The sequence below is a fragment of the Elaeis guineensis genome, chromosome 3 (assembly GCF_000442705.2).
Source record: "Elaeis guineensis isolate ETL-2024a chromosome 3, EG11, whole genome shotgun sequence".
In the NCBI taxonomy this organism is placed as follows: Eukaryota; Viridiplantae; Streptophyta; class Magnoliopsida; order Arecales; family Arecaceae; genus Elaeis; species Elaeis guineensis.
This window is the reverse complement of record NC_025995.2, coordinates 112,450,477-112,522,565: the sequence shown is the minus strand read 5'-3', so window position 1 is coordinate 112,522,565 and position 72,089 is coordinate 112,450,477. Positions and strand designations below refer to the sequence as shown.

General features: G+C 36.5%; 2 protein-coding genes across 4 annotated transcripts; both read right to left on the bottom strand.

Annotated features, from left to right (window-relative positions):
* Positions 1–38,968: 38,968 nt before the first annotated feature.
* On the bottom strand, positions 38,969–58,089 carry LOC105040851 (probable tocopherol cyclase, chloroplastic). 2 transcript variants are annotated; one of them, XM_010917572.4, is made up of 10 exons: positions 57,600–58,089; positions 56,592–56,836; positions 55,564–55,643; positions 52,232–52,308; positions 50,038–50,207; positions 48,459–48,556; positions 45,978–46,085; positions 40,680–40,796; positions 39,948–40,097; positions 38,969–39,684 (listed from the first exon to the last, which is right to left on the bottom strand). In XM_010917572.4, exons 1-10 carry the CDS (start codon positions 57,857–57,859, stop codon positions 39,511–39,513), a joined length of 1,479 nt encoding a protein of 492 aa, XP_010915874.1. In that variant the 5' UTR covers positions 57,860–58,089; the 3' UTR covers positions 38,969–39,510. The 2 variants fall into 2 exon arrangements, with proteins under 2 accessions (XP_010915874.1, XP_019704388.1); XM_019848829.3 differs by having other exon boundaries at positions 39,207–39,684; positions 56,649–56,836; positions 57,600–58,054.
* Positions 58,090–63,584: 5,495 nt separating this feature from the next.
* On the bottom strand, positions 63,585–68,517 carry LOC105040852 (transcription factor bHLH68). Of its 2 annotated transcripts, XM_010917574.4 has the most exons (9): positions 68,055–68,513; positions 67,264–67,579; positions 66,783–66,860; positions 66,484–66,549; positions 66,164–66,229; positions 65,860–65,910; positions 64,556–64,600; positions 64,317–64,361; positions 63,585–64,179 (listed from the first exon to the last, which is right to left on the bottom strand). In XM_010917574.4, exons 1-9 carry the CDS (start codon positions 68,291–68,293, stop codon positions 64,045–64,047), a joined length of 1,041 nt encoding a protein of 346 aa, XP_010915876.1. In that variant the 5' UTR covers positions 68,294–68,513; the 3' UTR covers positions 63,585–64,044. The 2 variants fall into 2 exon arrangements, with proteins under 2 accessions (XP_010915876.1, XP_010915877.1); XM_010917575.4 differs by lacking the exon at positions 65,860–65,910 and having other exon boundaries at positions 68,055–68,517.
* Between the last annotated feature and the right edge of the window lie 3,572 nt (positions 68,518–72,089).

Genomic DNA, 72,089 nt, shown 5'->3' with positions numbered 1-72,089 from the left:
TTTGAAGTGCATGAGTCGACTCATGAGTCAACTCATGACACTATGAGCTGAATGGCACGCAAAAAATTCCCATGGCACGCTGGATTTTTGGCTTGGCACGACCTGTGAGTCGACTCATGAGTCGACCCACAAGGCATGAGTCGACTCATGAGTCGACCTCTGCTGATTTGGGCCAAAAAATCCAGAAATCCAAGTTTCTGGTCTTTGCAACAGAAGTCGACTCATGAGTCGACTCCTGATGCATGAGTCGACTCATGAGTCGACCCCTGCGACGGGAAATGTCAGCAACGGCTATTTTTTTTGCCCGTTTTAATTGCCATTTATGCTTCCTAAAAATCCTCTAACGGCTCTTTATCTGCCTAAATTATTTTCTCTTGCTACTAATGCCATAAAATGCTTAAAATGGTGAAAGAAAATTGCAGATTAAATAGCAGATCAAATTGCAAAGAAAAAGTGTGGAAATCGGGAGATCAAACGTGAGATCAAAAGAGAAGAGAGGATCCTAAATCTGAGATCAACGAAATATTCAAGAAGAAGAGAGAGGATCCACAATATTCAAGAGAGTTTGTGAAAAAGAAAAGCAAGAGCATTCAAAGAGAGAATCTTTCAAGTCGATTGTTTTCAACCTTGATCTAGAGATCGTTCAAAGCTTTCAAGAGATCTTCAATCAACAATCAACCTCTTCTCAAGCGTTCAACCGTTCATTCATCTTGAGAAAATCTGAAAAAGGGGTTCTTCATTTGAGTAAAGCTTTTATTGTTATATTTGCTCATTTAAGGAGCTGTTATTGTATTCATCTGTGCTCTAAATATTTTTACTCTTTGTGAGTTTTTGCTCTTATTTTTGGAGGATTTCCAAAACAAGGAAAGGTTGATCCGAACCTGAAATCGGAGTGTTTTGGGTTTGCTTGTACCCGGAAAACAAGTGTTCTAGCTTGGGATAGCTAGGGTCGGAGTTTCCGACGTCTTGTATTCTAGCTTGGGATAGCTAGTGTCGGAGTTTCCGACGTTTTGTATTCGGGTTGAATACAAAGGATAGTGGATTAAAATTCCCAAGTGGGATCTTGGGGAGTGGACGTAGGTGCAAGGTTAGCACCGAACCACTATAAATCCTTGTGTTTGTGGTGTGCTTTATCGCTTTATCTTATTTCTTTATTATATCCTTGCAATACTGCTTTAGTTAATTAATATTGATTTAAAGCCATTGTTTTGTTCTTCATAAGTTATCTGTTGGGCTTAAAATTTTTAGAAACCCAATTCACCCCCCCTCTTGGGTTGCATAGCTGGGCAACAAGTGGTATCAGAGCCAGTGCTCTAGCCCTTCTTTGATCTAACAATCAAAGAGCCAAAGATCTATGGCAACCCATGTTGGAACTTCTCTAGCTGAGGGGCAATCAACAAACCGACCTCCACTTTTCAATGGGTCTAATTACACCTATTGGAAAGCTCGGATGAAGATTTTCATACAAGCACTCGACTATGATATGTGGAGTATCATAGTGAATGGTCCTCACACACCCACCAAGATTATAGATGGTGAGGAGTCAACCAAACCCGAGAAAGAATGGGATGAGGTTGACAAGAAATTGGCACAATTAAATGCCAAAGCTATGAAAGTTCTTTATTGTGCACTAGATGCTAGTGAATTTAATCGCATTTCTACTTGTGCATCTGCTAAAGAAATATGGAATAGGTTAGAAGTCACCCATGAGGGAACAAATCAAGTAAAAGAGTCTAAAATAAACATGCTTGTACATAAATATGAATTGTTCAAAATAGAGCATGATGAGTCCATAACTGCTATGTTTACTCGTTTTACTGATATAATCAATGGTTTAAAGAGTCTTGGCAAATCTTATACTAACAGTGAACTTGTAAGGAAGATTCTCAGGTCACTGCCAAGAACTTGGGAAGCCAAGGTGACTGCCATCCAAGAAGCAAAGGACTTGAACACTCTACCTCTAGAAGAGCTTCTTGGATCCTTGATGACTCATGAACTTAGCATGATGCAACATCAAGAGGATGAAATCAAAAAGAAAAGAACCATTGCCCTCAAATCCACAACTTCACCTGATTATGAAACAGATGACTCTGAAGATGAAGATCAGGATGAGGAGATGGCTCTCATCACCCGAAAATTCAAGAAGTTTCTAAGAAAAAGGAAACAGGGGATGAGAAAGAAATTTACAAAAGGGGATCAAAGCATAGAAAAGGAGAAAGATCAAACCCCTATATGCTACGAGTGCAAGAAGCCAGGACATTTCAGATCCGAATGTCCTCAATTGAAGAAAGGTCCAAAAAAATTCAAAAAGAAGGCAATGATGGCGACCTGGAGTGCGAGTGATGACTCAAGCTCCGACGAGGAAACCTCAACCGAACAAGCCAATCTGTGCCTGATGGCACATGAAAATGAGGTAACTTCTGAATCCACTAGTGAATTTACTTTTGAAGAATTGCATGAAGCTTTCTATGATTCAATTGATGAATTAAAGAAACTAGGGAAGAAAAACAAAGAGCTGAAATTGAAAAATCAGTCCTTAGTGAAACAAGCTGAAATTCTTTCAATTGAAAAATTCACATTGATTCAAGAAAATCAAAACTTTAAGGATGAAATTAACAGGCTGAAATCTATAGTAGATAAGTTCACCTTAAGTTCAAACAAGCTAAATATGATCCTTGATAATCAGAAAGCTATATATGATAAGGCTGGACTTGGTTATAAACCCCTGAAGAAACAAAAATTTTTGAAGGATATTTATGCAAATTATTCAAGCAAAAAGCCTACAAATATTACTTGTTTTAAATGTGGAAGAATAGGACATAAATCATACACATGTCTTATTAACAAATATGCAAACACAAAGAAAATATGGGTTCCAAAAGGAACCATTCTGACTAACCTGAAAGGACCCAAGAAAGCTTGGGTACCTAAGACAGAAACTTGATCTGTGCTTGCAGGTGTGTCTAGCATCCCAAGAAGGAAACAGGAAATGGTATCTTGACAGCGGATGCTCGAGACACATGACTGGTGATGAATCACAATTCATCACGCTTGATGCTAAGGATGGAGGGATGGTCACCTTTGGAGATAATGGCAAAGGAAAGATCATCGGGATAGGTAACATTGGTATCACTCCCTCCAAATACATTGAGAATGTTTTACTTGTTAAAGGTTTAAAGCATAACTTACTTAGCATTAGTCAATTCTGTGATAAAGGGTATAAAGTAAGTTTTGAATCATCTGTATGCATTGTGACGAGTCCTATTAACGATGACATTAAATTTATAGGACATAGGCATGGCAATGTTTATATGGTAGACTTGAATGATTTAACTAAATTAGACATGCAATGCCTAGTTTCCTTAAATGCTAAAATAAATGAGACTAGTTGGCTGTGGCATCGTAGACTTGCACATATTAGCATGCATTCTCTTTCAAAATTAATCAAAAAGGATTTAGTTCTCGGTTTGCCAAAATTGAATTTTGAAAAGGATAGAATTTGTGATGCATGCCAATTAGGTAAACAAACTAGAGTATCATTTAAATCCAAAAACACTATTTCAACTTCTAGACCTTTAGAGCTCTTACATATGGATTTATTTGGACCAACTAAAACCACTAGTCTAGGAGGAAAACGATATAGATTTGTATTAATTGATGATTACTCTCGTTTTACTTGGATTTTCTTTTTAGCTCACAAAAATGAAACTTTTCAAATTTTCACGAAATTTCATCGAAAAGTCACTAATGAAAAAGGGTTTTCAATTCAAAATATTAGAAGTGATCATGGAACAGAATTTGAAAATCATGACTTTGAAAATTTTTGTGATGAAAATGGAATTGGCCACAACTTCTCTGCTCCTAGGACACCCCAACAGAATGGGGTAGTTGAAAAAAAAAAAAAAAAGAACCTTAGTAGTTGAGGAGTCCATACATGTTGTCTTTGATGAATCTAACGATCTTCCTTCAAGGAAGAATGAGGGTGTTGATGATGCAGATCCACTAATAGAAGGTATGAAGGAGATCACTCTGAAAGATTCAGCAACTCCAGAAGACAAGGATCAAGAAGATGAACAAAATGAGAAAGGTGAAGAAATTCAAGAACAACCTCAAGGTACAAATGACTTACCCAAGGAATGGAGGTATGTTCACAACCACCCTAAGGAATTAATTATCGGTGATCCTATGCATGGGGTAAAAACACGTTCTTCACTTAGAGATGTACTTAATCATTGTGCTTTTGTATCTCAACTTGAACCTAAAACTTTTGAAGAAGCTGAAAATGATCATAACTGGATTAATGCTATGCAAGAAGAACTCAGTCAATTTGAAAGAAATAATGTTTGGACCTTAGTGAAAAGATCTAAAGATTATTCAATAATTGGCACAAAATGGGTCTTTAGAAACAAATTAGATGAGCATGGAAATGTAATTAGAAATAAAGCAAGACTGGTTGCTAAGGGATATAATCAAGAAGAAGGAATTGATTTTGATGAAACCTTTGCACCTGTTGCTAGATTAGAAGCCATTAGACTTCTACTTGCTTATGCTTGCTTTATGAAATTCAAACTATTTCAAATGGATGTTAAAAGTGCATTTTTAAATGGATATATTTCTGAAGAAGTATATGTAGAACAACCCCCTGGATTTGAAAATCATGCTTTTCCCAATCATGTCTTTAGATTAAATAAAGCTTTATATGGTCTAAAACAAGCACCTAGAGCATGGTATGAAAGGCTAAGCAAATTTCTACTAAATAATGGTTTCTCAAGAGGCAATGTGGATACAACTCTATTTATTAAAAGAAACCAAAATGATATGCTAATTATACAAATTTATGTTGATGACATAATTTTTGGGTCTACTAATGAATCCCTTTGTCAAGACTTTGCTAAGCTTATGCAGGGAGAGTTCGAGATGAGCATGATGGGAGAACTCACCTTCTTCCTCGGACTCCAAATCAAACAATCAAAAGAGGGAATCTCCATCACCCAAAGCAAGTACACCAAGAAACTACTCAAAAGATTTGGAATGGAGAACTGCAAACCAATTGGCACACCAATGAGTCCCTCATGTAAGCTTGACAAGGATGATGAAGGTAAAAGCGTAGACTTAAAATACTATAGAGGTATGATTGGCTCATTATTATATTTAACTGCAAGTAGGCCTGATATCATGTTTAGTGTTTGCTTATGTGCAAGATATCAATCTAATCCTAAGGAATCTCATTTGAATGCTGTTAAAAGAATCCTTAGATACTTAAATGGTACACAAACTATAGGGTTATGGTACTCTAAGGACTCACAAATTAATTTGTTAGGATATTCTGATGCTGATTTTGCTGGATGTAAATTAGATAGAAAAAGCACAAGTGGAACTTGCCAATTTCTTGGAGTTAACCTAATCTCATGGTTTAGCAAGAAACAAAATTCGGTGGCACTGTCTACGGCTGAGGCCGAATACATTGCAGCCGGAAGTTGTTGTGCTCAAATCTTGTGGATTAAGCAACAACTCGAAGATTTTGGAATCAAACTTAATGAAACACCAATAAAATGTGATAATACAAGTGCTATAAATCTATCTAAAAATCCAATACAACACTCAAGATCTAAACATATTGAGATAAGACATCATTTCATAAAAGAACATGTTCAAAACAAAAATATAATTCTTGAATATGTTTGCACTGAAAATCAATTAGCTGATATCTTTACAAAGGCCCTTAGTGAGGAAAGATTCTGTGAAATTAGGAGAAATCTAGGAATTCTAGATCCATTTGCCTAAACTTCTCTTAATTATTATCAAATATTCTTAGAGCTCAATTTCCAACAACTATCCTGGTTCCAAAAGCTCAGTTTTATCACTCTAAAAACTTATCATTGAGCAAAATTTTTTCTCCCAAAATTTTGAATTTTTTTGGAATTTATTTGCATTTTTTCTGATTTTCTGAACTTCATGAGTCGACCCCCATGAGTCGACTCAATGGCAAACTTGAAAATCCCACCAACTTCCATCGAGTTCATTGTTTTTAAAACGGGAAACCTTGTTTATGAGACGACTCATCTTCTCGTCGGCTTCCTTCCGAAAGCCGTCCTCTCCAACTCTTTTTGCTCCAAATCCAAGGATCAATTCTGAGGCAATTCTCCCTCCTCCTCTCCACCAAAAATCGCCTCCTTGAAAAGAATTTTTCTGTGCTTTCTCGCAGTATTAGGCGCGGGTGGAACGTGCCCTAGAACTTCACCGTTCATTCAAAATCCACTTCTTTTCTCCACCAAAATTCTTCTTTACTCTTTTGTGATCCCTCCTCCACTGAATTCAAGTCTTCTTGTCTGCTACCTTATTGGATATGGCTCCAAAGATAAAACTTCTCCAAAGAAGGAAATCAATCCGAGAGCCTGAGAAAATTATCCGAAAGAAAAGGCATGCTCAGTCTTCCACTGTTCCCAATCCAGTTTCAGTACCTGCTCAAGGTCCCTCTCAACCCTCCATAAGCCCCAGTGTAAATCTTCTTTCTGATAGAAAAGTAGAAACCGGGAAAAATATAGATTTTCGGTTCTTTGAGAAAGAAGGCTTTACTTTTGCTACCAAGATCAAAAATCAAGGATGGGAACTTTATTGCTCTCTTAAGGAAGTCACCTTTGTTGATCTAGTCAGAGAGTTCTACCAGAACCTAAATTATGGAAACGGATCTGTGACTTCAACTATAAAGGGGATTGACATCTGTTTGGATTCTAGGATATTGGGAGAGATACTTCAGTTGCCTAGTGAAGGATACTCATATATGGAACTCCCAATTAAAGAAGAAGGGATCAGAATTATCTTAGGAGAAGATTTTTCAGAAAGTTTAAACAGATTGGAAGCAAAGCTACTGTCCATTGAGATGAGGGTCCTGCATCAGATTGTAACGAAACTCTTCTTTCCTAGGAGTGGTAGACATGACTTACTATCTGGCAGAGATGTATGTGTCATGTTTCATATCATCACTCAGACCCCCCTAAACCTCCCTGCACTTTTGATAGAGGCCATGAGAGAAACTTTGAACAGATCCAAGGCACACTTGCCTTATGGTATGGCCCTTACTAGAGTATTTAGGAGGTTTAGAGTTAGCTGTGAAGGGGAGACACCTACCAAGCTCTCACATGTGGACACTTTCAACCAACACAGCCTGCACCGAATGGGAATTACAAAGACTGTTGGTGGTTGGATCAAGGGCTCTGAAGAAAGAGCTGAGGAGAGAGCTGAGGATAGAGCTGAAATAAGAGCTGAGGACAGAACTGAAGGCAGAGTAGAAGAAGAAGGTCCATCTTCTCCTGTACATGATTTCAGGGCAGCTTCACCAGATACCCAGTTCATTCATGATACTGAGGCTGGCCCTTCTGAGTTTACTAGGATGCCCACACCAGTGTATCAGCCAGAGAGCAGAGCACCTCATTCAGAGTTCAGACTGGCTGACGATCAGATCGAGCATATATCTCAGCGTGTGGCTTCTTTGTTGTCTAGCCAGTGGAGTAGTACTTCTTTTGCACCTGGAGCTACTTCTTCTGATCAGACCATTACTCCCCACATCTCCACTATATTTCAGATGATTTCAGATCAGTCCGTCAGGATACAGCAGCTTGAGGATACAGTCTGGAGACTTACTGGCAGAGTTCTTGACTTGCAGGGGCAAGTCCTTGCATTGGCCCATCCCCAGCCACAGGAGTCTACCATTGAGGTCACAGACCTCACTGCAGAGGCTGGCAGGCTCAGAGGAGCACTAGAAGGTGGATATGAGCTACTGAGGAAAGAGATCCGTGGATCGAGTGAGCATGCTACCACCCAGTTCACTGCTCTACTTCAATCTGTTTCCAGAGCACTGAACGTACTTGATTCTATCAGACTCATGATATCAGCCCTAGTATCTCAGCGTTCTCAGCCTCCCAGTTCATCTCGTTCTCCTACTCGTGGCAGAGGCAGACGGGGTAGAGGACGCACTTCTGATCCATCATCTTCTCATACTATATCTGATGACTCTGATCATTGACTTATCTAGTTCTTAGGAGTTAGTATCTTATTCTAAGATCTATACCTTGGGGCCATGTATTGACATTTAGCTGGTTGAATTTTATGAAACAATTATGATATTAATGGAATCATCTTTTACCTATATTTCTACCTCTTTGTAATGATTATATTTTGGTTATATTTCAATCTCTGATACATCTGTTGAAATATTGTCTTCTCCTTGTTGTTGTTTGCTGTTGATAATTGCTATATTAAGGGGGAGCAAACATCTGTGAAAAACTCTAAAGAGGAAGAAATTAAAGAATATTTTCAAAAAAAGAAAAGGAAGAGTTAACTATGTTTGATGATGTCAAAAAGGGGGAGAAATTAAAATTAAACAAAAAATTGAAATTAGACAAAAAGCAAAACCCTAAATTATGAGAAAAAGGGGGAGAAATTAAATTAAAACAAATATTGAAGAAATTAGACAAAAACAAGGATTGAAAGATTAAACAAAACTTTGAGAAATTTTGGTATCGAAATTTGGTATCAGATAGAGAAATTTGGTATCAGACAGAACTTTAATCCATCAAAAGCAAAATCATGAGTACAATGCAAATAAGTATTTTTTTTATATATATGCTCTGATATTCAAACTTGCTTTTGAAATTTTACTCACCTTGAGACATCAATAAGAAATTTGTTTTACTCTGATACATCCTACAATTTCTTTCAACTTGATCTGATACATGATCCGATACAGTGTGAAGGTTTCTCTAAAATATTATAACATTTGCTCTGATACTGTATGAAATTTTCTCTGATACATTAAAAATTTTCTTGCTCTGATACATTATAAAATCTTTTCTGATATCATTGTAAAAATTATTTTTGCTCTGATACATAGAAAAAGTTATTTATCTTCTCTTGCTCTGAAATATCTTGAACTCAAAATGATCTAATACCCTTTTCAAATCTTTAAGAAAATGGACAAACTATTTTTGCATTTATATTACATGCCAAAAGAATCATACTCTTTTCAAGCATATACACCCATAATGGATTCTTTTGAAATTAATGCATTAACATAAATATTTTTGTTCATATGTTTTGTCATCATCAAAAAGGGGGAGATTGTTGCTCCTAGATTGATTTTGATGATTACAAAGTAGATTGAAGGGATACAAACAATTGAAAAAGTCCTTATGCTCTTCAAGGACAAAATCGTAATTTTACTAAAATCCTGATTTGATAGTACCATTTGGTAGAACAAATGATTTGAAATCTATTGGTGAAAATTTTATTGTGTTTGGACTTATATTTTTGAAGTTATGAAGGTTTGAAGTGCATGAGTCGACTCATGAGTCAACTCATGACACTATGAGCTGAATGGCACGCAAAAAATTCCCATGGCACGCTGGATTTTTGGCTTGGCACGACCTGTGAGTCGACTCATGAGTCGACCTCTGCTGATTTGGGCCAAAAAATCCAGAAATCCAAGTTTCTGGTCTTTGCAACAGAAGTCGACTCATGAGTCGACTCCTGATGCATGAGTCGACTCATGAGTCGACCCCTGCGACGGGAAATGTCAGCAACGGCTATTTTTTTTGCCCATTTTAATTGCCATTTATGCTTCCTAAAAATCCTCTAACGGCTCTTTATCTGCCTAAATTGTTTTCTCTTGCTACTAATGCCATAAAATGCTTAAAATGGTGAAAGGAAATTGCAGATTAAATAGCAGATCAAATTGCAAAGAAAAAGTGTGGAAATCGGGAGATCAAACGTGAGATCAAAAGAGAAGAGAGGATCCTAAATCTGAGATCAACGAAATATTCAAGAAGAAGAGAGAGGATCCACAATATTCAAGAGAGTTTGTGAAAAAGAAAAGCAAGAGCATTCAAAGAGAGAATCTTTCAAGTCGATTGTTTTCAACCTTGATCTAGAGATCGTTCAAAGCTTTCAAGAGATCTTCAATCAACAATCAACCTCTTCTCAAGCGTTCAACCGTTCATTCATCTTGAGAAAATCTGAAAAAGGGGTTCTTCATTTGAGTAAAGCTTTTATTGTTATATTTGCTCATTTAAGGAGCTGTTATTGTATTCATCTGTGCTCTAAATATTCTTACTCTTTGTGAGTTTTTGCTCTTATTTTTGGAGGATTTTCAAAACAAGGAAAGGTTGATCCGAACCTGAAATCGGAGTGTTTTGGGTTTGCTTGTACCCGGGAAACAAGTGTTTTAGCTTGGGATAGCTAGGGTCGGAGTTTTCGACGTCTTGTATTCTAGCTTGGGATAGCTAGTGTCGGAGTTTCCGACGTTTTGTATTCGGGTTGAATACAAAGGATAGTGGATTAAAATTCCCAAGTGGGATCTTGGGGAGTGGACGTAGGTGCAAGGTTAGCACCGAACCACTATAAATCTTTGTGTTTGTGGTGTGCTTTATCGCTTTATCTTATTTCTTTATTATATCCTTGCAATACTGCTTTAGTTAATTAATATTGATTTAAAGCCATTGTTTTGTTCTTCATAAGTTATCTGTTGGGCTTAAAATTTTTAGAAACCCAATTCACCCCCCCTCTTGGGTTGCATAGCTGGGCAACAGATAAAATATCTTTCAAAGATAATTTTACCAATATTATGATATCCTAGATCAAAATTATAATATTTTATATTAATATTATGATATATAGAAAGTAAAACACCTTAAAATTGATATCTTTTGATAATTTTATGACATCTTAGATCAAAATTATGATATTCTATATTAAAATTATAACATCCTATAGATAAAATATGATGTATTGCATTTTTATAGTAATTATTATTATTAATTTTTAATGATTTTGATGAAATTGGTATAATAATTAACTAAATAAATATAAGAACCTGATATGTTTTATGTCAATTGCAGGTAATTAAGCTAGGTCATATCTAATTGGGCTTAACCATATTTTAAAGGTCAAATTAAGTGAAATTGGTTGAATCCGATTCGGTAAAGTTTGTCATCCGGAGTCATCAGGTCTTGCATCAAAATCAGAGTCCATCTCAAAGCAAAATAACCAAATCAAGATATCAATGGATCCCACACCTTATCCTTTTTGGCATCATCAGTCAGAAAAGAAACTAGAGGTGCAGAAAATAAATCAAGCAGTTAATCTCTCCCATCTAGTCAACCAATCTAAATTCTGGATATTTTGGTGTGAGGACCCCTAAAAGACAAGCTACAAGACTCCAAATTGAGCAAGATTAGATCCTACAGAATTTTGAGAGAAGCAAAAAAGGAACATAATTTACAGAATTGAATTTGGATTTCAGATGAGGTGGCTACAGTAGGTTGAAGTTGGTAATAATATTGGACACAACAAGAAATACCCGATACACCCAGATTCTTCTTAGTGTTTCTTGGCACAAAGATCTGATATGGCAACCAATTTTGGGTGGCAAAGAGCTATCTTGGAAAGAATTAAATGAAAGAAAATCAGAGTCCAAACTAATTCTACATGAGGAGCAAACTTAGAAAGAATTGGAACCAATTCTTGAAAAACTTGATTTGGGCAGCCAAAACCTTACTTTGTTTTGCAGATTTTGTGGACCCAGAAAGGAAGAAATTCTTCTCCTCTAATTAACCATGCCTCCTTTCCTTCTTTTACTATAGAAATCAGAATAAAATCAAAAAATTTAGACAGCATAAGGAGTAGATGGCTGGTGGTTGCTTAAAGCCTATCCAAAGGAGGAGAGATTCTATATCAAATAGAAAGAATGATATATAGAATAAAATTATGAGAAAAATACCACCTTAACCCTAGCCCTAGCCCTATTTAAGGATCCTAAAACATCAGCAAGAGGGGGAGGAGAATCATCTTTGAAAGCTAGAAATCAAGCAAGGAGAGTTTGGAGTATCTGAAAGATTTGAAGAGAGGATTCATTCGGCTCTGCAATTCCTTCAGAGTTTTTAATTCTTTCTCTTATTTACTTTGAATTTATTTTCTAGAACTTATTATTAGGATGATTTTGAAGTTTTATTCAAGTATACTTGAGTTTGATTTTGATATGATGAAAAGCTAAATTTCTAACTAGGGTACCTGATGTAGCTTGGATTTAATTTCAATTCCAGAATCTTGTATTAATTTTTTTTGTTAATGCAATTGTTTATTATTTGCACTTAATACTTTTAAGTATTATTATCTTTGGTACTTGATTGATTTTGATTTATAATTGGTACTGGGAAGGAAGATTATAAATTGGAGTTAATAACAAACATCATAAGAATAATAATTGGAGCGGAAGCAGAAGATTTGACCTGTGGGATTTTGGAAATAATCACTGTGCTTATTGAACTAATTAAAATCTATTTTACTATTGAAAGATAGATTATAGGTTTTAATTAGTATATTTAATAAGACTCGGGAGAGATTATTAAATAATTTAGGATTATTTATCTTTGCATTAATAATTAAATTTGGATTATTAATCGGAATAGCTGGAATTGATAATTGGTCCAAGTGAAATCAGATATACCCTAGTGCTTTATCAATCGAATTTTGATTCAGCTTTCATTGAGTTTTTTAGAGTTAATTTTATTTTCCACTGTCATTCAATTTCGATCATTTAGATATTAGTAAAATTAGCATTCATTTTTGGTAATTAAATTCAGTCCTCGTGGGAACGATCTCTTATTTATCATTATATTACTTGAGCGATTTCGTGCACTTGCGAAATAGGCTATCAAGTTTTTGGCACCGTTGCTGGGGACTGGTACTTTAATATCAAGAATAGTTGATTTTACTAATAATCTAGATATTTTATTTCTTAGATATTTAAAAAAAATCACTGACATTTCATAACGCTTAACTAATATAGTATAACTAAAAATATAAAAAAAAAAATCAAACTTGATTGGACATCTTGTTTCTTTGCATTGCATCTCCATAATTAACTTTAAGGGCACTTAACCCATTAATTAGATAAAGTGAAGATTTGATCACCCTTCCTTAGCCCAAAAATCACATCCTTCATCCTGCATAACCTAGATCTTAATCTAAAATCAATTAAACGTTGGTCCTAGGATATTTGAGCTCAATAGGACAAGAAAGCCCTAAAGTTAGACCGGGTTCAAATTGATTAATTGCTCGGTGTCTAAGGCAAGTGGTTTAAGAAGGTGATTTTCAATTGGTTCCGTTGTCTGACCTAGCCAACTCAGTTGGTGTCTAAGGAAAGCAACAAGAAGAGGACCTCCCACATCTTACACTTACCTGACTGAGATAGTTAGTCAGTTTTGGGCTTGGAGTGCTTGAAGGCGATCTTGAAACAGTTAGGAGCTGTCTAGATCTAGGTTAACCCTAGGATAGAAAATTTATTTTGTGCTAACTTATTTGCCATTAAAATTTAAACCTAATTAAAACACTCTTCTCTTTCATCTCTAGATTTAGGACTCTTTAGGACTCATCTCTAGAACTCTTTTCTCTCTCCTTCCTCTTCTCTCTTCTCTTAAAAAAAAAAGATAATAATCTTTCAAAATTACAACTTAGAAAAGAGAATCGGGTCAACTTGTGAGAATTGAATCAAATCCCATTTCAAGTTGTTGGTACAAAAATCTGCTTGCGCCGGAGAAGCTGGAGTCGGGGAAGTCGCGGTCGCCGCCGGGACCTGCAAAGGAAGTCTAAACCGGAGGTGGGGTTGCTCCGACAAGACCCTCCGATGCTCAAGTCAGTTCTCTGCCTCAACAAGAATGGAGTGCTCGAACGGAGAATTTAACAGAGTTTTGAGATAAGAAAATGAGCTTATAGAATAACGTATCTGGGTCCCCCTTTTATAGACGGAGGAAGCAACGGGTTGATGGCGACGTTTGTAACCGTCTGGCAGTGGACTGCCCAGGGTCAGACGGAGTTTGCTGCGAAGCGTAGTGGAACGGACCCGTGGCTATCGCTGGGGCGTGCCACGTGGAATCTGCCGCACGAAGTGGGGTGGCGTTTGTCGTCGTGACTTGCCAGTGGATGGGAGAATCGCGCAGTATCCGTTGCAGGAGGTGGAGCAGGATCGTGGCCGTTTATCGTGGCTGGTCAGGTAGTAATGGAGCCGCGCGGGATCCACCACAGGGAGGGGAGCAGTGCTGAGATCATTACTGCGGCCTGTCAGGGAGTGGTGGGGCTACGCGGAATCCGCCGCAAAAAATGTAGCAGAATCATGGCCGTGATTGTGGCCTGGGAATGCAGATCTGTCGGCTGAAGTTCGGCAGTGGTCAGAGTCCGGCCACCGTAGAGGTCCGGACGAAGTCTGCCTTGCAGCCGTTGGAGTCGAGGATGAAGCTCGGCTCCAGTAGGAGTCCGGGCAAAGTTTTCCTGCAGTCAAGGTTAAAGGCGAAGTCCGGCTCCCGTAGGAGTCCGGGCGGGGCTTACCAGCAGTTGATGTTGAGGATGGAGCCCGGCTCCCGTGGGAGTCCGGGCGGAGTCTGCTCGCTGCTGAAGTTATCGACGGAGTCCGGCTCTCGTAGGAGTCCGTCCGGCTCCCGTAGGAGTCCGGTCGCAGTCTGCCTTGCAGCCGTTGGAGTCGAGGACGAAGCTCGGCTCCCACAGGAGTCAGGGCGGAGTTTTCCTGCAGTCAAGGTTAAAGGCGAAGTCCGGCTCCCGTAGGAGTCCGAGCGGAGCTGTCCTGTAGTCGATGTCGGCGGTGGAGCCCGGCTCCCGTAGGAGCCCGGGCGGAGTTGTCCTGTAGTCGATGTCGGCGGCGGAGCCCGGCTCCCGTAGGAGTCCGGGCGGAGTCTTCTTGCGGCTGAAGTTGTTGGAGTTCTCGGTGAAAGAGCCCAGCTCCCGTAGGAGCCCGGGCGAAGCTGTCCTGTAGTCGATGTCGGCGGCGGAGCCCGGCTCCCGTAGGAGCCCGGGCGGAGTCTTCTTGCGGCTGAAGTTGTTGGAGTTCTCGATGAAGGAGCCCGGGCGAAGCTGTCTTGTAGTCGATGTCGGCGGCGGAGCCCGGCTCCCGTAGGAGCCCGGGCGGAGTCTTCTTGCGGCTGAAGTTGTTGGAGTTCTCGGTGAAGGAGCCCGGCTCCCGTAGGAGCCCAGGCGAAGCTGTTCTTTAGTCGATGCCACTGAGGACTTCGGCCGTGGGTATTTTATACCCAACACCAGTCCCCCTACTTCCGAGTTTGAATTTCAAATGAAGGAAGTACACAGAGAGAGAGATGGGCACCAGCTCTTTGCCTATATCGAGGCGGTGAGCCGCATGAGGAGGGACATCCTCCAGGCGGAGGAACGCTGCCAAGCCGAGGTTGCCCGCCTCCAAGCGAAGTCGGCTGAAGTAGCTGCCCTCCAGGAGGCCCTGGAAAGAGAGAAGCGGGCCCGGGAGGAGGAGAGGCAGATCTTAGAGGAGTCGGCGAGGAAGGCGGAGGCCGAGGTCGCCCATTTGGTCGAGCAAACTCCGGTCCTAGTCTCGGAGGCCAGGGCCCTTGCGGTGGAGGAATTCAAGGTCTCCGCGGAGATGAGGAACCTGAATGTCCAGTTCGGCCAAGAGGCGTTCACCAAGGAGTTCGAGCTCTGCCAAGAGAAGGTGGCCAGCAAATTCTCCGAGCTCGACCTCGGCTTCCTCGAGGAGTCTGAAGACGAGGCCGGCCCCTCGTCCGCCGCCACTGCGGTCGCAGTCCCCGCACCGAGTTCTCTACCTCCCGCCCCTGAGGTCTGAGACCTCAGATCTTGTGCCCTTATTTCATCGCAATATTTTCTTTCTGTTTGTCTTCAAAATTATTCAATCAATAAAGTCGAATTTCTTGTTGTGGATGGCTTCTCCCGCCCCTTCCTCCTTCTTTCCGCCTTTCTCCTTGCAATGAGTCGTTCTTTGACGCTTCTACCTTCCGATGGCAGTGTCCTGCAGAAGCACTCCCCTTGCCCCTGGGGGTCCCGCTGAAATCGACGATCCAGCGGTTAAAAAAGGAAGTCCTTCACCTGACGAAGAAGTTGAAGAAGTCGGAAGGCGAGCTCCGCAAATCGAGAGAAGGCCATTCTGAAGCCGCCGCTGAGGCCGCCCACTTTCGGAGTCTCCATGTGAAGGCAATTATGGATTACAGCCGGAGGAAAGCGAACTTCGCAAAGGAACTCGAGGAATGCAAGAAAAGCACCAGCGACCGAATTTGGGCTCAAGAAGCCAGGATCAGCGCCCTGAAGGTAGAACTGTCAGCTGCGAAGAGGAAGATCGGCCAGCTGGAAGAAAATTCATCCCGACTCTTGGCCCGGGTCGATGATGAACAGAGATGGTCGCAGAAGGTCTCCGACCTTCAGAAGCAGCTTCAAGACGTCGAGATGAGCCACGACGTGCAGCGGGCTAGCTGGCGCAAGCAGGTGGAAGAGTATAAAGGGAGATTCCGGACGGCGGCCGACGAAGTCGTTCGTCTTCAGAGGCAGCTGGCTAACAGGGCGCAGCTTACTTCCGCCCAAGATTCTGAAGAGCTTCAAGCCCTGAGAGGCACTGTTGAGGGGATCTCTGTCTCCTTCGGGGAGAAGACAGCCGAGCTGCAGCAAGTGAAGATCCAACTGGCACTTGAACGGCGGGCCGTCGCGGACGCGGAGGCGGAGTCCGAAGTTTTGAGGAAGAGGCATCAAGAGGCGGAGGTCGAGAGCCAGCGACTCCGTCGGACGGTCCAGGACGCGCTGCAGAAGAGGGAAGAGCTAGAAGGAGAAATAGAGAATTTGAGGCAGTCCTGGTTGAGGGATGGAGTAGATAACTTTAGGTCGGAGGGAGCAGGGCCTCCTTAGAGCTCTTTTATCTTTATGTCTTATCATGTAGTTACTTCCTTTTTGTCGTTTTGTCCTTCTTTCCTTGGCCGTCCTGGCCTTGTAGTGTGTATATCGAAAATAAAAAAAAAAGTATTTTGTGTTACCTCATTCACGCGTTGCACTGATATTGTTGTCTGCTGAATCTTTCTTGTCGTTTGACTTGTTTGATGCAGACGTCGTCGGGGGGGGCTTTTTTCCTTCATCCGATCTTGTTAGGCGGCCGGGTTTCGCCACCATTAACCCCCGCTGCAGAAGTCGTGGATGGAGCCCGGCTCCCGTAGGAGTCCGGGCGAAGTCTTCCTTGTATGCGGAACCCGGCTCCCGTAGGAGTCCGGGCGAAGTCTTCCTTGTAGGCAGAACCCGGCTCCCGTAGGAGTCCGGGCGAAGTCTTCCTTGTAGGCGGAACCCGGCTCCCGTAGGAGTCCGGGCGAAGTCTTCCTTGTAGGCGGAACCCGGCTTCCGTAGGAGTCCGGGCGAAGTCTTCCTTGTAGGCGGAATCCGGCTCCCGTAGGAGTCCGGATGAAGTCTTCCTTGTAGGCGAAACCCGGCTCCCGTAGGAGTCCGGGCGAAGTCTTCCTTGTAGGCGGAACCCGGCTCCCGTAGGAGTCTGGGCCTTCCATTTTGCTCGAGTCGATGTGAGGTTCTCCTCTCGTTACCAGCCTGGTTGCGGGGGCGCGTTAGGGCGCTGCAAGGCCTCTCCCCCCATCCGGTCTAAAAGAACCGGGCCTTCGACTTTGCTCATGTCAGGACGAGGTTCTCCTCCTGTTCCTGACATGGCTGTGGGGGCACATTTGGGCGCTGTAAGGCCTCTCCCCCCATCCGGTCTAAAAGAACCGGGCCTTTGACTTTGCTCATGTCAGGATGAGGTTCTCCTCCTGTTTCTGACATGGCTGTGGGGGCACATTTGGGCGCTGTAAGGCCTCTCCCCCCATCCGGTCTAAAAGAATCGGGCCTTTGACTTTGCTCATGTCAGGACGAGGTTCTCCTCCTGTTCCTGACATGGCTGTGGGGGCGCATTAGGGCGTTGTAAGGCTTCTCCCCCCATCCGGTCTAAAAGAACCGGGCCTTTGACTTTGCTCATGTCAGGATGAGGTTCTCCTCCTGTTCCTGACATGGCTGTGTTTTTGGAGGGATCATATCCAGTCATAATACATCCACGCCAGGTGGGAAGGGCACGTTAGGTAGAAAGAAAAGTAGATTCAAGGTGAAATCGTAAGTGATACATTTACAGTTTTTTCGCTCCTCCTTGAGGCCCTCCGGTGATGGAGTCGATGGTCCCGATGGGAGGCCGGTCCCCGGGTTTCCCCTCCCTTTTCTGCAGTTCAGACTGTGGGAGGGCTCTTGGCCGGTCTCCTCTACCCTCAGGCCTGCGGCGGATGAATCTGTCGAGTCGACCTCGCCGAATGAGCTCCTCGATCTCGTCCTGGAGCTGGATGCATTCTTCGGTGTCGTGGCCGTGGTCGCGGTGGTAGAGGCAGAACTTGTTGGGGTTGCGCTTCCCGGGATGTGTGCGCATCCTCTCCGGCCTAGGGAGCTGCTCCCTGACCTCCATTAATACCTGGGCCTTCGAGGCGTTGAGGGGGGCGTAGTTGCAAAATCTCCCTGGTGGGGAGCCCCGTCGAACCCCGCGGTCCGGGCTTCTCTGCCTGCGTGCCCGGGGTGGAGTATGGGCGCGCTTATGTCCAGGAGGGGATCGGGAATGCGGCCGGGCTTCCTTTGGCCTTTTCTCAACTGCGGGCTTACTCGAGTCTCCCGCTTGACACTCCCTTGCTGTCTCTTCGTCCTTCATTTTGAAGGCTTCTTCCGCTCGAGCGTATCCTTCAGCCCGAGCCAATAAATCGGCAAAATCTCTGGGGTACTTCTTCTCCAAAGAGAACAAAAGATCATTCTTCTGAAGGCCACCTTTCAGGGCGGCCATGGCAACTGACTGGTCCAAGTTCCAGACCTCCAACGCCGTGATGTTAAAGCGGTTGACGTAGGCCCGTATGGACTCCCCTTCCCTCTGCTTGATGTTGATGAGGGACTCCGAACCCTTCCGGGGACGTCGGCTGCTAGCAAAATGGGCCACAAATTGGTGGCTCATTTGATCAAAGGAAAAGATGGTACCCGGCTTCAAAGCCGAGTACCAGTTCCTCGCTGCTCCCTTCAAAGTAGATGGGAAAGCCCGGCATAAGATGGCGTCAGGAGCGCCGTGAAGCAGCATCATCGTCCGGAAGGCCTCCAGATGATCAACCGGGTCCGAAGTCCCGTCGTAGCTTTCGAACTGGGGAAGCTTGAAGTTTGGCAGGATCGGTTCCTGCATGATCATTTGGGAGAAGGGAGGGTCAGTGCAAATATCCTCACCATAAGCGGGGGGCGCGTGGCGGAGTTCTTCAATCCGTCGGTTCATCTCCTGGAGCCTCCGGTCCAGAAAATCCTCTCGACTTCGAGTCTCGAGGGTCCTTTGGCAGAACGGGGGCAGGGATCTTCCAGGGGTGGAGTCGTGATCCGATTGAGGGCTCTCTACCCTCGGATTTATTTTCTCGAGAAGGACGGGGCGGCTGGCCCAGGTGGCCCACCCCGCCGTCGGGTTCTGGCATTCCGGAGATGCCCATTCCGGATGCGCCGACGCCTGCGGTTGCTGCTGCTGCATTGCTTGTACAGCTTCGACGAGGCCTCTGACCTGTTGTGCCAGCAAGTCGAATTGCTCTGCGCCAACCGCCGCCGCTGGAGGAGGAGGAGGAGGCTGAGAAACAGGAGGGGAGGCCGGAGCCTGAGATCTGACCGCGGAGGCCGTGGACCGTCGTGTGGACGCCTTGCGTGGAGGCATCGAGTGTGGATCCCGCGGGGGAAAATAAGGAGTGGGTGTCGGAGAGACGATCGGAGGTGGCTCCGTTGAACACTCCTTCAAGAACAAGGGTACTGCGAAGGTTCAGGCCCTCCTTCTAGCGCCAATCCTGTTGGTACAAAAATCTGCTTGCGCCGGAGAAGCTGGAGTCGGGGAAATCGCGGTCGCCGCCGGGACCTGCAAAGAAAGTCTAAACCGGAGGTGGGGTTGCTCCAGCAAGACCCTCCGACGCTCAAGTCAGTTCTCTGCCTCAACAAGAATGGAGTGCTCGAATGGAGAATTTAGCAGAGTTTTGAGATAAGAAAATGAGCTTATAGAATAACGTATCTGGGTCCCCCTTTTATAGGCGGAGGAAGCAACGGGTTGATGGCGACGTTTGTAACCGTCTGGCAGTGGACTGCCCAGGGTCAGGCGGAGTTTGCTGCGAAGCGTAGTGGAACGGACCCGTGGCTATCGCTGGGGCGTGCCACGTGGAATCTGCCGCATGAAGTGGGGTGGCGTTTGTCGTCGTGACTTGCCAGTGGATGGGAGAATCGCGCAGTATCCGTTGCAGGAGGTGGAGCAGGATCGTGGCCGTTTATCATGGCTGGTCAGGTAGTAATGGAGCCGCACGGGATCCGCCACAGGGAGGGGAGCAGTGCTGCGATCATTACTGTGGCCTGTCAGGGAGTGGTGGGGCTGCGCGGAATCCGCCGCAGAAAATGTAGCAGAATCGTGGCCGCGATTGTGGCCTGGGAATGCTGATCTGTCGGCTGAAGTTCGGCAGTGGTCAGAGTTCGGCCATCGTAGAGGTCCGGACGAAGTCTGCCTTGCAGCCGTTGGAGTCGAGGATGAAGCTCGGCTCCCGTAGGAGTCCGGGCGAAGTTTTCCTGCAGTCAAGGTTAAAGGCGAAGTCCGACTCTCGTAGGAGTCCGGGCGGGGCTTACCAGCAGTTGACGTTGAGGACGGAGCCCGGCTCCCGTGGGAGTCCGGACGGAGTCTGCTCGCTGCTGAAGTTATCGGCGGAGTCCGGCTCCCGTAGGAGTCCATTCGGCTCCCGTAGGAGTCCGGTCGCAGTCTGCCTTGCAGCCGTTGGAGTCGAAGACGAAGCTCGGCTCCCGCAGGAGTCAGGGTGGAGTTTTCCTGCAGTCAAGGTTAAAGGCGAAGTCCGGCTCCCGTAGGAGTCCGGGCGGGGCTTACCAGCAGTTGACGTTGAAGACGGAGCCCGGCTCCCGTAGGAGTTCGGGCAGAGCTGTCCTGTAGTCGATGTCGACGGTGGAGCCCGGCTCCCGTAGGAGCCCGGGCGGAGTTGTCCTGTAGTCGATGCCGGCGGTGGAGCCCGGGCGGAGTTGTCCTGTAGTCGATGTCGGCGGTGGAGCCCGGCTCCCGTAGGAGTCCGGGCGGAGTCTTCTTGCGGCTGAAGTTGTTGGAGTTCTCGGTGAAGGAGCCCGGCTCCCGTAGGAGCCCGGGCGAAGCTGTCCTGTAGTCGATGTCGGCGGCGGAGCCCGGCTCCCGTAGGAGCCCGGGCGGAGTCTTCTTGCGGCTGAAGTTGTTGTTCTCGGTGAAGGAGCCCGGCTCCCGTAGGAGCCCGGGCGAAGCTGTCCTGTAGTCGATGTCGGCGGCGGAGCCCGACTCCCGTAGGAGCCCGGGCGGAGTCTTCTTGCGGCTGAAGTTGTTGGAGTTCTCGGTGAAAGAGCCCGGCTCCCGTAGGAGCCCGGGCGAAGCTGTTCTTTAGTCGATGCCACTGAGGACTTCGGCCGTGGGTATTTTATACCCAACACAAGTCAAGAAATTGAACGTACTTGTAAACAAAACATTAAAGCCGTCAGAGAAGAGAAAAAATTTGAGGCAAAAGTACATCCAGAAATGGCTGAAGATCCAAGGAGAGAAGTAATCCTAATAGGGAATAATGAGGTTGCTAGAGAGGTAAACCCCAGGGCAGTGCGAGATTATGCCATGCCTACCGTGAATGGAGCTTCATCTAGCATCACAAGACCACCTGTGCAAGCAAACAACTTTGAGATCAAGCCTGCTTTAATCCAAATGATCCAGACAGTTCAGTTTGGAGGATTGCCCAATGATGACCCTAATGTGCACATTGCAAACTTCTTGGAGATATGTGATACCCTTAAGCATAATGGAGTGTCAGATGATGCAATTCAGTTAAGATTGTTCTCGTTTTCACTTAGAGACAAGGCTAAAGCATGGTTACAGTCTCTTCCTGCTGGCTCGATCATCACTTGGAATGACTTAGCACAAAAATTTTTGGCAAAATTTTTTCTACCTGCTAAGACTGCCAAGTTGAGGACTGACATCCAAATCTTCGTGCAATTCGACATGGAGACCTTATATGAAGCCTAGAAAAGGTTCAAAGATCTGCTTAGGAGGTGTCCACACCATGGGCTGCCTAAATGGTTGGTTGTGCAAACCTTCTACAATGGGCTGAACAACCATACCAGAATTAATATTGATGCTGCTGCTGGAGGTTCATTGATGGGGAAGTCGCTTGATGAGGCCTATGATCTTTTGGAAGAAATGGCCAACAACAATTACCAATGGCCCAATGAGAGAAACATGGTGAGGAGACCTGTTGGAGTTCATGAGATAGACGCTATTACTGCACTCAATGCAAAGGTAGACACTCTTTTCAAAAAATTAGATCATTTGTCTATTAATGCTGTCAATACTCGTGTGCAGACCTGTGAGATGTGTTCTAGGCAACATGCTACTCGAGACTGCCTGATTGACAGCTCATTCATGCCTCCAGTACAAGAACAAGTACAATATGTGGCAAACCAAGAAAGGCAACAGAACAATCCATACTCAAACACCTACACGCCTGCCTGGAAGAACCATCCAAATTTTTTCTGAGAAAATCAACAGCAACAATAGAATTATCAGAATAGAGGACCACCTGATTTTCCACAGCAAGAAAAGAAGTCTAACCTAGAAGAATTGGTTGCAACTCTCACCAAGGCCACTACTGATTTCATGGGTGAAACTAAGGCAAACTTTCAAAACCAGCAAGCTGCCATTAAAAACTTGGAAATACAAATGGGACAGTTGGCCAACATGGTAGCTAACAGAACTCAAGGGTCATTGCCTAGCAATACTGAAACGAACCCAAAGGAGCATGTGAAGATAATTACCTTGAGGAGTGGAAAACAACTAGGGGAACAACAAGGGAAAGAGCCTGTTAAAGAACAAGTAAAGGAACAAACTCAAGAAGAGACTATGATCAAAGAAAAGCTAAAAGAGAAAAAGGAAGAGCCAGTAAAGCCCTACAATCCACCAGTTCTTTTTTCTCAAAGGCTCAAGCAAAGTAAGGATGATAAGAACTTTCTGAAGTTTTTGGTCTTCAAGAAACTACACATAAATATTTCATTTGCAGAGGCATTAGCTCAGATGCCTAGCTATGTCAAATTTTTGAAGGGCATCCTTTCCAAAAAGTGAAGGCTAGAGGACCATGAGACAGTCATGCTCACCGAAGAGTACAGCGAAATTATTCAGAACAAGTTGCCATCAAAATTAAAAGATCCAGGGAGTTTTACAATTCCATACAATATTGGCAATATCGAATTCACTAAAGCATTGTGCGATTAGGTGCTAGCATTAACTTAATGCCTTTATTTGTTTTCAGAAAGCTTGGACTAGGGGATGTGAAACCGACCAGTGTCTCATTACAACTAGCTGATCGATCGGTGACATATCCTAAAGGCATAGTGGAGGATGTATTAGTCAAGGTGGATAAATTTATCTTCCCAGTGGATTTCATTATCTTAGATATGGAGGAAGATAGAGAGGTTCCTTTGATATTGGGGCGTCCATTCTTTGCAACTGGCAAGGCACTTATAGATGTCCATGAGGGTAAGCTTACTTTAAGAGGGGGACAAGAAGAGGTAATTTTTAACATGCTTAATTCTTCTAAATATCCTCTTGAGAATGATGAATGTTTTAGATTAGATGTGATTAATAAATTTGTTAGTGAAATAATTGATAATTCTGAATATGACTTGATTGATGGTGTTAAAAATAAATTTGAACAGTTAATTGAGCATGTTGATGTATTAAATGATGTTGAAAAAATACAGGATTCAGTAGAGGCTAAGCCAAACCACAAGCTTGAGCTTAAGCAGCTCCCTTCTCACTTAAGATATGCATTCTCGGAAGACTCATCTATTTTTTCTGTCATTATATCTGCTCTTTTGTCTGCTGAACAAGAGAAAAAATTATTGCATGTGTTGAAAAAGCATAAGAAAGCACTAGGCTGGTCTATTGATGATATTAAGAAAATTAGTCCCAGTATATGCATGCATAAAATTTTAATCGAAGAAAATTACAAACCTTCAATTGAGCATCAACGTAGGTTAAATCCTAATATGAAGGAAGTAGTTAGAGCTAAAGTAATGAAATTACTTGATGCAAGAATTATCTATCCTATTTCTGATAGTAGTTGGGTGAGTCTTGTTCAAGTAGTTCCTAAGAAAGGGGGGATGACTGTTATTACAAATAATAAAAATGAGCTAATACCCACTAGAACAGTCACTGATTGGCGTGTGTGTATTGATTATAGGAAGTTAAACAAAGCCACATGAAAGGACCATTTTTCTTTGCCTTTTATTGACCAGATGCTTGAGAGATTGTCTGGATATCCCTTCTACTATTTTTTAGATGGTTATTCAGGATATTTTCAAATTCTTATTGTACCTGAGGATCAAGAAAAAAACTACATTTACTTATCCATATGGAACATTTGCATATAGGAGAATGCCATTTGGGTTATGTAATGCACCTGCAACTTTTCAAAGATGTATGATGTCTATATTCTCTGATATGGTTGAAAAATTCATTGAAATCTTTATAGATGATTTTTCAATTTTTGATCCTTCTTTTGATATGTGTTTGACTAACCTCTCCTAAGTTCTACGGCATTGTGAAGAAACTAATCTTGTATTGAACTGGGAGAAATGTCATTTTATGGTGCAGGAAGGAGTAGTTTAAGGCCATAAGATTTCATCTAGAGGAATAGAAGTAGACAAAGCAAAGGTGGAGGTCATTGAGAAATTACCACCACCAACATTTGTTAAAGGAGTGAGGAGTTTCTTAGAGCATGCTGGCTTCTATAGAAGATTTATAAAAGACTTCTCTAAAATTACCAAACCTCTTTGTAAATTATTGATCAAGGATGCACCTTTTAAATTTACTGATGAGTGTTTGGTTGCTTTTAACAGGTTAAAGAGAGAATTAATCTCAGCTCCTATCATCACTGCACCTGACTGAAATCTATCATTTAAACTCATGTGTGATGCAAGCGACTATGCTATAGGAGTAGTCTTGGGATAAAGAAAGGAGAATAGACTTCATGTGGTGTACTATGCGAGTCGAACACTGAATGATGCACAGTTGAACTATTCCACCACAGAGAAAGAGTTGCTCGCCATTATTTTTACTTTTTATAAATTTTGCCCATATCTTATAGGAGCAAAAATAATAGTGTATACTGATCACTCAGCAATTAAATATTTACTTAAAAAGAAGGATGCGAAATCGAGACTAATTCGTTGGGTGCTCTTATTGCAGGAATTTGACTTGGAGATTAGGGACAAGAAAGTAGTAAAAAATCTTGTAGCAGATTACTTGTCTCGGTTAGAGTTAAGTAAAGAAATTGAGAACACTGAGGTACCCATTAATGAGTCATTCCCTAATGAGCAATTATTTGCATTACTCACATCTAGTACACCTTGGTATACTGATATTATTAATTTTAAGGCATGTGATATTATTCCTCCTGAATTTAATTACCAGTAAAAAAAAATTTACATGATGTAAAATATTATTTTTGGGAGGATCCATATTTATATAAGTATTGTCCAGATCAGCTTATTAGAAAATGTGTGCCTGATGATGAAATTAAAAATATTTTAAAATACTGCCATTCATTAGAGTGTGGAGGCCATTTTGGATCCAACAAAATAGCTGCTAAAGTATTATAGTGTGGTTTTTATTGGCCTAACCTGTTTAAAGATGCTATTGCTTTTGTTTCTTCTTGTGACCGATGTCAAAGAACTGAAAATATTTCTTTTAGACAGGAAATGCTTCTTTTAGACAGGAAATGCCACTAACCAATATCCTTGAAGTAGAACTGTTCGATGTATGGAGATTAGATTTTATGGGGCCTTTTCCACCTTCTCATTCAAATCAATACATCCTGATGGCGGTGGATTATGTATCCAAATGGATTGAGGTAGTAGCACTTCCCTCTAATGATGCCAAGAGTGTGCTCAAGTTCTTAAAGAAATACATATTCACACACTTTGGTATTCCAAGGGCTATCATCACGGATGGAGGTAAGCATTTTTGTAATCGTTATTTGGATTCTCTATTGATAAAATACGGTATTACTCATCGTGTAGGAATACCATATCATCCCCAAACAAGTGGACAAGTAAAGATCTCCAACTGTGAAATTAAAAGAATGTTGGAGACTACTGTCAACTCATCAAGAAAGGACTGGTCCCTAAAATTAGATGATGCATTATGGACATATAGAACAGCATTCAAAATGCCAATTGGGATGTCCCCATATCATCTAGTTTATGGAAAAGCATGCCATTTACCTGTGGAGCTAGAGCATCGAGCTTACTGGGCAACTAGGTTGCTAAATTTCAATATGAAAGCTGCTGGGGAGAAAAGGTCATTACAGCTTAATGAACTTGATGAGTTTCACCTCCATGCATAAGAAAATGTAAGAATTTACAAGGAGAGAACGAAAAGATGGCATGACAAGTATATTGTGAGGCGTGAATTCTAAGCAGGACAAAAGGTGTTGCTGTATAACTCTCGCCTAAAGCTATTTCCAGGCAAGCTCCGATCTAGGTGGTCAGGTCCATTTGAGATTATACAAGTTTTTTCACATGGAGCTGTTGAGCTGAAGAGTGGTGATAGGACCTTCAAGGTCAATGGGCAAAGATTGAAGGAATACATAGATGAAGGATTTGAGCAACCAAAAACCTCCATATCACTGACATAATGCATTGGGATAGTCAAACTAACGACTATAAACTATCGCTTCTTGGGAGGCAATCCAAGCAAAATTCTTTTTATTTTTTTTATTTTTTGAGTCAATTTAATTCTCACTATATTTTCAAAGTTTGAATGGACGTTGTTCACTTTTTGTAGGCACATTGAAGAAGACAAGAGAGATGAAATGACTGAGGACGAGTTGCAAACTCGCACAAGCGCATAGGCATGCTACAAAGGGGAGTACCCCTAACATTTAAGAATGCCTTGCTATAATATGTATTGTGATGATGATCTTATCATTGAGCACAATGTCCAATTCAGGTTTGGGGGTGCATTTGCATGAGCATTTCGTGTTAATAATATAGGATTGCCATTATGTTTGCATCTTTATCTTTATTTTTTTAATAAAATTTATTAAAAAAAATTAAAATATTGATTCATTGATCACTTGTAAGGATATAAAGGGGGATAATTTTGCCTTTGTGTTATTGTTTGGCTATCTTAGCTTTAAATTTGGAAGTCAAATTCAGGGATTGACTGTTTTAAACTTGTAAATACTTAAATAAAATCTCGTATAGGAGATATTTACTTTGCTTCGCCAATCCTATTTGTGAGCTTTGTTGCATTTGTTGAAATAAAATGTAGATAATTTACTTGAGAGAAATGATATAGGCATTCCTTTGGCATACCCTTTTTGATCTCTTGTATTTTCTTTTCATCCTATCTCATATCTACTGTTCATATTTTTTTTTTGAGAATAAATTGATTATAATGGTTAGAGCATACTGAATTTTTAGTTTTCCTTCCATTCAAAAAAAAAAAAGCACAATCTACTCCACTGTTTCAAGTTGCCTAGTAACTAGGAGCATTCATGAGCCCCATGTTTGTTTTTATGTCAAACAGTGACTTGAATTATGAGTATGCAAAGCACTTTGAGTATATGACTTGCTGAGTAACCGGGTGTCTTCATCGCCAATGTCGGTATTCGCATAAAAAGGCAAATGATGACTTAAGGAAGAGTGCCAAAGTGTATAGGCTATTCTAAAAGTATAAAATAAAACAAATAAAGGAAGGGATGTAAAGCATAAGTAATTGAGTATGCTCTGATTTATTGTGCTTAATTTATTTTCACTTATGTGACCATAACCATCATTCTTGTTGCTTGCTTTTCATTTTTTTATCCGAAAAAGTCCTATTGATCTCTTGAGTACGTTGTTTGCACTAGTGGAGATGGGCTGATAGGATTTTGCATTCAGGATTGGATATTTGAACCAAATTATTTTATTAAAACCTAAAGGAAGCAGGGTAGCTATTGATTGTGCGTAATTTTGTTTGAGTATGAATGAGTTTGGAATAGTTAGCTTGTGGGTTTACCTTTCGATTTTGAGTTGGGGTGGTTAAGCCATGGCATTTGGGTATTACTCCTTTGTGTCTAGATGGATTTTGAGTATATTAATGTTAAATAAAGTTTTTAGCATTAATTTTTGTTTTAGATTCTCCATTTTTGATTTGGACTTTTTTTTGCTTGGGGACAACCAAAAACTTAAGTTTGGGGATATTTGATGTATTGTATTTTTATAGTAATTATTATTATTAGTTTTTAATGATTTAGATAAAATTGGTATAATAATTAACTAAATAAATATAAGAACCTGATATGTTTTATGTCAATTGTAGGTAATTGAGCCAGGTCACACCTAATTGGGCTTAACCATGTTTTAAAGGTCAAATTAAGTGAAATTGGTTGAGTCCAATTCAGCAGAGTTTGTCATCCGGAGTCATCAAGTATTGCATCAAAATCAGAGTCCATCTCAAAGCAGAATAACCAAATCAAGATATCAATGGACCCCACACCTTATCTTTTTTGGCATCATCAGTCAGAAAAGAAACTAGAGGTGCAAAAAATAAATCAAGCAGTTAATCTCTCCCATCTAGTCAACCAATCTAAATTCTGGATACTTTGGTGTGAGGATCCCTAAAAGACAAGCTACAGGATTTCAAATTGAGCAAGATTAGATCCTACAGAATTTTGAGAGAAGCAAGAAAGGAACATAATTTACAGAATTGAATTTGGATTTCAGAGGCGGTGGCTACAGTAGGTTGAAGTTGGTAACAATGTTGAATACAACAAGAAACACCCAATACACCCAGATTCTTCTTAGTTTCTTGGCACAAAGATCTGATATGGCAACCAATTTTGGGTGGCAAAGAGCTATCTTAGAAAGAATTAAATAAAAAAAAATCATAGTCCAAACTAATTCTGCATGAGGAGCAAACTTAGAAAGAATTGAAACCAATTCTTGGAAAACTTGATTTGGGCAGCCGAAACCTTACTTTGTTTTGCAGATTTTGTGGACCCAAGAAGGAAGAAATTCTTCTCCTCTAATTAACCATGCCTCCTTTCCTTCTTTTACTATGAAAATCAGAATAAAATCAAAAAATTTGGGCAGCATAAGGAGTAGATGGCTAGTGGTTGCTTAAAGCCTATCCAAAGGAGGAGAGATTCTATATCAAATAGAAAGAATGATATATAGAATAAAATCATGGGAAAAATATCACCTTAACCCTAGCCCTAGCCCTATTTAAAGATCCTAAAACACCAGCAAGAGGGGGAGGAGAATCATCTTTGAAAGCTAGAAATCAAGCAAGGAGAGTTTGGAGTATCTGAAAGATTTGAAGAGAGGATTCATTCGGCTCTGCAATTCCTTCAGAGTTTTTAATTCTTTTTCTTGTTTACTTTGAATTTATTTTCTAGAACTCATTGTTAGGATAATTTTGGAGTTTTATTCAAGTATACTTGAGTTTGATTTTGATATGATGAAAAGCTAAATTTCTAGCTAGGGTACCTGATGTAGCTTGGATTTAATTCCAATTCCAGAATCTTGTATTAATTTTCTTTGTTAATGCAATTGTTTGTTATTTGCACTTAATGCTTTTAAGTATTATTATCTTTGGTACTTGATTGATTTTGATTTATAATTGGTACTGAAAAAGAAGATTATAAATTAGAGTTAATAACAAACATCATAGGAATAATAATTGGAGCGAGAGCAAAAGATTTGACTTGTGGGATTTTGAAAATAATCACTGTGCTTATTGAACTAATTGAAATCTATTTTACTATTGGAAGATAGATTATAGGTTTTAATTAGTATATTTAATAAGACTCGGGAGAGATTATTAAATAATTTAGGATTATTTATCTTTGCATTAATAATTAAATTTGGATTATTAATCGGAATAGCTGGAATTGATAATTGGTCCAAGTGAAATCAGACATATCCTAGTGCTTTATCAATCGAATTTTGATTCAGCTTTCATTGAGTTCTTTAGAGTTAATTTTATTTTTCACTGTCATTCAGTTTCGATCGTTTAGATATTAGTAAAATTAGCATTCATTTTTGATAATTAAACTCAGTCCTCGTGGGAACGATCTCTTATTTATCATTATATTACTTGAGCGATTTCGTGTACTTACGAAATAGGCTATCAAAATATCTCTCAAAGTTAATTTTAATAATATTATGATATTTTAAATTAAAATATAATATTTAATATTAATATTATGATATCTAGAAGATAAAATATCTTAAAATTAAAATTTTTTAATAATTTTATAATATTCTAAATCAAAATTATGATATTCTATATTAAAATTAGGACATCTTATAGATTAAATATCTTCTAAAGATAGTTTTGATAATATTATGATATCTTAGATCAAAATTATGAAATTTTATATTAATATTATGATATCTAGAAGGTAAAATATCTTAAAATTGATATTTTTGATAATTTTATAACATCTTAGATCAAAATTATGATATTTTATGTTAAAATTATGACATCCTATAGATAAAATACCTCCTAAAGATAGTTTTGATAATATTATAATATTTTAAATCAAAATTATAATATTTTATATTAATATTATGATATTTAAAAGATAAAATACTTTAAAATTGATACTTTTTGATAATTATATAATATCTTATATCAAAATTATGACATTCTATGTTAAAATTATGACATCCTATAGATAAAATATCTTTTAAAGATAGTTTTGATAATATTATGATATTTTATATCAAAATTATAATATTTTATATTAATATTATGATATTCAAAAGATAAAACACATCAAAATTGATATTTTTTGATAATTTTATGATATCTAGATCAAAATTATGATATTTTATATTAAAATTATGATATCTTATAAGTAAAATATCTTCCAAAGATAGTTTGAACAATATAATGATATTCTAGATTAAAATTATACTATATTATATTAATATTATGATATTCTATAGGTAAAAAAATCTAAAAATTGATATTTTTTATCAATTTTGTAATATTTTGAATCAAAATTATGATATTCAATGTTAAAATTATGATATTTTAAATTAATATTATCACATTTAAAAAGTAAAATACATTAAAATTGATATTTTTTGATAATTTTATGATATTATAGATCAAAATTATGGCATTCTATACTAAAATTATGACATCCTATAGATAAAATACTTTCTAAAGATAGTTTTAATAATATTATAATATGTTAGATCAAAATTATGATATTCTAAGCTAATATTATGACATCTAAAAGATAAAATATCTTAAAATTGATATTTTTTAATAATTTTATAATATTTTAGATCAAAATCATAATATTCTATATTAAAATTATGACATTCTTTACATAAAATATCTTTCAAAGATAGTTTTGATAATATTATGGCATCCTATATCAAAATTATAATATATTATGTTAGTATTATGATATCTAGAAGTTAAAATACTTCAAAATCAATATTTTTTAACAATTGTAAGATATTTTAGATCAAAATTATGATATTCTATATTAAAATTATGATATCCTATAAATAAAATATATTCTAAAAATAGTTTTGACAATATTATGATATTCTAAATCAAAATTATGACATTCTAAACTAATATTATGATATCTAAAAGATAAAACACCTCAAAATTGATATTTTTTGATAATTTTATGATATCTTAAATCAAAATTATGACATTCTATGTTAAAATTATGACATCTTTTAGATAAAATATCTTCTGAAGATAGTTTTAATAATATTATGATATTCTAAATCAAAATTATGATATTTTACGTTAATATATTGTGACATCTAATAGATAAGGCACCTCTCAAGTATACTCTTTGATAATTTTATGACATTCTAGATTAAAATTATGATATTGTTTAGGCAGAAAATATTTATGAATGTAGGTTATAATTTTTTGAATCAAAATTATGACATTGTAGATTGAAATTATGATATTCTAATCTAAAATTATGATATCCTGCAGTAAAAGTAGCTTTCAAAGAAAGAATATATCATAAGTATAATATTTTATGTTAAAATTATGACATTCTAGATTATAATTATGGCATTTTATAGCATATCTTCAAAGAACTTTGTATTTTGTCTTCCATATGTATTTTTTGACTTCAAAAAATTTTTTATACATTTTTTACAGTGATTTTTGTAAATGATTAGCTGAATGAGACTTCATGTGATGATTATTTTGAGAATTCATCTTCTTCTAGTCAGATAATGAGTTGGTGGAGTGTGAGAAAGAAAGTGGATTGGAATATTACTCTTCATTACCACTGCAGAACCACCGACAGATCAAAGGATCTTATTTTTATCTTGTAAGAGCAAAGATTTATGACAAGAAAAGAAGCAGGAGGAACGACAGAGGAGAGAGACAAGGATGAAAATAACATGCTATAAATTCTTGTTGAACATCATAATTTATAAATCAAATATTTTAACTTCATCAAAATATGAAATATACTGCAATAGATTGTTTGAAAAACCTGTTAGTTTAATAAAATATGATCATAAATTTAAAATACGTTGCATGGATTGAACGTAATTATGTAATACTTTCTATTTTTAAAAAAAAATTTACGTATAATTTCATAATTTTGATATAAGATGTCATATTTTTGCAAGTACCATGTTTAAGAATGTTTTTTGTACCAAGATGTCATAATTTTAATCTACAATGTCATAATTTTGATTTAAGATACCATAATTCTATATTCGAAGATATTTTCTATACCAAAATATCATAATTTTAAAATATAATATCATAATATTGACTCAAAATATCATAATTCTGTATTCAGAGACGTTTATTATGTCGGATGTCATAATTTTAACCTATAATGTCATAATTTTAATCCAAAATATCATAATTCTATATTCAGTAATATTTTTTATATTAGAATATTATAATTTTAACCTGCAATATCATAATTTTGATTCATAATATTATAATTCTGTGTTTACTAATATTTCTGTACCAAAATATTATAATTTTATCCTACAATGTCATAAGTTTGATTCAAGATTCATAATTTTATATTCAGATATTTTTCTGTGCTAGAATGTTATAATTTTAACTGATAATATTATAATTTTGATATAGGATTCATAATTATGTATTCAAAAATATTTTCTGTATCAGGATATCATAATTTTAATCTAGAATATCATAATTTTGATCTACAATATCATAGTTCTACGTTTAGATATATTTTTTATGCCAGGATGTCATAATTCTGATCAAAATTATGATATTATAGATTAAAATTATGACATCCTGACATAAAAATATATCTGAATGCAGAATTATGACATCCAAAGTCAAAATTATAATATTATAAATTAAAATTATGATATTCTGATACAAAAAATATCTCTAAATATAAAATTATGAATCCAAAATTAAAATTATAATATTATAAATTAAAATTATGATATCTTAGCACAGAAAAATCTATGAATACAGAATTATAAATTCTGAATCAAAATTATGATATTGTAGATTAAAATTATGATATTTTGGCATAAAAAATATTACTGAACATAAAATTACAATATTTTGGATCAAAATTATGATATTATAGTTTAAAATTATAATATTCTGATATAAAAAATATCATCAAATATATAATTATAATATTTTAGATTAAAATTATGATATTATAGGTTAAAATTATGACATCCAGTATAATAAACATCTCCGAATGCAGAAGTATAATATTTTAGATCAAAATTATAATATTATAGATTAAAATTATGATATCTGATATAAAAAATATCATCGAATATAGAATTATGATATTTTTAATTAAAATTATGATATTATATGTTAAAATTATGACATCCGACATAATAAATATCCCCGAACATAGAATTATGACATTCTGAGTCAAAATTATGATATTATATTTTAAAATTATGAGATTTTAATACAGAAAATATCTTGAAATATAAAATTATGACATCTTAGATCAAAATTATGATATTATATGTTAAAATTATGATATCTTGATAAAGAAAAAATCTTTAAGTACAGTACTTACAGAAATATGACATCCTGTATCAAAATTATGAAATCATGTATAGAAAACTTTTTGAAAGTAGAAAGTATTACATACTTACGATCAATCTATATAATATATTTCAAATTTATTATTATATTTTATTAAACTAATAGATTTTTCAAACCATCTATTATAGCATATTTCATATTTTAATGAAATTAAAACATCTGATTTATAAATTATGATATCCAATTAGAATTTATAATATGTTGTTTTCATCCTTGACTCTCTCCTCCTTCGTTCCTCCCGCGCTCCTTTTCTTGCAATAAACCATTGCTCCTACAAATTAAGAATAAGATCTTTTGATCCATCGATGGTCCTTTAGTGGTAACGAAGAGTGACATCCCGACCCTCCTTCTTCACACTCCATCAACTCATTATCTACATTTAGTGCACTAAAAGAAAATAGATTCTTAAAATAATCATCATATGAAACCTCATTTAGCTAATCATTTACAGAAATCTCTGTAGAAAGTGCACAAAAGATTCTTTGAAGTCAAAAAATATATATAAAAGATATAAATATAAGGTTTTTTAAAGATATACTACAGAATATTATAATTTTAACCTAAAATATTATAATTATGATATATTCTTGCTTCGAAAGCTATTTTTACTACAGTATATCATAATTTCAGACTAAAATATCATAATTTCAACCTACAATATCATAATTTTGATACAAAATATCATAATCTGTATTCAGAGATATTTTCTGCTTATAGAATATTATAATTTTAACTTAAAATATCATAATTTTGAGTCAGGATGTCATAACATTATCAAAAAGTATATTTGAAAAGTATCTTACTTATAAGATATCATAATATTAACATAAAATATCATAATTTTAATTTAAAATATCATAATATTATTAAAACTATCTTCAAAAGATGTTTTATCGATAGGATATTATAATTTTAATATAGAATATCATAATTTTAATCCAAGATGTCATAAAAATATTAAAAAAATATACTTAAAAGATATTTTATCTATAGATGAGTATAATATTAACTTATAATATCATAATTATGACTTAAGATATAATAATATTATCAAAACTATCTTCAAAAGATATTTTACATATAGGATGTCATAATTTTAACATAAAATGTTATAATTTTGATCCAGAATATCATAAAAATGTTAAAAAAATTATTTTTAAATTATTTTATCTATAAGATATCATAATTTTAATTTAAAATATTATAATATTATTAAAACTATCTTTGAAAAGTATTTTATCTAAAGGATGTAATAATTTTAATATAAAATATTATAATTTTGATACAGGATGTCATAAAATTATCAAAAAATATCAATTTTAAGATATTTTATCTTCTAAATGTCATAATATTAACTTAGAATATCATAATTTTAATTTAGGATGTCATAATATTATCAAAATTATTTTTGAAAGATATTTTATCGATAGAATATTATAATTTTAATATAGAATGTCATAATTTTAATCTAAAATATCATAAAATTATTAAAATATATTAATTTTGAGATATTTTACTTTCTGGATATCATAATATTAATCTAAAATATTATAATTTTAATTTAAAATATCATAATATTATCAAAACTATCTTTAAAAAATATTTTACCTATTGGATATCATAATTTTAATATAAAATATTATTATTTTGATTCAGAGTGTCATAGAATTGATAAAAAATATCAATTTTGAGATGTTTTACCTATAGGATGTCATAATATTAACATAAAATAGTATAATTTTGATTTAAAATATCATAATATAGTCAAAACTATCTTTATGAGATATTTTATCTATAGAATATCATAATTTTAACATAGAATGTCATAATTTTAATTTAGGATGTCATAAAATTATCATAAAATATTAATTTTAAAATATTTTATCTTCTGAATGTCATAATATTCATATAAAATATTATAATTTTGATCTAAAATATCATAATATTATCAAAACTATCTTTGAAAGATATTATATTTATTAGATATCATAATTTTAATATAAAATATCATAATTTTGATTTAGGATATCATAAAATTATCAAAAAAATATCGATTTTGAGGTATTTACCTTCTGAATATCATAATATTAATATAAAATATTATAATTTTGATCTAAAATATCATAATATTATCAAAATTATTTTTTTTAAAAAAAATTATTTTCATAAATTAATGATTGATTTAACTTCTAAAGTTCTTTATTTTTATGAGATAGCTTTTTAAAATCTTGAAGCAATTCATAAAATGCGTCATGCAACTCTTCGAAGAAAAAATCATTTAAGTTATTGGCATTTAGCTCAAGCAATTCTTTCTAAATTTCTTTAAGCTCTTTTTAAGTAGGGGGCAGTCGGCTCTAAAGTGTTTGGATCTTTTACATTCATAATATATTGCTAGTAGCTCCTTCTCTTTTTCTCTTTTTTTTCTTTGCTTTCTTCCCTTTTAGTATAACATTTCTTCTTAGGACCAAATTTTTTTTCCTCATAAATTTTTTGAACTTTTAGTGTCATGACCATTTCATCATCACTGTCGAATTCCTTCGATGCATCACTCTCTATACCTTCATTGGCCATCGATTTTAAGGCAATGGTTTTCCTTTTCCTTGCCTTTTTTTTCATATTTTGGTTCATGCTCAGCTAATGGGTCATGAATGAGCCAATAAGCTCTTCCAAAGACAATTTATTCAGATCTTTGACTTCTTAGATTGCAGTCATCTTAGCCTCCTAATTCTTTGGCAATGACATAAGAATTTTATAAATGAGTTCGCCGTCAATTTAATCCTTGCCAAAATTTTTCAAATCATTTATAATATCAATGAATCTAGTGAATATATCGATGATGCTTTTACAAGATTCAATTTTAAATAGCTCGTATTTATATACAAGCATATTTATTTTTGATTCTTTCATTTAATTACTATCCTTATAGGTAATTTTTAATATATCCCATATCTTTTTAGCAGATATGCATGTAAATCTTGACCGTTGAATGAAGCATTGCTTTTAAGCCATTGGATTACTTCCTTATTTGATTAGCCCTTCAATTGGTTACTCTTAACTCTTTAGTTCTTAAATTTTACTTTAGGTTTGGACCAATTTGAGTCTTGATTAGTCCAATATCTTAATTTCCTGCAAATAAAGACAAGAAGTATTAAATTCTACATAATATGGATCAATTAATAAGAGATTTAATGCTTCTACGTCCTAATTAATATACTTATCACTTGAATCCTTTGAGATTTGTTTGAATGGTTTCTTTTAGAACCTAAATTTATTTTACTTTAATATTTTTGAATGTATTCATATTGCAGTCAATAGATTTATGACCTACTTTATTATATTTAAAAAATATAGGTGTATGCCTTTCAAAAGTGGATTTTACAAAAATATTTTTTGGATATTTTTTGCTTAGTTAAAATATTAAATCCTAAGCCAGCTTTGTCAAAAATAATCTTTCATTTTTTTTAAAGTATTTGAAGATTTTGTGAGCTAAGAATAAATTTATTGACAATAGGCTTTAATTCATTAACTTCCTTTGAAAAATATTTATTCTTTTTAAGTAAATCATTTTGAGGTGTTTTAGATATCATAATATTAATTTAAAATATCATAATTTTGATATAAAATGTCATTATATTGTCAAAACTATTTTTGAAAGATATTTTATCTATAGGATGTCATAATTTTAACATTAAATATCATAATTTTAATCTAAAATATCATAAAATTATTAAAAAATATCAATTTTGAGATATTTTACGTTCTGAATGTCATAATATTTATCTAAAATATCTTAATTTTGATCTAAAATATCATAATATTATCAAAATTATCTTTAGAAGATATTTTATCAACAGAATATCATATAATGTTAACATAGAATGCCACAATTTTGACTTAAGATATCATAAAAATATCAAAAAATATATTTGAAAGATATTTTACCTATTGCATATCATAATATTAATCTATAATATCATAATTTTGATCTAGGATATGATAATATTATCAAAACTATCTTAAAAATATATTTTATCTACAGGATATCATAATTTTAATGAAAAATATCATAATATTAATTTACAATATCATAATATTGATTTTAAATATCATAATATTATCAAAAACAACCATGAATAGAAATTATAACATCTTGATTTTTATATAATTTTTTTAAAAAATATATATGACATACTATATTCAGAACTTAAAAAAACTCCATTTGAACTAACCCGATGGATAGAACATGTTGCTTGAATGGATAAAATTATCTAAATACTAGCCAATAGCCTCGGATGAATAATTCTCACTGCGGAATAAATTTCTGACACCCAGACACTCAGACAGAAGCTCAATAAAATAAGAAAGAAGAGAAAAAAAAATAGCATTCGTCGTATCCTATCAGACTTCAAAATAATAAAAATATTTATTTAAAAAAAATAATATTTTCATCATATTTAATTTGAAAAGTAATCTGTGATATGCATTAAATATATTTGACGATAAAATAAAATGCTATCCTCATTTTTTTTATGTTTTCAAATGTTCGATTTAACGCAAAATAACACACATCACATTATACCACAAAGTTGCTACGTGGACTAATCGGGTAAGACGGTATGCTCCACGTCAAATTTTCTACGCCATGGATGGTGTACAAAGAATTTCGTGACATGTTATTATGAAACAAGGAACAGAACAAAAATGTTAAGCCCGGGATATGCTTCTGCCCAGATCTGCAGACTCAGGACATTTGGCAATTAAAAATATGTATAATTTAAGCTCTATTGTATCGTTCGTGGACTACTCACAAATGTTTGATTGGTCTTTCTGGCCCTCTTTAGTCCGTCATTGACCAAAAAACTCATTCCCCTCCCTCTGGTTTTGGTGGTCATTTATCTTCTAGGCCCTAGCCTATGCCCAAAACAAAGTCTAATTGTGTACATGATAGGCACACGCATATATAGAATAGGCATAGCTGTATTTGTTATATGCATGATACAAGGACCAATGTGTATAAGCATAAAGATTAAAATGTAAATGAAACATGAACAGGGGCATTGATGAGCTACAGCCAAACCCAGGGGCTATAAAATTACAAAATAACCTAAAATTATCAGCTGTCAACAGACTGCACCTGGCTAGTTCCAACCAGTTCTTATTGTCTTGGGTGTTTCTGCATGAACCGCACCACAATATATAAACAAAGAAAAGTTCACTTTGGTTATTCTGATTCTTTCTAGTTTTTTAGGGAATATACCTTTCTACATTCTGAACCATTCCACGGAGCCTGATTTTTCTCAGGCCGCTGAATCTGTCATCAAGACCTCAAAATGGAATGATTAAGTTGGAACATACCACTGCTATACAAGAAACTCTCTTTTTTTTTTTCCTTTTTGAGAAAGAAGGCGGAAAATATGAGGCAGCAAGTTCGTGCGTCACTCGAGGCATTTTCTGTATCGATGACTCATGGAAGTAAAATTTCATGGAAAATTGCCAGATCCCTAAAGACCAGGAGGCCTTAAAAATGGGAGAGGAAGTAAGCTTTCAACATCAACTGGGATTCGAAGAGCACGGCTAATAAGCTCTGGTGATAAGGACGTGCCTTTCCAATCCGAAAACCAGGGTCCCCCTCCAACTTCTAATGCCGCCATGTTGCTAGTTACATCGAGAATCATCTGCAAACAAGTCAAACAAATCAACAAACTTAAATTCAAAGGTAGAAGGCTTGTAGACCTGCGGTAAATTGGCCATGTACCACGGCCATCACCATAGCATCTCTCTGGCCTTCCATGCAACTCAAATTACAGGATTGTCCTTTAGTTTTTAACTAACAAGAACCAATCTTAATGGCAGGGAAGCAGATACATACCTTGCCCTTATAGTCCTTTAGTTTTTAACTAACAAAAAACATCTTGATGGCAGGGAAGCTGATACATACCTTGCCCTTACTGCCATCATATCTTCTTTCCCACAATTGCAGCCTAAGATCACCCAAACAAGTATCTTTGCAGGCTGTTACAAGCCCAGCTTCCGTTGTTGGAGCCCGCAAGGGGGTACCAGGTTCTCTTGTAGTGGCCTCTAATTCAACCTGCTCCAAAAATTTATGATTAACATTGATCGCATGATTAGAACAGCATCCCTTACAAGAACAAGAGCAGAAAATTACCAGCTTATGAGAAGTGTCCAAAAAAATACGGGGCCACTTAGACAGGTTTTCAGAAGACTAGGTTCTGAGCGAAGTCAGCTTTCTACTATTGAGATAAAAAAAAATATGTAGCAGAGAATGTCATGGACCTTATCAAAAGCCAATTCACAAACATATTTTCCATAAAAATACTAGGAAGTAGGAACTTGAGCATTGTCCAAAACCAAAACATGGATGGTAGATGGACAAAAAAAAAAGGCCAACCCAAACTGTATACAGAAGCAGTAATTCTGTATCATGCCCATAAAAGGATGGTTTAACTGCTAAAAAACCAACACAAAGAATCAATTGACAAATTTTTTTTTTATTTATTATTGTTTCTTCAGAACAGCCAAAATAAGCATCATGCCAAGTCACTATAGATAAAAAAGGTATATGGTGATTGCATGTATTTATTTTCTATCAACAACTGCTAAAAATCTAATATCAGATCTTCATTTTCAAGGCTCGGGAAATGTAACTTACAATATGTTTTTCATTTTCTGCAGAGATGTGCCAGTAACCCCATGTAGCAATCTCCCAGCTCACAGTACCCGTCCAGGGCACAAATTCATAGAAAACCCCTTCACAGTGAACTCCAACCTATGTCAATGATAAAGGATATTTAAATAGTTGGATGCTATAATGCCTTGTGATGAAACCTCATCTATAAAAGACTGAAAAGAAAAACTGGAATAGAAGAAAGCATAGAGGAGCAGAATATATTGGTAGCATATTATAAAAACACAATAATAACCTGATGCTCTATTAAAATATGAAGTTGAGATGCAGTCTGATTGATTTTTGACCATGACTCAAAAGAACCTATGCAGTGTCTTTTCTATCACAAAATAAATAAAATAAAAATCATCTTCCACTGGATGCTTGGCATGACAAATGATTAGAGCATGTGAACCAAAAATTGTTTCCCTTAAGAATGATCGAGCAAACCAACCAAGTTAGCATACTAGCTCTAAACTGTAATGTGTGAATATATGAATATAGTTTTTTTAAATTATTCTACTTCTAGTTCTGATATGGTTTTCTGTGACAAATAAGGGAAAAAGCAATATAGATCACGTCAACTGATGATAACTAAAATCAAGCATGAACAACCATCATAAAGTTCCAAATTAAGCCATTGAAAATGTAACTGTGAAGATGCAATTTGGTCATCAAATGTTAATGGAAGCCCATCCTGCTCGACATAGGAATATAGGAATACATTAAGAAAGTGGAGACTGTTTTTATTTTTTGACATTGAGAAAGGAGAGCTCTCCTCCATTAACTTACATTCTATGACTGGCAGTGCCAATGACATCAAGCCAGCAGGGAACTCAGTGTCCCAAAAACCTTTAACCATCCTTGTACGTGACAGACCACATAAGCAACCCAATCGGCAGGCCTATAAATAGCACAGAAAGATGGCAAACCAAGAAAAGAAAAAGGTGATAGGCTAGAAAGAGATGGAGGGAGGAATGGCGGGAGGAGGTTCAAACAAGAATGCTGTGAACTTCGTCAGCATAGACTGCAAGTAACTTTTCCATGTCTTTGAATTTAAGATTTGATATCTCATTTGCATGGCACTGTAATTGTTCCATTTATTTGAATAAAAGAGTTTGCTCTGTGTTTTAGAGCCTTGCAGTCACTTTCAAGCCTATGATGTTTTTTAAAATTCTAAACCCATATTCAGTGTAACAAATATTTATTGCTTGTTATGTATTTTTGAATATTTAGCCAACTTCTAGCTTATATGCTGTTCTAAAGGTCCAAACTTCAGGTTCATTTCCACAGTGAAAAGTTTCTTCAGAAACTTTAGCCCATTGTTGACTTCAGTTCCATGGTTGTGCTGCATTTTAAAAGTTACGATTCATTGAAAAGGTCTTCACTTATTATTCCTTGGATATGTGAAACCATATGAGTTTAAATTCATGTATTAATTTTTATTTGGAAATTCTGCTTGAGTTAATATATCAAACTGTATACATGTGTTCTGACTTAAAATTCAGATCTTATCAGAACCTCTCCTATATTTGTTTATGTTAATTGGAGATTTCTAATAAATGTTCCTTATAGCCCTTGCAAATTTGCCCTAAATTTTGAAAAACAATATCATTCTCATAAAATATTTCTGGACCTTTGGCCATGTGGTATATTTGGCCTCATTTTAATTATCGATGAGGATATAGAGGTTGATCTCATCCAGATAGGTGCGTCAAACAAACAGAGCCGCTCAAAATCGGCTCGGAAAGAGCTTGAATCAAGCTTGATTCAAAGTTATACAAACTAGGATGGAACAAGCAACACAAGCTTGAAACCAATTTCAACCCAACCCAGCTCAATCACTCTCGGTCAATAAAGCTCAAATATATTTATATAATTGATGCATTATATTAAGGTTTCAGTCACTGTATTTTTATTTATTCCTTGAGTCAGCTAACTATTAATTTGCACTGAACCAAGCTGGAACAAAGCTTGATTCGATCTTGAATTGTTCTCAACTCAATTTAGAATAGCTGATTAATAAAGCTCATGTTCGGCTCAGTTCAAAATTAAACTCAAAACCGAGCTTGATTCCACAGCTCTAACTAACTCGAAACTAATTTCAGGCCAAGCTTGATCAGGTGATTACACCAGAACAAACAGGTGGTGCTTTTGGCCTCATTCGAAATATTGATAAGAATGCAAATAAACCTCTTGCCAGGTCATGTGGACCTCGAGAATAAATTACCTCAGCAGCTCATCCACGTAAGTCAAGAGTATATGTTCCCTTCTATGCATTTACCCGTGAGTATATGTAGTTTTGAGGACCTATGTGAAACTTTACATACGTCGACCTAAATGATATATGTAGCCTCATCTTATGGGTTTCTAGATGAAGAGGTTGGCACCAAAGTTGCTGATGGCGAGGACCTAGGCATGGACTAGGGGCCCATGAGGAGGGAGCGGACAGTGGTGCAAACTTAAGGAAGGCAAAACAAGGTGAAAGAGAGGGGTAGAGAGAGAGGGTGACAATGGAAGAGTAAAGTAGAGGGTGGTATGCCGAAGTCCGGGGTAGACAAGACAATCATGGGCCTCCCAGAAGTGATAGGGCACCAGTGGCGGCATTTAAGGCCAATGTTTGCCATACCAATCAGTATTGGTGCGTACCAACTATACCTTATTGTATCCCAAACTAGTATATAGTACAGAGGATGTACCGACACTCGATATACCAAGCTGCGTACCATACCAAGCATGGTTTTCAGAACAAGATGGTTTGGGACGTGCCAAACCGGACCGGCGGGAAAAATGGCACACACCGGTGCCAGGAAAGAAAGAAAGAAAGGAAAACAGAGGAAGAGGGAGAGGCTGCCGGAGGCCGACGGTAGCCCCCTGTGACCGTCGGAGGGCCGCGGAAGCCTCCACGGCTCAGTTTGCCCGATAGGGCTGCCGCAATGAGCGAGAAAAAGAGAGAGGGAGAGGCCGCCAGAGATAGAAGGATGGGACGGCGGAGAGGCTGCTGGAGGTCTCCGGATGGCCGTCGTGGCCACTGAGCGGTGGAAGTGGCGCAGGCGGAGTCGTGGCCGCAGAACAGGGGCGACCGCCCCTATTCATGCGTCGGCCGTTTTTAAAAAAAAAAAGATGAACAATGAAACCGGCACTTAATTTACCGACTTCACTTTTTAAGATTTTTTTTAAAAAAATTTAAAAATAATGAATTCGGCAATTGATTTGCCGGCTTCACTATTTCAATATTTTTTAAAAAAAAATCAGAAACAGTGAAGCCATCAAATCCATTGCCAGCTTCACTGTTGTCGGACTTTTTTAAAAAAGCCTTTGAAACAAGAGACTTTTTTAAGCCCCTGTTTCTCGGCCACGAAGCCGAAGGTGGCATTTACGCCGCTTGGTAGTCATGGTAGCCAGTCGGAGCCGGAGGCCCTCAGAATGTGGACGGAGACAAAAGGCCTATTGTAGTGAAGTTAGAGGCAGCGGAGGAAGTTGTGGGTGGCGGCATCGACGATAGTGGCAAAAGAGGGACTCCATAGCAAGGCAAAGGAGGGGGGAAGGGGAGATGGAGAGAAATCTTTTTTAATTAAAATGCCTGCTCGAGCTGCTACAACTCATCCTCCAGCCATTCTAACTAAAATTCTACTTACAGCAAGATAGTGATGAGTTACAGCTCAGCGAGCAACTCATCTTGTGGTGCAATTTGAGTTGCAAGCATCTAAACAAGTGAGCTAGCTTGCACCTACAACTTGAGTTGCATGCGGTTCTACTTACAGAACTCCAAATAGACCCTCAGTTACTAGCGAGAATTTCGTCTTCATTTATAGCAAGGATACATATGGCCTCTTAAGCCTTTTTAACAATATGATTTTATATCAATTGTTTGAATCCCTTTGGAATTATGTCCCGATCATCTCACAATATCTCAATTTCCTTAGAAATTTTGACTTCAGTATCTCATTTTATGATTTTTCTATTAGATCTTTACTTGGACTTTCCAATAACAATTTCAGCATTGCAATGATCTATATTTTATGCTGCATTTCGTTTCTAGGAGGCTTAGTCTGTTGAACATGGTGAAAAAAAAAATATTTCATTGTGTAGCTCACTTCAACCATCACAAAACCTCGTAAAAATGACCAGCCATAGACAGGGTAAGCTTTTCAAATGAAAAAGGAATTGGTGTTTGAAATTGCATGTTGAATCTAGTGGTTGAAGCAACACTAACACACTAACATAGTAGTTTGTCATATGATGTATTGCTGTTTGCATTTTTTGAAGGTATAGCATTATAGTTTTATAAAGATTTATGCTTTATAACTTTAAAAAATGCATGTTATCTAAAATTTATAGTTTGTAATGCACCTTTAATCATGCTATGTTTGCTCGTATAGTTGGTGAAATTTTAATGTTGATTTTGCACTCATACATGATCATTTGTGATAATCACACCTTGAGATTTAAATAACTTGAGGCCCAAGGCATGACAACCTGCTTGTGAGACTACATCATGTGGTATTGTACCTTATTTTTAACTAAAGTAATGGAATTTACTCTTAATCTGGCATGATACCTGCTGGAATCCAAGTAATGAAACTAAAACATTCATAATAAGAGAGAAACACAAGGCAATAGTATGATACTAATAATTCATAATGGAGAACTTTTTTTTTTTTTTTGATTCAGAAACACAAGGCAATAGTATAATACTAATAATTCATAATGGAGAACCAAATCCTAATAAGTGACACCAAAATCCAGTCATTCTAAATTTGGGAAAATATTAATGGTTAAGCAGATTTCTTTCCCAAGACAAATACTTGCAGTGTCAAAATGATTTTTTACATTTTCCCCTGTCACTTGTCCTCTTGTTGTATTCTTACTGTGGACTGTTCATGTATCTAAGAAAGACTACCATTTGAGCTCCTAACTTTGAGGATTGTCAGAGAAATCATGTTTTATTTTTTATCATTTAAATGCAAATTCTTGTAAAGTAGTCATTTTATTTTATTCTATCTATGAAAACACTTGATATAAATCTTATTCTCAGTCTGAGTTTAGATAATCAACAAAAACCAGATAATAAATTTTCTCCTTGATCTTTTACAGCTCACCATGTTTTTAACCTCAAAACATCAATAAGTCTGAAATACCAATTTATTGTAATATGATTCTTTCCATTATTGCATGCCCAACTAGAATAGGCTTAAATATTTATATAAACCTAAGGGCTTATAACTTGGTTGGAAAAGAAAATAATAAAATGCCAACAAACTGCATACAAGAATAACATACCAAGGCAACATTTTCAAAGTTATCAGCTAATCCAGATAGCTTCCTCATGCCACCTGCTGCAGTTAAAGAAACTGCCCCTGATGCACCTTCAAAAACATTACACTGAACCTGCAAAAGGCGAAAGGGTCATTCAACCACATAAAATAAGGATGACTTTGGATATTTAAACAGCATTCAAAAATACCACCTCACCAATTAGCGAATAATCATAATTACTATTAGCCACAGGTAATGGAAGTGACCATTACATTAAATAGAACAAAAATCAGGTAAATGTGAGTTTACTGAGACATTAGAAACCAAATATAGCTTGTCAGTAATTATCTCATGGGTCATGTTACTTCTCTAGGACCATTCCCTTGAAAAACCTTAGATATACACCAACATTTCTGGATGAGCTACACATGTTTCAATCAGGAAAACATCCCTAATTCTAAGCATCTGTTCATCGTTCTGTTACAATCCAGTCAACATTTTCGAGCAAACAAACAACTTAATGTCTTTCCTATTCTTTTAACCATAATTTAGTGATGATCGACTGCCATCTTCTAACATGATCAAGTGGATCAAAGGCCGTCTTTTGGTATCCCTATGTTCCGAGGACCTACATTAACCTTCATGACCTGAGTCTTGGTAGGTTATCCAAGCTTACTGATTACAGTAAAGCTCTAATTTCTGAAGTACTTCTATTTACAATGGCATACAATCCTTCCTAGCATAGAAGAAAGCAATCCAAAGACTTGTACTCTCTCACAGTCATAATAACTTAGATCATGGCTTTCTCTCTTTTGCATTCATAAAAACATGATTTTGCGCATGCCCATAAAGGAATTAAAGAACTAGGTATTGTCCCCATTCATCTCCAACTCACGGTCCTTTCTTGACTTAGAGAAAGCATTTAAAAAGTCCCATGAGAGGTAACTTGGTGGGCATCAATGAAGTTGAGTATCAGTGGTGCAAGTAAATGCAATTTACAGGGACATGTCAAATGTTGCAGCCACAAGAGATAAAAGCCTCAAATATTTCTAGTGAAATCACTCAAATACCAGTCAGTTACAGAGTGTTTAGGCCAATGCGTCAGTTATTCAAGATATACAATAGCCCATGTTAAGTATATAGTCTATTGTTGAATGATGAGATGAAGACAAGACTCAATGCTAGATTAGTTCCACGTAGGAAAGCCATAAAGAGCTAATAGCATATAAGATATATATCATTAATTAAAGTAAAGACAAAAATGAGATCTTAAGGACCCTGGATAGTTGGGACAGGACCGTTGGGACAGGACCTCATGGTCACAGTTAGGAGAGTGATAAAACATAAGGACTTAAAACCTCTAAAGGAATAATAGAATTGCAGCGCCCCACACACCCCCCCCCCCCCAACTCTCTCCAACCACTCCCACCAAGAAAAAAAAAACCTGTAGATACATGTCTATGAATTCCATAATTCAGTTTAACCCATCATACCTGATTCCATGTGCAAACATACATGCTTATCAGCGAACTTAATTTACTGTACAATTACTTCCACAGTTCCACCAAATGTTTGCAAGAAACCAGTTGTTGTTTTAAAACATGAACAAAGGAAAAATATCATCAATCCCATGGATGTGTGTTAACTTGATCAATTATGCCTTACAACTCTACTATGTCATTAATTAGTAATGAGTGGGTTCTATGTTGATTGTAAATCAATAAACTCGGCATACATTAGCATTTTTTAGCCTCAAATATAAGGTTAGCAAAGAATTTGTGGCAAGGTTTTAAATACCGGTACCAAACCCCATACCATTTTCCCATTGGAATGGTGATGTACCAGTAACGATGCCGGTATCAAGAATACATACATAAACTGACAGCACCAAAAATAATGAAAACCATCAGTTGCACCGAGTATGGTCAGCATGATACAATCAATATACACAGGCATGGCCAGTACATATAGGTACAGACAGTTTCAGCATCCAGGCACCAGTACCAATGGTTTTTAATCCATGATACAGTCCTTGTTACTTAGCACCCAAATAAATGTTTTACTAGAAATTTGTGAATATTATTTCCAAAGAATAAAAACTTAGTTCATGCAAATTACTGGTAAATATTGGTTAGTCTTAAACAGTAAAATAAAATAGGCATAGCCATAAAGTACAAGCCTTTCCCATCTATTTGGGGTGAGAAGAAGTACTTCTAGATCCAGCTCTACCATTTGTTCCTATCAAGGGCTATATCCCTGTTGTCTAAAACAGTTTGTTTACAATTATACATTTTTGTTTGGAGATCTGGATTACATAAAATATAAATAAATAAAAACAAGATTTTATTCATGTTTGATCGCTCTGAGTCTATATTACAATAAATATAACACAAAAACTGGGTAGAGACTAACATCAAACCCTCTCGGGTGAATAGTTCTAATTCCTTGACATGGTGAGTTGTTTTTGTGTGTGTGTGTGAAAGAGAGAGAGAGAGAGATAATTACCCAAAACCATTTCCTTGGAAAACCACCACCCCAATTCTTTTCTGAATAAGATGGAGCATTTTCAAATTCAAACCGTTCACCACCCCACTCTATCCAACCTGTACAACACACACACAGCAAGAAAAGGTATGCACACCAGAATCATAAAGACATGAAAATCTTAAATACTTCAGATTCAAAAAAAATTAGTGCTATCAATGGAGACAGAATAGATATTTTTTTCATCAATTTTCTTTAAAAATACTAACTCAATGGGCACTACCATTATACTAAACTCTTACTACTTGAAAAGATCTTCCCATACTACTTAAAGAGCAAAGTTTTCTTCAGAATCTGAACAAAGATGGTTGGAGAAGAAGAAATAAATGGATTTAGTTAGACAAAGAAATCAATGGATTTAGTTTTAAGGAATACTTCATGGAAAATAACATATCAAATTCTAGCATTTGAAGTTACCCTTGAAGGATTTTGCCCAAAAAAAAGAAAGTAAAGACATCCTGTGCAATTCTGAACTGGAACAAGGTGAATTGGAAGGAGAAAAGGGAACACGTGCTTCAAGTACAAAGCACAAGAGAATAAATGCTATGTCATGGTTGGTAAATTCACAACATAATATTTCATTGCATGCCTCCTTGGATTGGATTGATCAAATTCAATTTTGAAACACCCAAGAGACACTGTTTCAGCAGTACAAAGACATCCAAAGCATAAACATAATGTCGCCAGGGAGCCGACAAGAATAAATAACTTTCAGTGCATTAAGGACATCAAGACACTCTATAAGTACTCAGCACACTGAAGACAAGTAAAAGGTTGTTGAAGATTATTGACATCAGAACAGGCTAAAAGTAGTAAGAAGGGTTAAGAAACTAAAAGTACCCAATATACTAATTTTGTTTCAGAAAATTGATTATTTCGCAAGGCATCATGTGGCATTGTTTTAAATGTCACCAACCAGTTTCAAGTGTGCAATGGTCACTGTAATACATTGGTTTACATGCTTCATTATTTTCAACCATGATTAAATTATCACTCAAGCTTTCCCTCTCTTCAGCTTAGCGCTTCCTCTAGCACCAAGTCTTTTGTCTTTGCATCCTTCTGTCATCATGCTATTCTACCTCTTATGAAAATCAAAAGCTTCTTTAGAAGCTAAAAGAACTAGGTAACAGCATGTTTGTTATAGTTTTTTGGTCTGTCACAATCAAACAAAGTCCTAACAAAATTGCATTTATTTGGGAAGCAGGGGGAGAGGCGTAAAATCATTTAGAAATGATACGTGTAACCACAAGGACAATGATGACAATAAATTTAAAAGAAGAGGATAACTGCTAACAAGGTGAGCATGAAAATTTAGTTATGAAGTTATAGACCTGATGTCCTTTGTAAATGAAGCTAGAGATTAAAAGCCCCTTCATTGCCGAAACACAGATATGGGCATGCACACATTACAAAAAAAAGATGTATATTTGCATTACATGTACTGTTAGATATATAAAGATACATGGGCAGATGCAAAATGCAAAGCAAATCATAAAGCAAGTAGCCGAAATAATCTATCTTGCATCTCACTATAAAATACCTGTTGACAAGCCAGCTGCCATGCATACTTGCCAATGAGGTTCAAATACAGGAAAAGCTGCAAGCCAGCCTGCTGTTGATTTTTGCTTAGACCCAACATCCCCCCAGCCATATACTGGATGTGTGCTGTATTCCCAACTTGCTGTTTTTACAGTTTGGACATACTTCGACCTATCAAATGGAAGATACTAAATTACTAATATCGACAATATCTAAGTTGCAGAGTATAAATAATATTAACATAAAATAATCATATTCTATTAAGTGAAATGATCCTAAACTATTTCCTTGCAAAATAAAACATTCAAACAGATGCTGTCAAACCAGGAGTCTGTCCAACTATCATATGCAACTACAATAAATTTTGTTTGGTCTTTCTAGCAAACCACCCCCCCCCAACACACATACCAAAAAAGAGAGAGAGAGAGAGAGTGGGGGGGGGGGATATCATATTCGACATCATTCTTGGATAAATCACAGGACATTTAACCTTCTTCCAAAGCCTAAATTTGACTTCCTCTGATTATAAATGCATCCAACCAGAAAATAATTGCGTGCAACATACTCAGTATTTATGTTCATCAATTTTCATATCTATGATTAGAAGACCCTGTCCTGTCACTCAAGCATACATGCAAGGTTGTTGCTTGGTCAATCTACATTTGTTCTACCTACGAACTGGGGAATAAGGCGCACTTAGATGTATCAATGGATCATGAAATTTCATTGTTAAATTTAGTAATCATGATTTTGTAAGGGGTATGGGATGAAAAGGTCCTAAGAAAACAATGAAATTGAAATTTTCCACTTTGAGTAGAATTTTTCAAATTCACATTCTTCTCCTTATCTATAAAATTTTACATTTCTGAACTTGCTTTAGCAACCAAAGACCTCATAACGAAACCTAACTTCTAGAACTTCAAAATTTTCAAATTCATTAAAAAAATCATGACTTTTAAATTTAAAACCTCCAAACACATCCTTTCATAATATTTCATCAATTCCAATTCCGTCGGTGTTTCTAGTCACTAAGAAACTCCATAACCTTCTAAAGGATTCTCTCATATGTAAAACAAGCAAGAAGTAGCATTTCATCTCTCACCACAGCACCAAGAGACCATCTGCAATGTCTCACATGGCTGCAACCATAGTTTGGTTTATCCTCTTTGGCAAAATTGGTTTCACATTCACTTCTATAATTACCAACTACCATAACCTCATGCAACTTAGGTTGGCAATAATCCAGGTTCCTCAAAACTACAAGAGGAACACCGAGATCTATTATACACCTGGTACTGTCTACCTGAGCAAGACTTCTTCATGCAAGCTAAAAACTACCTAGGACATAAATGGATATTGCATTCTTGTATACGCATACTACTCAGAGAATACTACTCAGAGAATATATGAGAGGGTAAAGACCCACTGCAATTTATATATGAAGCAAGTGCCCCTACAGTGGATTCTTCAGTGTTATTTGCAATCCATCCAACAATTGCTCCCCGAGTTTCACCAAAAGAATACTGTTAGGTTGACCTACCAGCCAATTCCCCACTGAGCCCCACATGCAAAGTTGTCTACTTCACTCTCATGTTACACTTCTCTTGCAGAAGCAAAATCCAAATAAACCCTACCCTTAAGAGAACAACAAACTGACAGCAAGATAAGTCAGTTCCATAATCACTATATTATAATACAGTTGGTAGCAAGAAGCCAACTTTGTCAAGTAATGAACACATGTAATAACATCCATCCTGAAATTTGTAAATGGAATAATCCTTCTCCTGGAATTCCTGCAGCTGCAGTGGTGGACAATTGGGACACCTAAAGCAGCACATACAGCAAGTGTCCATGCAATAACGAAGTACATAAGTATGTATAAGCAAGCAAAACATAGGAATTGCAGAGTTCGACTAAATGGAGACGCTTGGCCATAAATATAATTCTAAAAGTACTGATATAAAGAGCCAACATAATTACATAACTAAACTTGATTTTTTTTTTTTCAAAATGTTAAACATGAGTCAACTGAACAGATTTTGACCTTATTGTATCTGAAAAAAAGGTCAAAAAGATAAATGAAATCGCTTTGTAAGACTTTTGTAACTTAATGGATTGTTATGACAAAACCATTTATATCCACTATCAAAAATTTATGATACAAAACCAAAATCTATCATGAAATGTAGCCATGCCTTCCATCATCACGTATGAAACCTTGATGCCAAATTGGGCTGACTTGGAATCCTTCTAAAACACGTTTACGAAATTCCTACATAAATAGATCCAAACCAAGAAATATCAAGATAGCATTCATGGAGAATGAAAATGAAAATATACACTTGGTGTTTACATGAAATTATATGCATATGCATGCAGACATGCAAGGACACGTACACAAGTACATATATATAAACACATATTGTCTTAAAGAAACGTAATAAATATACAAATGGATACATGCATAAATACATACATACACATAAGTATCGAGCCACATGCATGCGAACAGCAATCAGTATGTAAGCATTACTCTGAAATCAAATAGCAGGACATGCATAACATAAAACCTGCAGCTCTTAACTCATCAAAATTATTACGCAATAGAATAAAGAGACTGCAAACATTGTTCCTCACCTATTGAAATCCACATATGAACAAGTGAAGGTTAGTCATATGAAAATTTAATGTTATTTATTGCTGCAACAAGCATATAATTGCAAGAATGTAACAAAAAAAATAATGGCATAACAACCAACAACCAAGAAATGAAAGGAAAATAATTTTGCCAATCAAATGCATCAGTTCACTTCCCCAGCAATAAATGGAACAAAACATAGTGAAGAAGCAAAATAGCCCAATAAGGATGTATGGAGGCCGATCGTGAAATATAGTTTTGAAAGTGGTCGTTCACACAAAATAATTAACATTAAAAAAATTTTATAATTTTATCAGAATATTATTAAAAATTTTTAAAATAAGTATAATTCATTAAATGAAACATATCAAAGAAGAGGTAATAAGTGAATCGGAAGTTTTAACTTGGCAACATTCCATAAGCAAAGTGACCTTATCCTCCATGCTCAAACTTGATGTAGAGCATTAGCATGAGCACCTAGGCAATGACCAAGCAGCCCGACCTAAGCAAGAACCTCGGCAGCCAAGGTGACAATTTTTAGAACAATATTTTCTTCCTTCCATGATCTATGAAACTCTCTCCTACATCACATGACACTGAGAGCCACAAAGGAGTCGATATTCTATGACATTCATAATATTTATCGACCTAGAGCTGACAAAAGGCCTAAGCGGTCTGCAACACCAGAATCGACACCTATGCCGGTAGTCGGCAGTACCATGCTATGCTGTTCCATGCTGATGTATACTGACAGAGGGAAACCAGAGAGGGAGAAGAGAGAGGAAGAGAGAGAGAGGGAGAGGGAAGATGCAAGGGAGACAAAGAGGGAGAGGGGGAAAGAGAAGCTGGGAGAGGGAGAGAGGGAGGGGGCTCCGAAGCCCTCCTCTCCTCGTCCGCTTGGGCCGTTGGGCAGAGCCCCTGTTTCAAACGAAACATAGGCTCGTCTAAGAGAGAAAGAGGGAGGGAGGAGGAGGAGAGAGAGAGAGGAGAGGGAAGGGGAGTGAGAGAGATTCTAGAAGAGGGTGAGAGAGGGGCCTTAGAAGCCCTACTCTCCTCCTTCGCTCGTTTGCATGGGGTGCTGAGCAAAGCCCCTACTGCGAATGAAACAGGGGCTCAGCCCCAAAATTTTAAATTTTTTTTTCATTTCTTTAAGTGAAGTCGGCACAAAGTTAAGACTAAATAAGAAAGAGATCATAAGGGAGGGGGGGAGAGAGAGAGAGAGAGCATCTTTGAAAAAGAAGACTTAGATTCTTATTTAATTCCAACTGCATATAATTGAGGTATATATATGTATATATATATTATAGAAGAGATAAATAACTTAATTTACTAACAGAACATCACATGTTTGAACATCATGGCCAAAAGGCTACTAACTAATGGTTTTCTCAAAGTTGTTGGAAAAAAAAACAAAGATATTTTTTAGTACAATAAACACATAGGAGGTCATTTTTCCAACCATAAAATGTCATTTTCAATTTAAATGTGAATCTAGACATCCACCAGGTCAAATTCTCCTATTTGGAAGTAAGATGCACAAAATTCTCATTTAAATCTACAGCAATAAATTTTTCTCAATTTTTTAATCAAAACTTGTTAATAAGCTTTTTCAAAATGTTATATGTGATATGCTCAAGATGATCTTCCTAATCAATTAATTTATGTTGTTAGCTTTAAAGTTGCTAAAAAAAATTATTAAACAAGTCAGCCAGATGCATATAAGAAAGGTGTTGCAATTATATAAATGCATACCAAGCCCACACACAAGTTACCTTTTATGAACAGCTTTCGTGGAAACAATTCTATTTTTAATCGTACTACCCACTAGCAAGAAAATCAATTCACCAAATGGTGTGGCAATTATGTGCATCTAAAATTAATTCACCAGAAGGGCACACTAATTTTGTGTTTCTATACATAGTCAATTACATTCCAGCAGAATAGGATGATGACTCCAGTATCTTAGTAAATGTTTGGTACCCTTTGGATACCATAGTTGTCACTATTTAAGAATCTTATTTTAGTGTGTATCATGATGCTGTCATTCTTTTCATGTCTATGTGTTAGATTGTGAGATAAACTTAATACTACATATTGGGTTGTTTCAAGTACACACATTGACAAAAGCATGTCTGTCCCAGATGATTTAGAGATCTAAGATTTGCTAAAGATGGTTTGACAATATCACATCATGTCAATTTTATATTCTGAAACCATCAAAAGTTGTCTCATTTAAAGATTGATGGGCCACCCAATTGCAAAAGTGTTATCATCTTCCATATAAGGTTGAGTTTTTTTCCAACAGCAGTGTGACATACAATACAGTTGAGTACCCAATAGATCTGAATTAACCAATATTCACACAACAAGCAATACATTCAACCATGGATCTATATCAGATGGTTAAATTTTTAATTAAGTTATTGCACGTTAGAAAGTTAATACAGCCTAAGTGACAAGACTTAGTGTCATCAAACATTTTAAGTTTTTAACACTCACTGTAGATATGATCAGAGCTTTAGCATTTTAAGCACGAATTGGCAAAGTAAATCCCTCTCTTACAACAGAAGTTTGTCAATAAACAGCTTTAACAACCAAGAATGTATTAAATAAATAGTTTCTCATCTTATTCTGTCCATATTCACACACTTATTAGATGTGTCAATCACATTGACAAGAACACGAGAGCATATTGAATTAAAATGCTTAAATCCAGCTGGAAGAGTAGCATATTTATCTGATATGCAAGCATGATGAGCCAATTCTAGTGATTAAAATAGAAATATGCATATCAATATATCCAAATTTAGGGCAACCGATGTTTGTATACATGAGTTAAATCATAACAATATATGCATTGAGAAAGAAAGAAAGCAAAATGGACATAACCTGAGGAGGAACCTCTCCATCTGGAGGAGCTGAACCGTTCCCAGCTACAAAGGTGTTCCCCAATATTAGTTCATGCCTACCTATGAAATACCAGATAATTCATCACTATACTAATAAATATATACATATATCAAAAATAGAACCATGAAAAATCATATGTATGTATGTATGAATTATACACAGACACAGACATATATATATTGAACATAAAATTATGAATTCAACTAAAAAGTAAAATGTCCATTATAAGAGCATTTAGCGTGATCTAAAATAAAAAACAGAATCACAAAGAGATCAGTGACACCATATTATACAGCAATACAACAGCACTTAATTTGTCAAGACCAATAACATAAGCATGTTGAACTTCTTTTCTGTTCAAAAACTGAAGGATTGAGAAAAGTGAGAATTTCTCCCTTTTATATATAAGCCAAATGAGTTCGTTTATGGCTAGAACCAGTTGATAACTTTTGTTTCATTGCTCATCCCAGAAATCTTAAATCTGCTAGCACATGTAAAGGTCAACTAGTAGCATAAGAGGCGTATGAAGCAGCTGCATATGTTGATTCTTATCAAATAAAGCATAATCTTAAGCAAAATGCTCTTCATTATATCTATCTAAATGTGACCTGATAACGAATACTAGAAAGCAAACTTGGACTGCTCACCCAGCCCATTCTACTCTCATCTTCTGCTAACTCGGCTGTGCTTCAATTTGGATATTTTCTCCATTAATATTTTTAAGTCCCAAAACGTTTATCCCTATAAATGGAGGATCTTCTAAAAGATTATATATTGGATATAGCGGTCAGGATGCTTTAAGATTATGCACACAAAAAATTATTTTTTACTTGCAAATTACCTAGATATCGTGCCATAATCAAAATGGATACTTTAAAAGCATGTCCACAACAACTAGAAGCTGGGACATATAAAGTTTAGCTTTAATTTGAAATAAATGCCTTCCCTAAAAATCAATAAATCATTTATTAGGAAAAGGGCATGAGACAACGCAAGAAAAGACCTACTTCCCCAAAAGTTTTTAGATTTCTCTGTGAATTGGCATATATATTTATCATCCGCACCAAGAATTTGAGCTCCAACCCCAGTAAATCGAGGCCCATGCAATGCCTTGTCCAGTGTGCTCATTCCATTAGGAAAGGCAGGATTTTCCACGGAATACATGAAACAGAAGCTTTGCTTACATTCAGGGATCGAGACCTTGAAGTACCAACCTTCAAAAAATGCACGAGCGGTCCCATCAAAGTGGTATCTGCCAAGACCAAATTAGCACATAATGTCAACTATAGTACTCTAACTAAAATAATAATCATCAAGCCCGATGCATTGCCACTTTAACATTAAATTGCACGGTCTCATCTTTCATTTTCACCATAAGAGTATGATCATGTAGCATATGTATCAGATGAGATAAATACCACCCATATCATATTTCTGTAAACGAGATCAGTACCAGAATATATCAGTTTGAAACGTGAAGCAAAGCAAGAAACTGAAGACAAGAAGAACTCCTGATAATACTTGGAAATCAAATCACACGGCATTACAAAAAAACCAAGTATTGCCTAACGATCCGAACACCACCCATATAAGAAAGCAAAATAGAGACTGGAAGCTATTACCGCCCAGATTTCTAGAAAATCCGTGAATGAATATCATCAATCCCTCGCAAAACGGCAGGAAATTCAAGAAACAGAGGAATTCTTGGGTAAAGACCAGAGTCCATATAAGAAAACAACATTACATCGATAGCGGAAGCTATAAACATCGTAAATAAACATCAAACCCTTCTAAAGGGGTGGAATTCCAAGAAACAGATGACTTCTTGGGCACAGACGAGAGTACTACTCTAAAAGCGGCAAAGCATATATACCAAGGTTTCAATAAAATCGGAAAAAACGACCAAATCTTCAAGAAACAGAGCAGGCAATGATGATTCCCAAATTTATCTGAATCGACGTAAATATAAAGCCTCGCAGAAGAATATCTTTTAAAAAAAGGCGAGAAAAAACTACCCGCTGTGAGGAGTCCGAAGCTCTCTGTCCGGAGGAGTGGGTTTGTAAACAGGCGCGACCGATGCCGCGGTCTCCTCCCCGCCGGATACCGCGACCGCCGCCACAACTCGAGATCTTGCCCGCAGACCCTGTTCGCCGGCGGGGAAAGACGGCCGGAAAGAGAAGGGCGCGGCGGAGTTCCGGCCGGCAGCGGGCGGCGGGGGGGATGGGACGGCGGTGGTGAAGGGGCTGTGACGGAGGAGAGCGAAGGCGGCGTCCATGTCGATTATTGGCGTCGGCAACCCATAAAGAATCGATGGAAACAAATAAAGAAGGGGGTGTGGGGAGGGGGCCAAGGGTTTTAGGCGGTCCGGATGACTGGTCGGACGTGGAGAGTGGACAAGCGGTGGGCTTGGAGCTGGGGGACGGGAACGATGCGGCCGAGGTTGGAAAAAAATACGCGTGGGCGTCCGTCGGGGGCCTCCTGGCGGGCAACTTGAAAAACGATAAGAAACGACCTATGGACACTTTGCTTGCTGGCTTCCTCTTTGCATTTTAATCAATTAAATATGGGCCATGCGATGGCGATGCGACGCGATGTGGATGGCAGATCCCATATTCATATCCACATAAACAAGAAATCGTAGACTTCCCTTTCAATTCACATCCACATATAATAAAATATAAATAAAAATAAATTCTAGATTGGATCCGACCCACCGCTGGACCGATGGATTAGTACACGAGAATAAAATAAGCGCGATACACGTGCATCTATGTTCTTTTGGCGATTGGATGGGTCCATCAAAGATTTGGTCCAACCAAATATTTCACTCAAGTGGCACGCAGGTCGTGACTTGTGAGTAGCTCACGATCGGGACCCTTATTATTATTATTATTATTATTATTATTATTATTATTATTATTATTATTATTTATTTTTTTAATATCATAAAAAATTGATCAATTTTTTTGACCATCAATTTATCTATATTTTTATATTTTTTAAATAAATAAATTATTTTTTTATAGATAATATCTATAAAAAAAAATTTTATTCACGTAAGAGATGACTAAATTATTTTCCGATTAAGTAAAAAAATAATATTTTTAATTTATTCTTAATATATTCTTAATCTTATATTACTATAATTACCATATCATAATATATTATTATATTATATTATAATAATATAATACTATAATAATATAATAATAATATATTTTATTATATTAATATAAAATTTTTAATATAATAATATATATTAATATTATATATTACTATATATTAATTTATTATAATATATTATAATTTGATAACATTGCAATATAGATTATATTATAGTATATTATTATATATAATAATATTATATAATATATTATATAAATATAATATATTAATAATATAATATATTATAATATATTATAATTATAATATTTCATGTTATACTACTATATATGATAATATTTGTATAATAAAAAATATTATCAAAAATATAAATAAATTTTAGTAACTTATCTAGAAAATTAGTAATGCAAGAAAGCGTAGATAACAAATTCATGAGTCATTTTTTAATATATAAATAAATTATTTTTTATCTAAATATTATTTAAAATATTTATTTAAAAATTATAAATTTTTGAATAAATTTTTTATCCTCAAAAGGATAGATCCTTGTAGCATAGCTTTTCATCCAAGTGGAAGCTATTCACGGTTGAATATATGATTTTTGTTTGTATCAAAAAAAAATGAAGATTTTTTTCTTCCTCCCTGGAAAATAAGTTAGTAAGTGCCATGGATACTTTAAATATTAAGTACTTGGACCAAACAATATAATATTTAATTTTTTGCTAAATAATAATATATATAACAATATAATATTCATTGCCCAGCAACATGCATCCCCAAAGTTGGGATTATATATAAATACTGAATATGGCATGTGCAGCACATATTTTATTTGTAATAAAAATAAAATTTCATATAAGCAAGTAATAAAATAGGTACTAAAAATTTTAATTTATATTTTTAATTAAAAATTATATAAACAAATGCTAGAAGAAGTTATTGTTTTAAATAATAGCAAATTAAGACAATAACAATATAGATATAAATAAATAATAAATAAATACTAAAAGAAATTTAGAACATACTTTGTTAAGAGAGTTGGACTCCGGAATGGAAGGAAATGAGTAAATTTTTTTCTAATCATTTGTTTGAGAGAAATTTCATTTCCAATATAAAAAAATAAAAATATATTAATTTTTAAAAATTTAATTTTTATCATCTCTTAGTATTCAAATCTCATCCCAATTTCGATATTGATTCTATTGATAAGCCAAGAGTGTCGAGTGACTTAGCCATTCCGATTCCTGCTCTAATCAATTCCCATTCTGATTTTTGCCGTGAACCAGATGCACCATTGAAAGCTTATACGGACCAATGGCTACCAAAAAACCAACTTTAAAAACAAAGGAGGTGTGACAAGCAATACCTTTATCTTTATTTATACCGTATATTTTATTTTACTAATGCCTATTCCACTGTCTAACCAAACTAATATAGCATTTAAGAATACTTCTTAAAAAACGGAATCAAAGGGACTGGCATATAAACGGGCGAATGTTTTGGAGCATTTATCTTATCATGGTAGAGATATTGAGAAACTTGAGACATAAATAAATCCACTCTCACCTCATTTGCTAAAATATTTTTTTGCAAGGCAAATTTAAGGAACCGTTCAGGGCTCCATTTGCTCTGCTGATATCCCATGGAACTTATTATGCGGTTCTTGGGCCGGCTTTCCAGGAACCAGATAGACAGACCATATGGGCCCACGGCCTACCATATATACATACATGGACTTATGATGAAATTACCTCTCACGCTTTGATTATAAAAGCAACTAATCAAGACGTGACGTGTACGAGATGTAGTGGTTGTGAGACTTTGGTTGGAAAATAAGGCCCATAAGCAATTCTATTATCTTCTATGATAGATGCAACTAACACATTGCTGTAACAAGATCTCAAGATCATGAGGAATATTAGCCACCAAAAATCTTGCCACAAAAATTCCCCAACAGGTGTTTTTTTCTTCTTCTTCTTCTTCTTTTGTGGGTTTGGGGGTGGGGGGGTGGTTTAGATCATCGATGTTTCATCGGTAGATTTCTATCAAGCAACTTAGCGGTGTATTCAAAAGTTTAATTGAAGCTCAAGGTTGGGCCATTTGCACATTTGATGTAGAGTTGATAACAACACCAAAGGTCAAGGAATATATTACTTCTAACAAGTCTTAGATAACATCATAAATAGCCTCATCAGTAGGTCCTTTGTTATCTGACTTTGAGTTGTTTCCTCTTTCCCCGTATCTACTTGTTTCATGGGATGCCCGTGGGACTTCAACTCACCTGTTGGCACGTCTTTCCTCAGTGCTGGTGTTAGGTTCTGAGTTCGATTCCTCGGCGCTAGTGAGAGGTTCTAAGTTTGAACTTCGAAATCTTAACACCAAATTCAGTTTCAACTTTGTTGCTTGAGACATTGAAGCTCACGTTGTTTTGTTTAAAAAGTACATATCCGTTAATCTTGAAACGTACTTTGAATAATTAATACTTGGATTGATGTGTAGTCAGCAGAAGAGATTTTGTTTTTACATGTCAGTAGTTTTATTCTTAGTCTATACCTTGGAACTAATCTGAAGACATGTTCAGGAATAAGAAAACTAAAACAAATTCTCATAAATTTTTTTTTTTTTTTTTTTTTTTTTGCCCCTGAAAGAAAGATGGAATGATCCATTGGTTCAGTTCTTGAGCCAAGGAAATGAGTACACCAAATAATTACATATCTAATACCCTTTTTACATTACATATTGCAAAGAGGATTTTGAAGCAGCCAAAGCTATTCCATTGCCACCAATATTACGTACTAACATCCCCATATTAAGTCCTCGGCAGCACCAAAGTTTTGTCTAAAAATCCTCCAATTCCTTTCGCCCTATATTAATCAGCATGCAGTGATCATTACAATCAGAGCCTAACCTCAATGTTGCATTTAACCTTACTCTTCGTCCAACTTTACTTGGGGAGAAAAACATTAAGCAGCATGCATTGATCAATGAAATTACATCGTGCCATGCTTTATAAAAAGAAAGTAGGCTTCTTTCTGCTTGGATTATATATGGTGTAAAAAATGATTCTGGAAAGAATAACCTTTCTTTTTATCATACGTATGTGATTGAAGAGTGACTTTGTTAAGATGCTGCCATATCTTTTGGTTCCTAAAGATAGAGATCTTAGTACCTTAACTTTTGCAGTGTTTTTATGTGTGAGAGGCAGTATATAGGCATGAGCACGTGTCATGGGATCCTCATATGTGATTAAAATATCGCATACGTATGCCATATCTAGGACCCATACGATTACATGATTGCTTCTTCAATACTTTAGTCACATCACGTTTCTATGTGATCCATGTATGTGATGTGTTTGTGGTAAGATGGCCATCCATGGTTACCACAAAAACTCCAATCACAAGCATATATGCTTGCTAAATTGCAAAACATCCTGGCCCCGAAACCATATTCCATCAACTCTTTTGACATGATAGGTTTACAAATTAATAATTTATCAACTAACGTATTATAAATGATCTGCTAATCAAGTCGGTCTTATGGTTGATACATCATAATCATAGACTTCAAAACGTACAAATTAACTAATAACCCTTGCCGACACAGTAAAATATTAGACACAATCATGCATATTTTTGAGCATCTGTTTTTGAGAGTTCTACATATGTGTGTGGGGATTCTTACAACTAAAATATGTTAATTTCACTACTTTCTAGCAGAATAGCTAGAGTCACTTTCATACATCCGCTGCGAAGCTTAGACGTGGGACACGGATTATCCTATGCATGCACACAAGAATATCTTTTCTTCTTTTTTTTTTTTAATGAAATGCATGCACAAGAATATCACTGTTAAGGAACCATAATCCTATAGGAATTTATTGCTATTGCATCCAATTCGCAAGGAGTATAATATCATTTTAAAAGATGTTCCAACTAAAGCAGAAATTTGAAAGCACGTATATTGGTATGCAAGTTCAGGTTAATTCTATATCCGATTTGTTCAAAAAATAATCTTCTTTTACGATTTTCTTATAAAAACTTCATGATCTCATGATTTTTTTTTTCCACTTTTTTTTTTTTTTTGTTTGGAACAAAATCTCCTGCTGGCTACTATAATAGAAATCCTAGAGAGCATAAATCCACTGGGCTTAATACATCAAGTCGAAGTGTTAAATTAGTGATAAATAGCCCATAAGGACTTTTATATCAAGTCCTAGATGTTGAGTTATGGCTTTCGTATATCTGATGTCGTTTCAACCATTTGTGATAAGCTTCTTAATTTAGCATATTACCAAAAAAAAAGTAAAAAAAAACTAAGAAATCGATACGCATTTGCTGCAATATGGAAAATATATTACGTGAAAATGTATGGCCTGAAATAACTTACGGAAAAGTGCAGTGACCCAAGCTTACAGTCACTCAGCTTGTAGTATTTTGCTTATTAGCAAACTCTTCCCTGTACAATAATTAAGTTGAAGCTTGTTTGATGTTGTGTATATGTCCTATCTCCTCTTTTCGTCGGTCCGAGACTATATTGCATGCCATATTTCACTTGTTTAAGAGTAAATTCATGTTTTTGGTTGGGGTGCGCATTACTTCAACACGAATGAAGAAAAAATCGTGAGTAGTTCTCTCTCTCTCTCCCCCTTCCCCCTCTCCCCCTCCCTCCCTCTGCCTCTCTCCTCTACCGCCCCACCAAATCTAAGAAGCCAGGCACGGACCCTTTAGAAACTATTTAGAGTAACATTCTTTATTGCAGGTGCACTCCATGGTCATGATCGCTCAATATTAAACCTCCAACCTGATAGTTCAAATTAAGAACCTAAGTAAATCTAATATATCTGGTTTCCTGATTCATCTGAAGTTAGTTGCGTGTGTGGATAAACGTACAGCAATAGAATTTACTGCCATTGCTATTGATTATGATTATGGGTAAATCCATCTATGCGATGACATTGGCTTACTGCCTCCTAGGGACACGAGCACTACTCATCAAAAGTAGGAAGAGTCCAACTCCTTGCTTGACTCAGAAACTGCGAAAAACTAAGTCCTAATATCTAGTTACATGTTGGTAGCATTTAATTAAGTGGAGTGCTGATAACACTGGAATTGAATATACATCAGTTTCATGGTAGAGTTCTAAAGAAGCATGTCCCTTTAAATCATGAAGATATAAAGGCCTCACCATCCTGATTTCTCAGCACAAACACTTGCTTTCCCACAACAGAATAGTGCATAGCATCATGAGCAATCAGCCTTTCAGTTTTAGCAGAGTGACTGCTCATGATATTATGTCCATGGATAAAGCTTCATGTGTGCCAAGAACTTGTTGTTCCTATCGAAAAACCCCACCAAGAGATGGAGCCCAGTAATCAGCTCCGTTGTCACTCCCAACATGCAAGGTGCAGGATACTGGGACGAGGCACAGCCCTCTACTCCTCAAATCCTTCTTTGGCTCATCACTGGCATCCTAATTATAAAGTGAGGTAACAATGCGAGGAAAGTAATTACTCTTTTAAGGTGAATCAATTCAAAATACTGCATATGATAAACTTGTAATTATTACTGAATCGAATGCATTAGCTGCTTTAAAGTTACGCAAAGTACCTGATCAGGTGGTCCTCTTTTCTTGGTGCAATTGTCATTTAACAACTGTCAAGGAATCATAATATAGAGATATTAGTAACGTCTTGGATACTTAAGTGAGACTAAAAGCTGTAAAGTTGAAAGCTTGGTTCCTCGATGCCTTTTTGATGGAAAGAGAGTGTAAACTAATTAATGATCTTCTAATTACAAAGAATATTAGCTTGCTTTTTCGAGGTGGGCATGGATCAAATGAAATATACCTGGCCAGGGTCTTCTGGAAATATACAATTCCTTTCTCCTTGTACCTGAAAAAATAACAAGATCCACTAATAATCAGTGTCAGACGTAGAGAGTACGATAAGTACTCAGATCTTGCAAGACATGATGATTTTTACGTAGACATCCAAAAACAAAAAAAAGAAAAATTACAAATGTTAATGGTGAATAAACCTGGGCATGGTAATATGATGTGGCAGTCCAAGTTTCAGTCGTGCAAACAACTCAAGGTAGTTTCCATAATCTACAGATTTCTATTAATATGAGAAGATTTATTGCATCAGTATTAAAGCTTACCAATGCCCGCAGGGGTTACTATAAGTTCTTTGGAAGAATATTCCCGTAACCTTGTGACCAGGTCATTTCAGGTCATGAAAAATTGCAATTTCGAGTCAAGCATGCAATTTTGTCTGAAATTGCATGATATTTTCCCCTTATTCTCCAAAAAGAATATTGGAATATGATAGTTTCCTTAAGCAAACATTTAGACTACACCTTTCTCTCAATAAAATAATCTTATATTGACTAAGTAGTCAAGTGGCAAAGAAGACATCATATTCAATGAGATTTGATGGTGGAAAATGCAATGGGTGTGTGAATGGAAATGCTCAACACCAAAGATTTTTTTTTTGGGGTACAACTCAACACCAAAAATTGAAGAATCTCAAGAACTATGCATACACGAGCTCATAATCATCTATGAATTTATAGTAACACATGGAATTACCAAGATCTTTCAATTACTCAATTATGGAGACCACATTTTTCATAAAGCAAAAGGGCATGCACCACATTCTAAATTTTTTGACTTGTATGTATAAGTGATAAAAACCTTTCCATCCCTAGCATGCAAATAAATTTAGGATTTTAAGTTGCTAATGAAGTTTCCTAATCACAGATGGAGTCAAAATCTTAAGCCTTTCACCTCCACCAGTGCCTAATATGTTGGATCTTAAGAGAAAATCCACATACACAAATGCTCGACACATGAGCGCATCTTGTGTACTTAAGCGCATGTGCAACGTCTGACCGAGTCTGTGAGTGTGTGAGTGCGCGTACGTCCGTGTGCATGCGTGCAAGCGTGCGTTTTGTGTGTGTATGTGTGTTTGTGCGTGCGTGTGCGCGTGTGTGCGTATGTGTGTGTGTGAGAGAGAGAGAGGGAGAGAGAGGTGTTATATAGTACCAGTGTGCGTGTGTGAGTGTGTGTGTGAGAGAGAGAGAGAGAGAGGTTATAGTACTGGTAGCCTTGGGAGGTGGGAAGGGGAGTGGTGGTGTTCTAGTTACTTACAGGTTGCCTCACGTTTCCTGATCCACTGCCCAAGTACGGGGAACTTAGAGCCTACATGAAAGAAAGGGACGGGTGAGTCCCTGAGAGACAGTATAATCTCCAAAACGCATGACAATACTAGACACCAATAACTAAAAGATACTATGGAAAACAACACCGTTGGTCTGCACCAACTTTAACTGCGTGCTCTCAAACCACTTCTCCCTTGGCTTTGTTTCACCTGCTAGCTACCCAGAGAGAGAGAGAGAGAGGGAGAAAAAGAGTGTGTGCGCATATGAGAGAGAGAGAGAGAGAGAGGTTGGACCTCAATTTGACTCTGAAGGAATCTGATGTAGCCAATGGCTTCCAGCAATACAGACGCAGTGTCAGTCTGCAAAAGGAGCCCCATGTCAGATCTCCTTTATTTGAACACCAAAGCAAAAGAGATGGGGCGGGGGGGGGGGGTGGAGAGAGAGATCTAGTTTTATAGTATTATTTTTTCTGAGGCAATAGATTTATTGTATTATACATCGAAAGAACTGTAAGAGTTTTCAACAGTAGAAAGAACTGATACTGTAGAAAATGCTGCTGCACTGGATTCTACCTAATGTAAACCTTAAAAGGCTACATTGGCAGTGGTAATACCTTTCCAAATGGGGAAACTAGCTGGTGAAGAGCTGTTATTCTGTCCCCTAACTTCTCCTTCCTCACCTGATCAAAATAAACAAGAGAAGACAACATCTCTAAACATCATCAGCTGGATTACCAAACTTTGGATGTTTGTTCTAGGAGAAAAACAGTGATTTTATGCCACATATAAGCATGTTTGCTTGTAATTCAAAAAACAAAAGGTGAGACCACACTCGTATTGAAGAAGTGGGGTGGAGAGATAGTTATGCATACATGGATCCGCTAAATTTAATATGAAAAAAGAAAATACAAACCTTGAAAGTAGATTGTGCTGAGGAGGGGCCTTGAACCCTAGCCTTCTTGAAAGCTGCACCGGTTGCTGTGCTGTTGCACTTGAGATCGGAAAAGAAGAAAGGAGAATAAGGGCCCATGTCCCGGTCTCACTAAAAACAAACTTAAGAAACCATCCCAGATCCATGAAAGTAAATGATTGCACTACACCTTAACAAGAGAACATATATTAACAATTCAACAGAAATATTTCAAACGCTCTAAAAAAAAAGATCCCAACGAAAAGATACATGTTTTTTTTTTTTTTTTGACAGAGAGAGAGCGAGAAATAGATTTTCTTGAAAAACAAGAGAGCGAGAGAGATCATGGAAGTTTTCCAATATTAGAAATATATGTTACAATTATGAAGACAATCTTTGATAGTCCTTATCAGATCTCTCTAGAAAAAGAAATAAGTTCTTACTAGAATATAGAAAACAAAAATAGCCGATATATTTATCTCACCTCAGATGACTGATCTGGTTGGTGATGCCTTCTCTCTCCCTTGTTGTTTGAGAAGTTTAACATGTTGCTGCTGAAACTAGTTGTAACACAAGATCTCTGAGAGGAAACCGGTAGGATTTGACCCCATGGTGACCTAGAAGACCGGATCTCTCCATTTCCATGGCTATAGACATATCCGCCTTCAGAACCCTCTTGCTTTACATCAACCATATGTGCACTTGCTGATGGGTACACCACCTGATCATCCCAATTATCTATTTTTTTAGCTTGGAAAGGAGTGAAGCTGCATCTTTCCTCTTCCCCCACCAGCCCTCCCCTGGGAACCAAATCCAAGAAAAAATCCAAAACAGAAATTATTCCTATATTAGTAGCCAGTGCGAGAAATATGGACAATATATGGCAACAATACTGTCGGGATAAAGAGAAATATGGACAATATATGAGAAGAATTCTGTAGGGATAAAGAGAATATAGAGAAAGGGGACAAGAGTTTAGATAATTTAACATAAAAAAGCCACATATCATATAATTCAGAAGCTTTCATCATAAAGAAACTGAGAGAATATATAACTTCATTACTTTCTTTTTAATTTTCATTCCATTTTCCACAAGAAAGAATGAAGAATAAGAAAGACTTGGGTGAGAAAGTGATGCATCCATGTGCAGGTTCATCTTTAAACATGAACATGAAAACAATTGGAAATTAAGGAAAGAAATACACCCGCAGACATCATGCACTCATAGATCGTGAGGGAGGGAGGGAGGGGGCGAGAGAGAGAGAGAATCATTACAGTAATAGTTGGCTCCATGACTCTGGTAGGTCTTGGTTTTCATGCCAAGAGGTCATGGGAAGGAAATTTGAAGGCTGTGGGTACTGAGGAAAGACTGAAGAAGAAGAGGAGGAGGAAGCAGAGGGTAGGAGAGGAGAAATCTGTTCCGGAGTTGGCCTCATATTATTCATGCCGCACCAGCTAGGGCTCTCCCCCATCATCTGCTGCACTAGAGAGCTCTGAAACACACCTCTATTCATTCCTCAACCCTTTGACCTCTCTTACTCTATCAACACTTCTTCTTGCACCTTTTTCAGCGACGTTCAAGTCGATCTTTAGAAGCTTTGCATAATTTGTCACTTTGGATGAAGCTTGGGAGAAGAAAGCACTGACCCTGTTAAGAGGAATCTGGGTACATGGGATGGGGAGTCTTTTGTTGTGTATTCCTTCTTTCTCCTCCTCCCTTCTTTATTATTTGTCCTCGCTTTATTTTTTTCCTTGCTTTTTTTCTGCTTTTGCTTTATCATAAAGTGGGGCAGAAAAGGTGGTGGCAGTGTATTCAGACCAAAAGGAGTGGTTTAAGGAGTGAATTGATTTCTTAATTTGAGCAGCAGGAAGGGATTAGGGTTAGGGTTGCGAGTGGCATTTTTTTATTTTTATTACTCCACGAGTAAATATGGGATTGAGATATGATGAGGCATGATTCCCTCCACAACAAAATAATGTTAATAAAAGATATAACAATATTTGATAGGTAGGAGAAGAGGGACCAAGCAAGGTGTCAGCACCACCAAGTGCTTGTACCCTAGTGCTGGCCGGTGGTTCACCCTATAATGAGGCCCGACTTATAATTGATAAGCAAATTGTTTATATAAGATTAGTGAGCTGATATTTTCATGGATAATTTAGTAACACCATTCAAGCTATAGATCGAGCCACTGTGATTCAGAACATTAAAATCAAATGTCTAAAGAAAATTAAGCAAATTTTCAGTACCATAACTATAATTAATGGCCTCCAATTTTTTTATATATGCAAATATAAATAACATGATATGAGATTTTATTAACAGTGGTAAATGTTAAACAACATCCATAATGACCATTATACTAAACCGTTGGAGGTGTTCGCAACGTTGTATATGTGATCTAAAACTGTCATAACCACTAATATAACATCAAACGCCCTTGTTTTCCAAGTTGGTTAGCTTCTCGATCCCATGCTAGAATTATAAGATGATTTCAAAAGGACACCGGCCAAGGCAACTTTCACTTGAAGCGACATCGTAGTATGATGCATTAGTACATAGAACCGGGCATTAGTCTTATTTCGTTTTCGCCTCCATTATGCTTTGACTTATAGAAAGGAAGCCATAATCATTGCTAGCTAGTCTACCACTCACCTAGCATGAATTGCTAAAACGCATGTCTCTTTCTAGAAGTTAGAAAAAATACGTATGTATCTGATGTTAGAAGACCTTATTTAAACTTTATCTCCATGTAGGCAAGTACGAAGGAAATGCCAAAAGTAGTAGCATCCATGCCAAAAAAAAGTAGGCAGCAGTTCAAACATAATTAGTTCCTGCTTTAATATTATTAGCTGGCAAATGCATCTAATAGCTAGTGTGAAACTCTGATTAATAAATAAATATATGACAATTTATGAGGCAACATTAATAATTTATGAGGAAAAATAGCACAATGGTGCTCTTCCTTTATTTGTATGGAGGAATTATAGGAGAATGATCGCAAATGTGTTTGATCCGTATCATATTCAACCTACTTTGTTAATAATTGACATCGACTAACTTGTGTGGCTCATGTCCCAAATTTGTATTAAATCCTACAATCTGTAGTCATATTAATTTGGACCATGCAGGACTAACCAGATCTTAATAAACATTGATCTTATGACCGGAAATGCCAACCTAATAGTATATATCTAGGTTGGGTGAATTTAAATTTAAGCTCCTTGGTCCAAATTTGCATGCATCTCACACCTAGAGGCTATATGTACTGATGGATCGGTAAGTTGATGAGGTTTGCATCTGATAAATTTAGAACCATTAGATCACACCTAGCTTGACTGGTTTAGACCTAACAACAATTAATCTTATATCAAAATTAGACCTGACTTGAGCATAATCCAATGAAACTATCATCCATTCAATACCCTCAAGTAATATGCGCGCATGTCAGTTATGAGTCTTAATATTAGAGGCAGATTAAACTATTTTGAGTTAAACTTGCATTAGCACACGACCTTGTCAATGCAGTTGCATCAAGGAATTAAAATAGTTTGGAAAATCATTTAGCTTTTATGTAAGCAATAAATAGTTGTGAAGATCCATCATATATAGCGACTGGAGCAAAAATGGTGCCTAGTTAGAATAATGGTGCCTTCATCATCCACATAAGTGCATTAATTTTCTGAGAAAGACATAGGTAATGCTTATATGTTATTACTTGAAAATTCAACATTAGCCAATTTTATAAGGCTGAATTTGGATCCACTTATCAACATATAATGTAAAACTTGGATTATAATAAGCAGGCATACCATGTGACCAATTAAATTGTCCACATTCGTTAGCAGGCTTAGCAACCTACATTTGTTTCTAAGATAACTCTCTTATTAGTCTTCTCAAATCACATCTAATTCTCACCTATATGAGAGTATTCGTACATGACCGCGGATATGAGATATAGACTATCTCTAGTAACTCTCATGAAAAATCGAGATACATATATAGGATCACTAATGCACAAACTAGCAATGAAAAAATTCTGTACTATGTGTGTAGTAGTTGAAGTCTAGATCAAAAAAACGTAGTTAAAGACCTAGTTCACTCTATTTTTTTTAGATGAAAATTATTCATACTAAGTAAAATTAAGTCACTTCACCCATTGCATAGTATAAGCAACTAAAAATTTATCTTATTTTATTTGATAATTTTTTGAAAAAAAATTTGAGTTTTGTAGGAGATTGTTGGAGAAAATCCAAAAAAAAAACTCAAAATTTTATTTAATCTTATTTTTAGTTTTATCTTTTAAATATTTTAATCTCTTTATTATCATGATTTTAATTTCTGACCATTGGATTCTTAATTACCAACGATCATACGTATTTAGTCTTATTTTTAATTTTATGATCGTTGGACTTTGTATTAAAAGTTTTGATCGTTGGGTTTCTTATTAAAGATCTTAATGGATCAATAAAAGTTCCAACGACTACAAACGGTTATAACGGTCATATTGGGTTGCTATAAAAAGGATCCTTTGGGGTCTAATCCTATAAGCTATCCAAGAGCATTCTAATCTACTTTTTTCAATAATTTTCTCTCTTTAATTTTAATATTTTTTCTTCTCTTTATCTTTCTGGGTGCTGAAAGAGTTTTCATCGACCTCCTCCACGATCATGCTCGTAGATGGAGGATCCTGATCGTATCTTAAGTTGATTTTTCTGAATATTCCTGCACGAGGGACGGAAATACATTTTAAAATAGTATCCAACACACTTTCGGATTTGATCTATTTTTATTTCTAAATTTTTTATAAATTATTTATAATTTTACAATCAAAATTTTTATTAGTCTTCTTAAATCATACCTAATTTTTAAATATTGTCCCAACAAATCCTTGGCTTATTTGTATACTAATGATATACTTAAAGAGCAATCGAGATCCAGGGAATTGTAGACTTACTAAATTATACTAAGGCATGATAGATTATTAAAAGAGAACGATGGTAAGTAGGAGTTACCATTCCTACTCCTTTCCAACAATATGGAGCCAACAATGCCATTATATGATAACCCACAAAGTGGAGTTCATTCCCTCCTATTGTTTTTGCTTCCCAACATTCCCTTGGATGCGTAAACAAATCCCCTTCATTACCCGGCCTTAAACGCCGAGCCTGGGCCGGGTTTGAGGGGGGAAAATTATTGTGAGAGTTTGGAGTGTCTCCGGGTCCGTACCCTGCTTAAAATCTTTGTCTGTGGTGCCTTGTCCTTTCCGAGGGCCTGCTTTTCTTTTTTATACTCTTTTCTTCTTAACT

What these genes read in the sequence shown, in the direction of transcription:
- LOC105040852 (XM_010917574.4), bottom strand. Translation starts at nt 68,293, where the DNA reads ATGAATAGAGGTGTGTTTCAGAGCTCTCTAGTGCAGCAGATGATGGGG. An exon ending in CAGCACAATCTACTTTCAAG is followed by an intron (nt 66,550 to 66,782) that starts GTTTGTATTTTC and finishes TATTTTGATCAG; the next exon opens with GTGAGGAAGGAGAAGTTAGG. An exon ending in TCCTTCAGAGTCAAATTGAG is followed by an intron (nt 65,911 to 66,163) that starts GTCCAACCTCTC and finishes TCTTTCATGTAG; the next exon opens with GCTCTAAGTTCCCCGTACTT.
- LOC105040851 (XM_010917572.4), bottom strand. Translation starts at nt 57,859, where the DNA reads ATGGACGCCGCCTTCGCTCTCCTCCGTCACAGCCCCTTCACCACCGCC. An exon ending in ATCTAAAAACTTTTGGGGAA is followed by an intron (nt 55,644 to 56,591) that starts GTAGGTCTTTTC and finishes GGTATTTCATAG; the next exon opens with GTAGGCATGAACTAATATTG. An exon ending in GGCAGCTGGCTTGTCAACAG is followed by an intron (nt 48,557 to 50,037) that starts GTATTTTATAGT and finishes TGTGTTGTACAG; the next exon opens with GTTGGATAGAGTGGGGTGGT.